This window comes from Schistocerca gregaria, chromosome 10 (genome assembly GCF_023897955.1).
Source record: "Schistocerca gregaria isolate iqSchGreg1 chromosome 10, iqSchGreg1.2, whole genome shotgun sequence".
In the NCBI taxonomy this organism is placed as follows: domain Eukaryota; kingdom Metazoa; phylum Arthropoda; class Insecta; order Orthoptera; family Acrididae; genus Schistocerca; species Schistocerca gregaria.
This window is the reverse complement of record NC_064929.1, coordinates 109799526-109871614: the sequence shown is the minus strand read 5'-3', so window position 1 is coordinate 109871614 and position 72089 is coordinate 109799526.

The window sequence follows — 72089 nt, the reverse complement described above, 5'->3', positions numbered from 1 at the left end:
CTACGCTTTGATCGTTCCCTGGAAGACCAGTAGTAGTTTCCGATGCACATCTGGAGGCATCGTGTAATCACTGGACAATTTGAGTGTTAATGAAACACAGAAATTGCATCGGGATTGAATACAACAGTCACCATGCCCACTTTCCTCCATGGGGGTAATGTCTCAAACAGTCTACGCTTTGATGGTTCCCTGGAAGACCAGTAGTAGTTTCCGATTCACATCTTGAGGCATTCTGTAATCTGTGGACTATCAGAGTGTTGATGAAACACAGAAATTGCATCGGATCGGGATTGAATACAACATTCACCATGCGCACTTTCCTCCATTGGTGTAATGTCTCAAACAGTTTACGCTTTGATCGTTCCCTGGAAGACAGGTAGTACTTTCCGATGCACATCTGGAGGCATTCTGTAATCTGTGGACTATCAGAGTGTAGATGAAACACAGAAATTGCATCGGGATTGAATACAACAGTCACCATGCCCACTTTCCTCCATGGGAGTAATGTCGCAAACAGTCTACGCTTTGATCGTTCCCTGGAAGACCAGTAGTAGTTTCCGATGCACATCTGGAGGCATCGTGTAATCTGTGGACAATCTGAGTGTTAATGAAGAACAGAAATTGCATCGGGATTGAATACAACACTCACCATGCCCACTTTCCTCCATGGGAGTAATGTCTCAAACAGTCTACGCTTTGATGGTTCCCTGGAAGACCAGTAGTAGTTTCCGATTCACATCTGGAGGCATTCTGTAATCTGTGGACTATCAGAGTGGTGATGAAACACAGAAATTGCATCGGGATTGAATACAACAGTCACCATGCCCACTTTCCTCCATGGGAGTATTGTCTCAAACAGTCTACGCTTTGATCGTCCCCTGGAAGACCAGTAGTAATTTCCGATTCACATCTGGAGGCATTCTGTAATCTGTGGACTATCAGAGTGTTGATGAAACACAGAAATTGCATCGGGATGGAATACAACAGTCACCATGCGCACTTTCCTCCATGGGAGTAATGTCTCAAACTGTCTACGCTTTGATCGTTAACAGGAAGACCAGTAGTAGTTTCCGATTCACATCTGGAGGCATTCTGCAATCTGTGGACTAACTGAGTGTTGATGAAACACAGAAATTGCATCGGGATTCAATACAACAGACATCATGCGCACTTTCCTTCATGGGAGTAATGTTCCAAACAGTCTACGCTTTGATCGTTCCCTGGAAGACCAGTTGTAGTTTCCGATGCACATCTGGAGGCATTCTGTAATCTGTGGACTATCAGAGTGTTGAATCACAGAAATTGCATCGTGATAAATACAACAGTCACCATGCGCACTTTCCTCCTTGGGAGTAATGTCTCAAACTGTCTACGCTTTGATCGTTAACTGGAAGACCAGTAGTAGTTTCCGATTCACATCTGGAGGCATTCTGCAATCTGTGGACTAACTGAGTGTTGATGAAACACAGAAATTGCATCGGGATTGAATACAACAGACATTATGCGCACTTTCCTTCATGGGAGTAATGTCCCAAACTGTCTACGCTTTGATCGTTCCCTGGAAGACCAGTTGTAGTTTCCGATGCACATCTGGAGGCATTCTGTAATCTGTGGACTATCAGAGTGTGGATGAAACACAGAAATTGCATCGGGATTGAATACAACAGTCACCATGCCCACTATCCTCCATGGGAGTAATGTCGCAAACAGTCTACGCTTTGATCGTTCCCTGGAAGACCAGTAGTAGTTTCCGATGCACATCTGGAGGCATCGTGTAATCATTGGACAATTTGAGTGTTAATGAAACACAGAAATTGCATCGGGATTGAATACAACAGTCACCATGCCCACTTTCCTCCATGGGGGTAATGTCTCAAACAGTCTACGCTTTGATGGTTCCCTGGAAGACCAGTAGTAGTTTCCGATTCACATCTTGAGGCATTCTGTAATCTGTGGACTATCAGAGTGTTGATGAAACACAGAAATTGCATCGGGATTGAATACAACAGTCACCATGCGCACTTTCCTCCATTGGTGTAATGTCTCAAACAGTTTACGCTTTGATCGTTCCCTGGAAGACAGGTAGTACTTTCCGATGCACATCTGGAGGCATTCTGTAATCTGTGGACTATCAGAGTGTGGATGAAACACAGAAATTGCATCGGGATTGAATACAAAAGTCACCATGCCCACTTTCCTCCATGGGAGTAATGTCGCAAACAGTCTACGCTTTGATCGTTCCCTGGAAGACCAGTAGTAGTTTCCGATGCACATCTGGAGGCATCGTGTAATCTGTGGACAATCTGAGTGTTAATGAAAAACAGAAATTGCATCGGGATTGAATACAACACTCACCATGCCCACTTTCCTCCATGGGAGTAATGTCTCAAACAGTCTACGCTTTGATGGTTCCCTGGAAGACCAGTAGTAGTTTCCGATTCACATCTGGAGGCATTCTGTAATCTGTGGACTATCAGAGTGGTGATGAAACACAGAAATTGCATCGGGATTGAATACAACAGTCACCATGCCCACTTTCATCCATGGGAGTATTGTCTCAAACAGTCTACGCTTTGATCGTCCCCTGGAAGACCAGTAGTAATTTCCGATGCACATCTGGAGGCATTCTGTAATCTGTGGACCTTCAATGTGTTGATGACACACAGTAATTGCATCGGGATGGAATACAGCAGTCACCATGCGCACTTTCCTCCATGGGAGTAATGTCTCAAACAGTCTACGATTTGATGGTTCCCAGGAAGACCAGTAGTAGTTTCCGATGCACATCTGGAGGTATTCTGTAATCTGTGGACCTTCAATGTGTTGATGAAACACGGAAATTGCATCGGGATGGAATACAACAGTCACCATGAGCACTTTCCTCCATGGGAGTAATGTCTCAAACGGTCTACGTTTTGATCGTTAACTGGAAGACCAGTAGTAGTTTCCGATGCACATCTGGAGGCATTCTGTAATCTGTGGACCTTCAAAGTGTTGGTAAGCACAGAAATTGCATCGAGATGGAATACAACAGTCACCATGCGCACTTTCCTCCATGGGAGTAATGTCTCAAACAGTCTACGCTTTGATCGTTCCCTGCAAGACCAGTAGTAGTTTCTGATGCACATCTAGATTCATTCTGTAATCTGTGGACTCTCAGAGTGTTGACGAAACACAGAAATTGCATCGGGATTGAATACAACAGTCACCATGCGCACTTTTCTCCATGGGTGTAATGTCTCAAACAGTCTACGCTTTGATGGTTCCCTGGAAGACCAGTAGTAGTTTCCGATGCACATCTGGAGGCATCGTGTAATCTGTGGACAATCTGAGTGTTAATGAAAAACAGAAATTGCATCGGGATTGAATACAAAACTCACCATGCCCACTTTCCTCCATGGGAGTAATGTCTCAAACAGTCTACGCTTTGATGGTTCCCTGGAAGACCAGTAGTAGTTTCCGATTCACATCTGGAGGCATTCTGTAATCTGTGGACCTTCAATGTGTTGTTGAAACACAGAAATTGCATCGGGATGGAATACAGCAGTCACCATGCGCACTTTCCTCCATGGGAGTAATGTCTCAAACAGTCTACGCTTTGATCGCTCCCTGCAAGACCAGTAGTAGTTTCAGATGCACATCTATATTCATTCTGTAATCTGTGGACTCTCAGAGTGTTGATGAAACACAGAAATTGCATGGGGATTGAATACAACAGTCACCATGCGCTCTTTCCTCCATGGGAGTGATGTTGAAAACTGTCTACGCTTTGATCGTTCCCTGGAAGACCAGTAGTAGTTTCCGATGCACATCTGGAGGCATTCTGTAATCTGTGGACTTTAAAGTGTTGATGAAACACAGATATTGCATCGGGATTGAAAACAACAGTCACCATGCGCACTTTCCTCCATGTGAGTAATGTCTCAAACGGTCTCCGATTTGATCGTTCAATGGAAGACCAGTAGTAGTTTCCGATGCACATCTGGAGTCATTCTGTAATCTGTGGACTATCAGAGTCTTGACGAAACACAGAAATTGCATCGGGATTGAATTCAACAGTCACCATGCGCACTTTTCTCCATGGGTGTAATGTCTCAAACAGTCTACGCTTTGATGGTTCCCTGGAAGACCAGTAGTAGTTTCCGATGCACATCTGGATGCATCGTGTAATCTGTGGACAATCTGAGTGTTAATGAAACACAGAAATTGCATCGGGATTGAATACAACAGTCACCATGCCCACTTTCCTCCATGGGAGTAATGTCGCAAACAGTCTACGCTTTGATGGTTCCCTGGAAGACCAGTAGTAGTTTCCGATTCACATCTGGAGGCATTCTGTAATCTGTGGACTATCAGAGTCTTGATGAAACACAGAAATTGCATCGGGATTGAATACAACAGTCACAATGCGCACTTTCCTAAATGTGAATGATGTCTCAAACAGTTTACGCTTTGATCGTTCCCTCGAAGACCAGTAGTAGTTTCCGATGCACATCTGGAGGCATTCTGTAATCTGTGGACTATCAGAATCTTGATGAGACACAGATATTGCATCGGGAATGAACACAAGAGTCACCATACGCACTTTCCTCCATGGTGGTAATGTTGAAAACTGTCTACGCTTTGATCGTTCCCTGGAAGACCAGTAGTAGTTCCCGATGCACATCTGGAGGCATTCTGTAATCTGTGGACTTAAAAGTGTTGATGAAACACAGAAATTGCATCGGGATTGAAAACAACAGTCACCATGCGCACTTTCCTCTATGTGACTAATGTCCCAAACGGTCTACGATTTGATCGTTCCCTGGAAGACTAGTAGTAGTTTCCGATGCACATCTGGATTCATTCTGTAATCTGTGGACTATCAGAGTCTTGACGAAACACAGAAATTGCATCGGGATTGAATACAACAGTCACCATGCGCACTTTTCTCCATGGGAGTAATGTCTCAAACAGTCTACGCTTTGATCGTTCCATGGAAGACCAGTAGTATTTTCCGATGCACATCTGGTAGCATTCTGTAATCAGTGGACTATCAGGGTCTTGACGAAACACAGAAATTGCATCGGGATTGAATACAACAGTCACCATGCGCACATTCCCCCATGGGTGTAATGTCTCAAACAGTTTACGCTTTGATAGCTCCCTGGAAGACGGGTAGAAGTTTCCATGCCAATCAGGAGGCATTCTGTAATCTGTGGACCTTCAATGTGTTGATGAAACACAGAAATTGCATCGGGATGGAATACAACAGTCACCATGAGCACTTTCCTCCATGGGAGTAATGTCTCAAACAGTCTACGCTTTGATGGTTCCCAGGACGACCAGTAGTAGTTTCCGATGAACATCTGGAGGTATTCTGTAATCTGTGGACCTTCAATGTGTTGATGAAACACAGAAATTGCATCGGGATGGAATACAACAGTCACCATGAGCACTTTCCTCCATGGGAGTAATGTCTCAAACGGTCTACGTTTTGATCATTAACTGGAAGACCAGTAGTAGTTTCCGATGCACATCTTGAGGCATTCTGTAATCTGTGGAAGTTTAAAGTGTTGATGAAGCACAGAAATTGCATCGTCATTGAATACAACAGTCACCATGCGCACTTTTCTCCATGGGAGTAATGACTCAAACAGTCTACGCTTTGATCGTTCCTTGGAAGACCAGTAGTATTTTCAGATGCACATCTGGAGGCATTCTGTAATCTGTGGACTATCAGAGTCTTAATGAAACACAGAAATTGCATCGCGGTTGAATACAACAGTCACCATGCCCACTTTCCTCCAAGGAAGTAATGTCGCAAACAGTCTACGCTTTGATCGTTCCCTGGAAGACCAGTAGTAGTTTCCGATGCACATCTGGAGGCATTCTGTAATCTGTGGACTTTCTGAGTGTTGATGAAACTCAGAAATTGCATCGGGATTGAACACAACAGTCACCATGCCCACTTTCCTCCATGGGAGTAATGTCGCAAATTGTCTACGCTTTGATCGTTCCCTGCAAGACCAGTAGTAGTTTCCGATGCACATCTGGAGGCATTCTGTAATCTGTGGACCTTCGAAGTGTTGATGAAACACAGAAATTGCATCGGGATTGAATACAACAGTCACTATGCGCACTTACCTCCTTGTGAGCAATGTCTCAAACAGTCTACGCTTTGATCGTTCCCTGGAAGACCAGTATTAGTTTCCGATGCTCATCTGGAGGCATTCTGTAATCTGCGGACTATCAGAGTCTTGACGAAACACAGAAATAGCATCGGGATTGAATACAACAGTCACCATGCGCACTTTCCTCCACTGGAGTATTGTCTCAAACAGTGTACGCTTTGATCGTTCCCTGGAAAACTAGTAGTAGTTTCCGATGCACATCTGGAGGCATTCTGTAATCTGTGGTCCTTCAATGTGTTTATGAAACACAGATATTGCATCGGGATGGAATACAACAGTCACCATGCGCACTTTCCTCCATGGGAGTAATGTCTCAAACTGTCTACGCTTTGATCGTTCCCTGGAAGACCAGTAGTAGTTTCCGATTCACATCTGGAAGCATTCTGTAATCTGTGGACTATCAGAGTGTTGATGAAACACAGAAATTGCATCGGGATTGAATACAACAGACATCATGCGCACTTTCCTTCATGGGAGTAATGTCCCAAACAGTCTACGCTTTGATCGTTCCCTGGAAGACCAGTTGTTGTTTCATATGCACATCTGGAGGCATTCTGAAATCTGTGGACCTTCAAGGTGTTGATAAACACAGAAATTGCATCGGGATTTAAAACAACAGTCACCATGCGCACTCTCCTCCATGTGAGTAATGTCTCAAACGGTGTACGATTTGATCGTTCCCTGGAAGACAGGTAGTAGTTTCCGATGCACATCTGGAGGCATTCTGTAATCTGTGGACTATCAGGGTGTGGATGAAACACAGAAATTGCATCGGGATTGAATACGTCACCATGCCGACTTTCCTCCATGGGAGTAATGTCGCACACAGTGTTCGCTTTGATCGTTCCCTGGAAGACCAGTAGTAGTTTCCGATGCACATCTGGAGGCATCGTGTAATCTGTGGACAATCTGAGTGTTAATGAAACACAGAAATTGCATCGGGATTGAATTCAACAGTCACCATGCCCACTCTCCTCCATGGGAGTAATGTCTCAAACAGTCTACGCTTTGATAGTTCCCTGGAAGACCAGTAGTAGTTTCCGATTCACATCTGGAGGCATTCTGTAATCTGTGGACTATCAGAGTGTTGATGAAACACAGAAATTGCATCGGGATTGAATACAACAGTCACAAGGCGCACTTTCCTCCATGTGAATAATGTCTCAAAGAGTTTACCCTTTGATCGTTCCCTGGAAGACCAGTAGTAGTTTTCGATGCACATCTGGAGGCATTCTTTAATCTGTGGACTATCAGAATCTTGATGAAACACAGATATTGCATCGGAATGAATACAAGAGTCACCATGCGCACTTTCCTCCATGGGAGTAATGTTGAAAACTGTCTACGCTTTGATCGTTCCCTGGAAGACCAGTAGTAGTTTCCGATGCACATCTGGAGGCATTCTGTAATCTGTAGACTTTAAAGTGTTGATGAAACACACAAATTGCATCGGGATTGAAAACAACAGTCACCATGCGCACTTTCCTCCATGTGGGTAATATCTCAAACGGTCTACGATTTGGTCGTTCCCTGGAAGACCAGTAGTAGTTTCCGATGCACATCTGGAGTCATTCTGTAATCTGTGGACTATCAGAGTCTTGACGAAACACAGAAATAGCATCGGGATTGAATACAACAGTCACCATGCGCACTTTCCTCCATGGGTGTAATGTCTCAAACAGTCTACGCTTTGATCGTTCCCTGGAAGACCAGTAGTAGTTTCCGATGCACATCTGGAGGCATCGTGTAATCTGTGGAAAATCTGAGTGTTAATGAAACACAGAATTTGCATAGGGATTGAATACAACAGTCAACATGCCCACTTTCGTCCATGGGAGTAATGTCTCAAACAGTCTACGCTTTGATGGTTCCCTGGAAAACCAGTAGTAGTTTCCGATTCACAACTGGAGGCATTCTGTAATCTGTGGACTATCAGAGTGTTGATGAAACACAGAAATTGCATCGGGATTGAATACAACAGTCACCATGCGCACTTTCCTCCATGGGAGTATTGTCTCAAACAGTGTACGCTTTGATCGTTCCCTGGAAGACCAGTTGTAGTTTCCGATGCACATCTGGAGGCATTCTGTAATCTGTGGACTATCAGAGTGTTGAATCACAGAAATTGCAACGTGATTAAATACAACAGTCACCATACGCACTTTTCTCCATGGGAGTAATGTCTCAAACAGTCTATTCTTTGATCGTTCCATGGAAGACCAGTAGTATTTTCCGATGCACATCTGGAAGCATTCTGTAATCTGTGGACTATCAGAGTCTTGATGAAACACAGAAATTGCCACGGGGTTGAATACAACAGTCTCCATGCCCACTTTCCTCAATGGGAGTAATGTCGCATACAGTCTACCCTTTGATCGTTCTCTGGAAGTCATTATAATAGTTTCCGATGCACATTTGGAGGCATTCTGTAATCTGTGGACTATCAGAGTCTTGACGAAACACAGAAATTGCAACGGGATTGAATACAACAGTCACCATGCGCACATTCCTCCATGGGTGTAATGTCTCAAACAGTTTACGCTTTGATCGTTCCCTGGAAGACGAGTAGTAGTTTACGATGCAAATCTGGAGGCATTCTGTAATCTGTGGACTATCAGAGTGTTGATGAAACACAGAAATTGCATCAGGATTGAATACAACAGACACCAAGCCCACATTCCTCTATGGGAGTAATGTCGCAAAGAATCTACGCTTTGATCGTTCCCTGGAAGACCAGTAGTAGTTTCCGATGCACATCTGGAGGCATTCTGTAAACAGTGGACAATCTGAGTGTTAATGAAACAAAGAAATTGCGTCGGGATGGAATACAACAGTCACCATGCGCACTTTCCTCCATGGGAATAATGTCTCAAAATGTCTACGCTTTGATCGTTAACTGGAAGACCAGTTGTAGTTTCCGATTCACATCTGGAGGCATTCTGTAATCTGTGGACTATCAGAGTGTTGATGAAACACAGAAATTGCATCGGGATTGAATACAACAATCACCATGCGTACTTTCCTCCATGACAGTAATGTCTCAAACAGTCTACGCTTTGATCGTTAACTGGAAGACCAGTAGTAGTTTTCGATTCACATCTGGAGGCATTCTGCAATCTGTGGACTACCAGAGTGTTGATGAAACACAGAAATTGCATCTGGATTGAATACAACAGACATCAAGCGCACTTTCCTCCATTGGTGTAATGTCTCAAACAGTTAACGCTTTGATCGTTCCCTGGAAGACAGGTAGTACTTTCCGATGCACATCTGGAGGCATTCTGTAATCTGTGGACTATCAGTGTGTGGATGAAACACAGAAATTGCATCGGGATTGAATACAACAGTCACCATGCCCACTTTCCTCCATGGGAGTAATATCGCAAACAGTCTACGCTTTGATCGTTCCCTGGAAGACCAGTAGTAGTTTCCGATGCACATCTGGAGGCATCGTGTAATCTGTGGACAATCTGAGTGTTAATGAAACACAGAAATTGCATCGGGATTGAATACAACAGTCACCATGCCCACTTTCCTCCATGGGAGTAATGTCTCAAACAGTCTACGCTTTGATGGTTCCCTGGAAGACCAGTAGTAGTTTCCGATTCACATCTGGAGGCATTCTGTAATCTGTGGACTATCAGAGTGTTGATGAAACACAGAAATTGCATCTGGATTGAATACAACAGTCACCATGCGCACATTCCTCCATTGGTGTAATGTCTCAAACAGTTAACGCTTTGATCGTTCCCTGGAAGACAGGTAGTACTTTCCGATGCACATCTGGAGGCATTCTGTAATCTGTGGACTATCAGAGTGTGGATGAAACACAGAAATTGCATCGGGATTGAATACAACAGTCACCATGTCCACTTTCCTCCATGGGAGTAATGTCGCAAACAGTCTACGCTTTGATCGTTCCCTGGAAGACCAGTAATAGTTTCCGATGCACATCTGGAGGCATCGTGTAATCTGTGGACAATCTGAGTGTTAATGAAACACAGATATTGCATCGGGATTGAATACAACAGTCACCATGCCCACTTTCCTCCATGGGAGTAATGTCTCAAACAGTCTACGCTTTGATGGTTTCCTGGAAGACCAGTAGTAGTTTCCGATTCACATCTGGAGGCATTCTGTAATCTGTGGACTATCAGAGTGTTGATGAAACACAGAAATTGCATCGGGATTGAATACAACAGTCACCATGCGCACTTTCCTCCATGGGAGTTTTGTCTCAAACAGTGTACGCTTTGATCGTTCCCTGGAAGACCAGTAGTAGTTTTCGATGCACCTGGAGGCATTCTGTAATCTGTGGTCCTTCAATGTGTTTATGAAACACAGATATTGCATCGGGATGGAATACAACAGTCACCATGCGCAATTTCCTCCATGGGAGTAATGTCTCAAACTGTCTACGCTTTGATCGTTAACTGGAAGACTAGTAGTAGTTTCCGATTCACATCTGGAGGCATTCTGCAATCTCTGGACTAACAGAGTGTTGATGAAACACAGAAATTGCATCGGGATTGAATACAACAGTCACCATGCGCACTTTTCTCCATGGGAGTAATGTCTCAAACAGTCTACGCTTTGATCGTTCCATGGGAGACCAGTAGTAATTTCCGATGCACATCTGGTAGCATTCTGTAATCTGTGGACTATCAGAGTCTTGATGAAACACAGAAATTGCATCGGGATTGAATACAACAATCACCATGCGCACTTTCCTCCATGACAGTAATGTCTCAAACAGTCTACGCTTTGATCGTTCTCTGGAAGTCATTATAATAGTTTCCGATGCACATTTGGAGACATTCTGTAATCTGTGGACAATCTGAGTGCTAATGAAACACAGAAATTGCATCTGGATTGAATACAACAGTCACCATGCCCACTTTCGTCCATGGGAGTAATGTCTCAAACAGTCTACGCTTTGATGGTTCCCTGGAAGACCAGTAGTAGTTTCCGATTCACATCTGGAAGCATTCTGTAATCTGTGGACTATCAGAGTGTTGATGAAACACAGAAATTGCATCGGGATTGAATACAACAGTCACCATGCGCACTTTCCTCCATGGGTGTAATGTCTCAAACAGTTTACGCTTTGATCGTTCCCTGGAAGACAGGTAGTAGTTTCCGATGCACATCTGGGGGCATTCTGTAATCTGTGGACTATCAGAGTGTGGATGAAACATAGAAATTGCATCGGGATTGAATACAACAGTCACCATGCCAACTTTCCTCCATGGGAGTAATGTCGCAAACAGTCTACGCTTTGATTGTTAACTGGAAGACCAGTAGTAGTTTCCGATTCACATCTGGAGGCATTCTGCAATCTGTGGACTAACAGAGTGTTGATGAAACACAGAAATTGCATCGGGATTGAATACAACAGACATCATGCGCACTTTCCTTCATGGGAGCAATGTCCCAAACAGTCTACGCTTTGATCGTTCCCTGGAAGACCAGTTGTAGTTTCCGATGCATATCTGGAGGCATTCTGTAATCTGTGGACTATCAGAGTGTTGAATCACAGAAATTGCATCGTGATTAAATACAACAGTCACCATGCGCACTTTCCTCCATGGGAGTAATGTCTCAAACTGTCTGCGCTTTGATCGTTAACTGGAAGACCAGTAGTAGTTTCCGATTAACATCTGGAGGCATTCTGCAATCTGTGGACTAACAGAGTGTTGATGAAACACAGTAATTGCATCGGGATTGAAAACAACAGACATCATGCGCACTTTCTTTCATGGGAGTAATGTCCCAAACAGTCTACGCTTTGATCGTTCCCTGGAAGACCTGTTGTAATTTCCGATGCACATCTGGAGGCATTCTGTAATCTGTGGACTATCCGAGTGTTGAATCACAGAAATTGCATCGTGATTAAATACAACAGTCACCATGCGCACTTTCCTCCATGGGAGTAATGTCTCAAACTGTCTACGCTTTGATCGTTAACTGGAAGACTAGTAGTAGTTTCCGATTCACATCTGGAGGCATTCTGCAATCTCTGGACTAACAGAGTGTTGATGAAACACAGAAATTGCATCGGGATTGAATACAACAGTCACCATGCGCACTTTTCTCCATGGGAGTAATGTCTCAAACAGTCTACGCTTTGATCGTTCCATGGGAGACCAGTAGTAATTTCCGATGCACATCTGGTAGCATTGTGTAATCTGTGGACTATCAGAGTCTTGATGAAACACAGAAATTGCATCGGGATTGAATACAACAATCACCATGCGCACTTTCCTCCATGACAGTAATGTCTCAAACAGTCTACGCTTTGATCGTTCTCTGGAAGTCATTATAATAGTTTCCGATGCACATTTGGAGACATTCTGTAATCTGTGGACAATCTGAGTGCTAATGAAACACAGAAATTGCATCTGGATTGAATACAACAGTCACCATGCCCACTTTCGTCCATGGGAGTAATGTCTCAAACAGTCTACGCTTTGATGGTTCCCTGGAAGACCAGTAGTAGTTTCCGATTCACATCTGGAGGCATTCTGTAATCTGTGGACTATCGGAGTGTTGATGAAACACAGAAATTGCATCGGGATTGAATACAACAGTCACCATGCGCACTTTCCTCCATGGGTGTAATGTCTCAAACAGTTTACGCTTTGATCGTTCCCTGGAAGACAGGTAGTAGTTTCCGATGCACATCTGGGGGCATTCTGTAATCTGTGGACTATCAGAGTGTGGATGAAACATAGAAATTGCATCGGGATTGAATACAACAGTCACCATGCCAACTTTCCCTTATGGGAGCAATGTCCCAAACAGTCTACGCTTTGATCGTTCCCTGGAAGACCAGTTGTAGTTTCCGATGCATATCTGGAGGCATTCTGTAATCTGTGGACTATCAGAGTGTTGAATCACAGCAATTGCATCGTGATTAAATACAACAGTCACCATGCGCACTTTCCTCCATGGGAGTAATGTCTCAAACTGTCTGCGCTTTGATCGTTAACTGGAAGACCAGTAGTAGTTTCCGATTAACATCTGGAGGCATTCTGCAATCTGTGGACTAACAGAGTGTTGATGAAACACAGTAATTGCATCGGGATTGAAAACAACAGACATCATGCGCACTTTCTTTCATGGGAGTAATGTCCCAAACAGTCTACGCTTTGATCGTTCCCTGGAAGACCTGTTGTAGTTTCCGATGCACATCTGGAGGCATTCTGTAATCTGTGGACTATCCGAGTGTTGAATCACAGAAATTGCATCGTGATTAAATACAACAGTCACCATGCGCACTTTTCTCCATGGGAGTAATGTCTCAAACAGTCTACGCTTTGATCGTTCCATGGAAGACCAGTAGTATTTTCCGATGCACATCTGGTAGTATTCTGTAATCTGTGGACTATCAGAGTCTTGATGAAACACAGAAATTGCATCTGGATTGAATACAACAGTCACCATGCGCACATTCCTCCATTGGTGTAATGTCTCAAACAGTTAACGCTTTGATCGTTCCCTGGAAGACAGGTAGTACTTTCCGATGCACATCTGGAGGCATTCTGTAATCTGTGGACTATCAGAGTGTGGATGAAACACAGAAATTGCATCGGGACTGAATACAACAGTCACCATGCCCACTTTCATCCATGGGAGTAATGTCGCAAACAGTCTACGCTTTGATCGTTCCCTGGAAGACCAGTAGTAGTTTCCGATGCACATCTGGAGGCATCGTGTAATCTGTGGACAATCTGAGTGTTAATGAAACACAGAAATAGCATCGGGATTGAATACAACAGTCACCATGCCCACTTTCCTCCATGGGAGTAATGTCTCAAACAGTCTACGCTTTGATGTTTTCTTGGAAGACCAGTAGTAGTTTCCGATTCACATCTGGAGGCATTCTGTAATCTGTGGACTATCAGAGTGTTGATGAAACACAGAAATTGCATCGGGATTGAATACAACAGTCACCATGCGCACTTTCCTCCATGGGAGTATTGTCTCAAACAGTGTACGCTTTGATCGTTCCCTGGAAGACCAGTAGTAGTTTTCGATGCACATGGAGGCATTCTGTAATCTGTGGTCCTTCAATGTGTTTATGAAACACAGATATTGCATCGGGATGGAATACAACAGTCACCATGCGCAATTTCCTCCATGGGAGTAATGTCTCAAACTGTCTACGCTTTGATCGTTAACTGGAAGACTAGTAGTAGTTTCCGATTCACATCTGGAGGCATTCTGCAATCTGTGGACTAACAGAGTGTTGATGAAACACAGAAATTGCATCGGGATTGAATACAACAGACATCATGCGCACTTTCCTTCATGGGAGTAATGTCCCAAACAGTCTACGCTTTGATCGTTCCCTGGAAGGCCAGTTGTAGTTTCCGATGCACATCTGGAGTTATTCTGTAATCTGTGGACTATCAGAGTGTTGAATCACAGAAATTGCATCGTGATTAAATACAACAGTCACCATGCGCACTTTCCTCCATGGGAGTAATGTCTCAAACTGTCTACGCTTTGATCGTTAACTGGAAGACCAGTAGTAGTTTCCGATTAACATCTGGAGGCATTCTGCAATCTGTGGACTAACAGAGTGTTGATGAAACACAGTAATTGCATCGGGATTGAATACAACAGACATCATGCGCACTTTCCTTCAAGGGAGTAATGTCCCAAACAGTCTACGCTTTGATCGTTCTCTGAAAGACCTGTTGTAGTTTCCGATGCACATCTGGAGGCATTCTGTAATCTGTGGACTATCCGAGTGTTGAATCACAGAAATTGCATCGTGATTAAATACAACAGTCACCATGCGCACTTTTCTCCATGGGAGTAATGTCTCAAACAGTCTACGCTTTGATCGTTCCATGGGAGACCAGTAGTATTTTCCGATGCACATCTGGTAGCATTCTGTAATCTGTGGACTATCAGGGTCTTGATGAAACACAGAAATTGCATCGGGATTGAATACAACAATCACCATGCGCACTTTCCTCCATGACAGTAATGTCTCAAACAGTCTACGCTTTGATCGTTCTCTGGAAGTCATTATAATAGTTTCCGATGCACATTTGGAGACATTCTGTAATCTGTGGACAATCTGAGTGCTAATGAAACACAGAAATTGCATCTGGATTCAATACAACAGTCACCATGCCCACTTTCGTCCATGGGAGTAATGTCTCAAACAGTCTACGCTTTGATGGTTCCCTGGAAGACCAGTAGTAGTTTCCGATTCACATCTGGAGGCATTCTGTAATCTGTGGACTATCAGAGTGTTGATGAAACACAGAAATTGCATCGGGATTGAATACAACAGTGACCATGCGCACTTTCCTCCATGGGTGTAATGTCTCAAACAGTTTACGCTTTGATCGTTCCCTGGAAGACAGGTAGTAGTTTCCGATGCACATCTGGGGGCATTCTGTAATCTGTGGACTATCAGAGTGTGGATGAAACATAGAAATTGCATCGGGATTGAATACAACAGTCACCATGCCCACTTTCCTCCATGGGAGTTATGTCGCAAACAGTCTACGCTTTGATCGTTACCTGGAAGACCAGTAGTAGTTTCCGATGCACATCTGGAGGCATCGTGTAATCTGTGGACAATCTGAGTGTTAATGACACACAGAAATTCCATCGGGATTGAATACAACAGTCACCATGCCCACTTTCCTCCATGGGAGTAATGTCTCAAACAGTCTACGCTTTGATCGTTCCCTGGAAGACCAGTAGTAGTTTCCGATTCACATCTGGAGGCATTCTGTAATCTGTGGACTATCAGAGTGTTGATGAAACACAGAAATTGCATCGGGATGGAATACAACAGTCACCATGCGCACTTTCCTCCATGGGAGTAATGTCTCAAACTGTCTACGCTTTGATCGTTAACTGGAAGACCAGTAGTAGTTTCCGATTCACATCTGGAGGCATTCTGCAATCTGTGGACTAACTGAGTGTTGATGAAACACAGAAATTGCATCGGGATTGAATACAACAGACATCATGCGCACTTTCCTTCATGGGAGTAATGTCCCAAACAGTCTACGCTTTGATCGTTCCCTGGAAGACCAGTTGTAGTTTCCGATGCACATCTGGAGTCATTCTGTAATCTGTGGACTATCAGAGTGTTGAATCACAGAAATTGCATCGTGATTAAATACAACAGTCACCATGCGCACTTTCCTCCATGGGAGTAATGTCTCAAGCTGTCTACGCTTTGATCGTTAACTGGAAGACCAGTAGTAGTTTCCGATTAACATCTGGAGGCATTCTGCAATCTGTGGACTAACAGAGTGTTGATGAAACACAGTAATTGCATCGGGATTGAATACAACAGACATCATGCGCACTTTCTTTCATGGGAGTAATGTCCCAAACAGTCTACGCTTTGATCGTTCCCTGGAAGACCTGTTGTAGTTTCCGATGCACATCTGGAGGCATTCTGTAATCTGTGGACTATCCGAGTGTTGAATCACAGAAATTGCATCGTGATTAAATACCACAGTCACCATGCGCACTTTTCTCCATGGGAGTAATGTCTCAAACAGTCTACGCTTTGATCGTTCCATGGAAGACCAGTAGTATTTTCCGATGCACATCTGGTAGCATTCTGTAATCTGTGGACTATCAGAGTCTTGCTGAAACACAGAAATTGCATCGGGATTGAATACAACAATCACCATGCGCATTTTCCTCCATGACAGTAATGTCTCAAACAGTCTACGCTTTGATCGTTCTCTGGAAGTCATTATAATAGTTTCCGATTCACATTTGGAGGCATTCTGTAATCTGTGGACTATCAGAGTCTTGACGAAACACAGAAATTGCATCGGGATTGAATACAACAGTCACCATGCGCACTTTCCTCCATGGGTGTAATGTCTCAAACAGTTTACGCTTAGATCGTTCCCTGGAAGACCAGTAGTAGTTTACGATGCAAATCTGGAGGCTTTCTGTAATCTGTGGACTATCAGAGTGTTGATGAAACACAGAAATTGCATCAGGATTGAATACAACAGACACCAAGCCCACTTTCCTCCATGGGAGTAATGTCGCAAAGAATCTACGCTTTGATCGTTCTCTGGAAGACCAGTAGTAGTTTCCGATGCACATATGGAGGCATTCTGTAATCTGTGGACTATCAGAGTGTTGATGAAACACAGAAATTGCATCGGGATTGAATAGAACTATCACCATGCGCACTTTCCTCCATGACAGTAATGTCTCAAACAGTCTACGCTTTGATCGTTCTCTGGAAGTCATTATAATAGTTTCCGATGCACATTTGGAGGCATTCTGTAATCTGTGGACTATCACAGTCTTGACGAAACACAGAAATTGCATCGGGATTGAATACAACAGTCACCATGCGCACGTTCCTCCATGGGTGTAATGTCTCAAACAGTTTACGCTTTTATCGTTCCCTGGAAGAAAGGTAGTAGCTTCCGATGCACATCTGGAGGCATTCTGTAATATGTGGACTATCAGAGTGTGGATGAAACACAGAAATTGCATCGGGATTGAATACAACAGTCACCATGCCCACTATCCTCCATGGGAGTAATGTCTCAAACAGTCTACGCTTTGATCGTTCCATGGAAGACCAGTAGTATTTTCCGATGCACATCTGGTAGCATTCTGTAATCTGTGGACTATCAGAGTCTTGATGAAACACAGAAATTGCATCGGGATTGAATACAACAATCACCATGCGCACTTTCCTCCATGACAGTAATGTCTCAAACAGTCTACGCTTTGATCGTTCTCTGGAAGTCATTATAATAGTTTCCGATGCACATTTGGAGGCATTCTGTAATCTGTGGACTATCAGAGTCTTGACGAAACACAGAAATTGCATCGGGATTGAATACAACAGTCACCATGCGCACTTTCCTCCATGGGTGTAATGTCTCAAACAGTTTACGCTTAGATCGTTCCCTGGAAGACCTGTAGTAGTTTACGATGCAAATCTGGAGGCATTCTGTAATCTGTGGACTATCAGAGTTTTGATGAAACACAGAAATTGCATCAGGATTGAATACAACAGACACCAAGCCCACTTTCCTCCATGGGAGTAATGTCGCAAAGAATCTACGCTTTGATCGTTCTCTGGAAGACCAGTAGTAGTTTCCGATGCACATCTGGAGGCATTCTGTAATCTGTGGACTATCAGAGTGTTGATGAAACACAGAAATTGCATCGGGATTGAATACAACAATCACCATGCGCACTTTCCTCCATGACAGTAATGTCTCAAACAGTCTACGCTTTGATCGTTCTCTGGAAGTCATTATAATAGTTTCCGATGCACATTTGGAGGCATTCTGTAATCTGTGGACTATCAGAGTCTTGACGAAAAACAGAAATTGCATCGGGATTGAATACAACAGTCACCATGCGCACGTTCCTCCATGGGTGTAATATCTCAAACAGTTTACGCTTTTATCGTTCCCTGGAAGAAAGGTAGTAGTTTCCGATGCACATCTGGAGGTATTCTGTAATCTGTGGACTATCAGAGTGTGGATGAAACACAGAAATTGCATCGGGATTGAATACAACAGTCACCATGCGCACTTTCCTCCATGGGAGTATTGTCTCAAACATTGTACGCTTTGATCGTTCCCTGGAAGACCAGTAGTAGTTTTCGATGCACATGGAGGCATTCTGTAATCTGTGGTCCTTCAATGTGTTTATGAAACACAGATATTGCATCGGGATGGAATACAACAGTCACCATGCGCACGTTCCTCCATGGGTGTAATGTCTCAAACAGTTTACGCTTTTATCGTTCCCTGGAAGAAGGGTAGTAGTTTCCGATGCACATCTGGAGGTATTCTGTAATCTGTGGACTATCAGAGTCTTGACGAAACACAGAAATTGCATCGGGATTGAATACAACAGTCACCATGCCCACTTTCCTCCATGGGAGTAATGTCGCAAACAGTCTACGCTTTGATCGTTCCCTGGAAGACCAGTAGTAGTTTCCGATGCACATCTGGAGGCATCGTGTAATCTGTGGACAATCTGAGTGTTAATGAAACACAGAAATTGCATCGGGATTGAATACAACAGTCACCATGCCCACTTTCCTCCATGGGAGTAATGTCTCAAACAGTCTACGCTTTGATGGTTTCCTGGAAGACCAGTAGTAGTTTCCGATTCACATCTGGAGGCATTCTGTAATCTGTGGACTATCAGAGTGTTGATGAAACACAGAAATTGCATCGGGATTGAATACAACAGTCACCATGCGCACTTTCCTCCATGGGAGTATTGTCTCAAACATTGTACGCTTTGATCGTTCCCTGGAAGACCAGTAGTAGTTTTCGATGCACATGGAGGCATTCTGTAATCTGTGGTCCTTCAATGTGTTTATGAAACACAGATATTGCATCGGGATGGAATACAACAGTCACCATGCGCAATTTCCTCCATGGGAGTAATGTCTCAAACTGTCTACGCTTTGATCGTTAACTGGAAGACTAGTAGTAGTTTCCGATTCACATCTGGAGGCATTCTGCAATCTGTGGACTAACAGAGTGTTGATGAAACACAGAAATTGCATCGGGATTGAATACAACAGACATCATGCGCACTTTCCTTCATGGGAGTAATGTCCCAAACAGTCTACGCTTTGATCGTTCCCTGGAAGGCCAGTTGTAGCTTCCGATGCACATCTGGAGGCATTCTGTAATCTGTGGACTATCAGAGTGTTGAATCACAGAAATTGCATCGTGATTAAATACAACAGTCACCATGCGCACTTTCCTCCCTGGGAGTAATGTCTCAAACTGTCTACGCTTTGATCGTTAACTGGAAGACCAGTAGTAGTTTCCGATTAACATCTGGAGGCATTCTGCAATCTGTGGACTAACAGAGTGTTGATGAAACACAGTAATTGCATCGGGATTGAATACAACAGACATCATGCGCACTTTCCTTCAAGGGAGTAATGTCCCAAACAGTCTACGCTTTGATCGTTCCCTGGAAGACCTGTTGTAGTTTCCGATGCACATCTGGAGGCATTCTGTAATCTGTGGACTATCCGGGTGTTGAATCACAGAAATTGCATCGTGATTAAATACAACAGTCACCATGCGCACTTTTCTCCATGGGAGTAATGTCTCAAACTGTCTACGCTTTGATCGTTCCATGGGAGACCAGTAGTATTTTCCGATGCACATCTGGTAGCATTCTGTAATCTGTGGACTATCAGAGTCTTGATGAAACACAGAAATTGCATCGGGATTGAATACAACAATCACCATGCGCACTTTCCTCCATGACAGTAATGTCTCAAACAGTCTACGCTTTGATCGTTCTCTGGAAGTCATTATAATAGTTTCCGATGCACATTTGGAGACATTCTGTAATCTGTGGACAATCTGAGTGCTAATGAAACACAGAAATTGCATCTGGATTGAATACAACAGTCACCATGCCCACTTTCGTCCATGGGAGTAATGTCTCAAACAGTCTACGCTTTGATGGTTCCCTGGAAGACCAGTAGTAGTTTCCGATTCACATCTGGAGGCATTCTGTAATCTGTGGACTATCAGAGTGTTGATGATACACAGAAATTGCATCGGGATTGAATACAACAGTCACCATGCGCACTTTCCTCCATGGGTGTAATGTCTCAAACAGTTTACGCTTTGACTGTTCCCTGGAAGACAGGTAGTAGTTTCCGATGCACATCTGGGGGCATTCTGTAATCTGTGGACTATCAGAGTGTTGAATCACAGAAATTGCATCGTCATTAAATACAACAGTCACCATGCGCACTTTTCTCCATGGGAGTAATGTCTCAAACAGTCTACGCTTTGATCGTTCCATGGAAGACCAGTAGTATTTTCCGATGCACATCTGGTAGCATTCTGTAATCTGTGGACTATCAGAGTCTTGATGAAAAACAGAAATTGCATCGGGGTTGAATACAACAGTCTCCATGCCCACTTTCCTCAATGGGACTAATGTCGCATACAGTCTACCCTTTTATCGTTCTCTGGAAGTCATTATAATAGTTTCCGATGCACATTTGGAGGCATTCTGTAATCTGTGGACTATCAGAGTCTTGACGAAACACAGAAATTGCATCGGGATTGAATACAACTGTCACAATGCGCACATACCTCCATGGGTGTAATGTCTCAAACAGTTTACGCTTTGATCGTTCCCTGGAAGACGAGTAGTAGTTTACGATGCAAATCTGGAGGCATTCTGTAATCTGTGGACTATCAGAGTGTTGATGAAACTCAGAAATTGCATCAGGATTGAATACAACAGACACCAAGCCCACTTTCCTCCATGGGAGTAATGTCGCAAAGAATCTACGCTTTGATCGTTCCCTGGAAGACCAGTAGTAGTTTCCGATTCACATCTGGAGGCATTCTGTAATCTGTGGACTATCAGAGTGTTGATGAAACACAGAATTTGCATCGGGATTGAATACAACAGACATCATGCGCACTTTCCTTCATGGGAGTAATGTCCCAAACAGTCTACGCTTTGATCGTTCCCTGGAAGGCCAGTTGTAGTTTCCGATGCCCATCTGGAGGCATTCTGTAATCTGTGGACTATCAGAGTGTTGAATCACATTAATTGCATCGTGATTAAATACAACAGTCACCATGCGCACTTTCCTCCATGGGAGTAATGTCTCAAACTGTCTACGCTTTGATCGTTAACTGGAAGACCTGTAGTATTTTCCGATGCACATCTGGTAGCATTCTGTAATCTGTGGACTATCAGAGTCTTGATGAAACACAGAAATTGCATCGGGGTTGAATACAACAATCACCAAGCGCACTTTCCTCCATGACAGTAATGTCTCAAACAGTCTACGCTTTGATCGTTCTCTGGAAGTCATTATAATAGTTTCCGATGCACATTTGGAGACATTCTGTAATCTGTGGACAATCTGAGTGCTAATGAAACACAGAAATTGCATCGGGATTTAATACAACAGTCACCATGCCCACTTTCCTCCATGGGAGTAATGTCTCAAACAGTCTACGCTTTGATGGTTCCCTGGAAGACCAGTAGTAGTTTACGATGCAAATCTGGAGGCATTCTGTAATCTGTGGACTATCAGAGTGTTGATGAAACACAGAAATTGCATCAGGATTGAATACAACAGACACCAAGCCCACTTTCCTCCATGGGAGTAATGTCGCAAAGAATCTACGCTTTGATCGTTCCCTGGAAGACCAGTAGTAGTTTCCGATGCACATCTGGAGGCATTCTGTAATCTGTGGACTATCAGAGTGTTGATGAAACACAGAAATTGCATCGGGATTGAATACAACAATCACCATGCGCACTTTCCTCCATGACAGTAATGTCTCAAACAGTCTACGCCTTGATCGTTCTCTGGAAGTCATTATAATAGTTTCCGATGCACATTTGGAGGCATTCTGTAATCTGTGGACTATCAGAGTCTTGACGAAACACAGAAATTGCATCGGGATTGAATACAACAGTCACCATGCGCACGTTCCTCCATGGGTGTAGTGTCTCAAACAGTTTACGATTTTATCGATCCCTGGAAGAAAGGTAGTAGTTTCCGATGCACATCTGGAGGCATTCTGTAATCTGTGGACTATCAGAGTGTGGATGAAACACAGAAATTGCATCGGGATTGAATACAACAGTCACCATGCCCACTTTCCTCCATGGGAGTAATGTCTCAAACAGTCTACGCTTTGATGGTTCCCTGGAAGACCAGTAGTAGTTTCCGATTCACATCTGGAGGCATTCTGTAATCTGTGGACTATCAGAGTGTTGATGAAACACAGAAATTGCATCGGGATTGAATACAGCAGTCACCATGCGCACATTCCTCCATTGGTGTAATGTCTCAAACAGTTAACGCTTTGATCGTTCCCTGGAAGACAGGTAGTACTTTCCGATGCACATCTGGAGGCATTCTGTAATCTGTGGACTATCAGAGTGTGGATGAAACACAGAAATTGCATCGGGATTGAATACAACAGTCACCATGCCCACTTTCCTCCATGGGAGTAATGTCGCAAACAGTCTACGCTTCGATCGTTCCCTGGAAGACCAGTAGTAGTTTCCGATGCACATCAGGAAGCATCGTGTAATCTGTGGACAATCTGTGTGTTAATGCAACACAGAAATTGCATCGGGATTGAATACAACAGTCACCGTGCCCACTTTCCTCCATGGGAGTAATGTCTCAAACTGTCTACGCTTTGATCGTTAACTGGAAGACCAGTAGTAGTTTCCGATTCACATCTGGAAGCATTCTGCAATCTGTGGACTAACTGAGTGTTGATGAAACACAGAAATTGCATCGGGATTGAATACAACAGACATCATGCGCACTTTACTTCATGGGAGTAATGTCCCAAACAGTCTACGCTTTGATCGTTCCCTGGAAGACCAGTTGCAGTTTCCGATGCACATCTGGAGTCATTCTGTAATCTGTGGACTATCAGAGCATTGAATCACAGAAATTGCATCGTCATTAAATACAACAGTCACCATGCGCAGTTTTCTCCATGGGAGTAATGTCTCAAACAGTCTTCGCTTTGATCGTTCCATGGAAGACCAGTAGTATTTTCCGATGCACATCTGGTAGCATTCTGTAATCTGTGGACTATCAGAGTCTTGATGAAAAACAGAAATTGCATCGCGGTTGAATACAACAGTCTCCATGCCTACTTTCCTCAATGGGAGTAATGTCGCATACAGTCTACCCTTTGATCGTTCTCTGGAAGTCATTATAATAGTTTCCGATGCACATTTGGAGGCATTCTGTAATCTGTGGACTATCAGAGTGTTGATGAAACACAGAAATTGCATCAGGATTGAATACAACAGACACCAAGCCCACTTTCCTCCATGGGAGTAATGTCGCAAAGAATCTACGCTTTGATCGTTCCCTGGAAGACCAGTAGTAGTTTCCGATGCACATCTGGAGGCATTCTGTAAACAGTGGACAATCTGAGTGTTAATGAAACAAAGAAATTGCGTTTGCATGGAATACAACAGTCACCATGCGCACTTTCCTCCATGGGAATAATGTCTCAAAATGTCTACGCTTTGATCGTTAACTGGAAGACCAGTAGTAGTTTCCGATTCACATCTGGAGGCATTCTGTAATCTGTGGACTATCATAGTGTTGATGAAAAACAGAATTTGCATCGGGATTGAATACAACAGACATCATGCGCACTTTCCTTCATGGGAGTAATGTCCCAAACAGTCTACGCTTTGATCGTTCCCTGGAAGGCCAGTTGTAGTTTCCGATGCACATCTGGAGGCATTCTGTAATATGTGGACTATCAGAGTGTTGAATCACAGAAATTGCATCGTGATTAAATACAACAGTCACCATGCGCACTTTCCTCCATGGGAGTAATGTCTCAAACTGTCTACGCTTTGATCGTTAACTGGAAGACCAGTAGTAGTTTCCGATTAACATCTGGAGGCATTCTGCAATCTGTGGACTAACAGAGTGTTGATGAAACACAGTAATTGCATCGGGATTGAATACAACAGACATCATGCGCACTTTCCTTCAAGGGAGTAATGTCCCAAACAGTCTACGCTTTGATCGTTCCCTGGAAGACCTGTTGTAGTTTCCGATGCACATCTGGAGGCATTCTGTAATCTGTGGACTATCCGAGTGTTGAATCACAGAAATTGCATCGTGATTAAATACAACAGTCACCATGCGCACATTTCTCCATGGGAGTAATGTCTCAAACAGTCTACGCTTTGATCGTTCCATGGGAGACCAGTAGTATTTTCCGATGCACATCTGGTAGCATTCTGTAATCTGTGGACTATCAGAGTGTTGATGAAACACAGAAATTGCATCGGGATTGAATACAACAGTCACCATGCGCACTTTCCTCTATGGGTGTAATGTCTCAAACAGTTTACGCTTTGATCGTTCAATGGAAGACAGGTAGTAGTTTCGGATGCACATCTGAGGGCATTCTGTAATCTGTGGACTATCAGAGTGTGGATGAAACACAGAAATTGCATCGGGATTGAATACAACAGTCACCTTGCCCACTTTCCTCCATGGGAGTAATGTCGCAAACAGTCTACGCTTTGATCGTTACCTGGAAGACCAGTAGTAGTTTCCGATGCACATCTGGAGGCATCGTGTAATCTGTGGACAATCTGAGTGTTAATGACACACAGAAATTGCATCGGAATTGAATACAACAGTCACCATGCCCACTTTCCTCCATGAGAGTAATGTCTCAAACAGTCTACGCTTTGATCGTTCCCTGGAAGACCAGTAGTAGTTTCCGATTCACATCTGGAGGCATTCTGTAATCTGTGGACTATCAGAGTGTTGATGAAACACAGAAATTGCATCGGGATGGAATACAACAGTCACCATGCGCACTTTCCTCCATGGGAGTAATGTCTCAAACTGTCTACGCTTTGATCGTTAACTGGAAGACCAGTAGTAGTTTCCGATTCACATCTCGAGGCATTCTGCAATCTGTGGACCAACTGAGTGATGATGAAACACAGAAATTGCATCGGGATTGAATACAACAGACATCATGCGCACTTTCCTCCATGGGAGTATTGTCTCAAACAGTGTACGCTTTGATCGTTCCCTGGAAGACCAGTAGTAGTTTTCGATGCACATCTGGAGGCATTCTGTAATCTGTGGTCCTTCAATGTGTTTATGAAACACAGATATTGCATCGGGATGGAATACAACAGTCACCATGCGCAATTTCCTCCATGGGAGTAATGTCTCAAACTGTCTACGCTTTGATCGTTAACTGGAAGACCAGTAATAGTTTCCGATTCACATCTGGAGGCATTCTGCAATCTGTGGACTAACAGAGTGTTGATGAAACACAGAAATTGCATCGGGATTGAATACAACAGACATCATGCGCACTTTCCTTCATGGGAGTAATGTCCCAAACAGTCTACGCTTTCATCGTTCCCTGGAAGACCAGTTGTAGTTTCCGATGCACATCTGGAGGCATTCTGTAATCTGTGGACTATCAGAGTGTTGAATCACAGAAATTGCATCGTGATAAATACAACAGTCACCATGCGCACTTTCCTCCAAGGGAGTAATGTCTCAAACTGTCTACGCTTTGATCGTTAACTGGAAGACCAGTAGTAGTTTCCGATTAACTCCTGGAGGCATTCTGCAATATGTGGACTAACAGAGTGTTGATGAAATACAGAAATTGCATCGGGATTGAATACAACAGTCACCATGCGCACTTTCCTCCATTGGTGTAATGTCTCAAACAGTTTACGCTTTGATCGTTCCCTGGAAGACAGGTAGTACTTTCCGATGCACATCTGGAGGCATTCTGTAATCTGTGGACTATCAGAGTGTGGATGAAACACAGAAATTGCATCGGGATTGAATACAACAGTCACCATGCCCACTTTCCTCCATGGGAGTAATGTCTCAAACAGTCTACGTTTTGATCGTTCCCTGGAAGACCAGTAGTAGTTTCCGATTCACATCTGGAGGCATTCTGTAAACTGTGGACTATCAGAGTGTTGATGAAACACAGAAATTGCATCGGGATGGAATACAACAGTCACAATGCGCACTTTCCTCCATGGGAGTAATGTCTCAAACTGTCTACGCTTTTATCGTTAACTGGAAGACCAGTAGTAGTTTCCGATTCACATCTGGAGGCATTCTGCAATCTGTGGACTAACTGAGTGTTAATGAAACACAGAAATTGCATCGGGATTGAATACAACAGACATAATGCGCACTTTCCTTCATGGGAGTAATGTCCCAAACAGTCTACGCTTTGATCGTTCCCTGGAAGACCAGTTGTAGTTTCCGATGCACATCTGGAGGCATTCTGTAATCTGTGGACTATCAGAGTGTTGAATCACAGAAATTGCATCGTCATTAAATACAACAGTCACCATGCGCACTTTCCTCCATGGGTGTAATGTCTCAAACAGTTTACGCTTTGATCGTTCCCTGGAAGAAAGGTAGTAGTTTCCGATGCACATCTGGAGGCATTCTGTAATCTGTGGAGTATCAGAGTGTGGATGAAACACAGAAATTGCATCGGGATTGAATACAACAGTCACCATGCCCACTATCCTCCATGGGAGTAATGTCGCAAACAGTCTACGCTTTGATCGTTCCCTGGAAGACCAGTAGTAGTTTCCGATGCACATCTGGAGGCATCGTGTAATCACTGGACAATTTGAGTGTTAATGAAACACAGAAATTGCATCGGGATTGAATACAACAGTCACCATGCCCACTTTCCTCCATGGGAGTAATGTCTCAAACAGTCTACGCTTTGATGGTTACCTGGAAGACCAGTAGTAGTTTCCGATTCACATCTGGAGGCATTCTGTAATCTGTGGACTATCAGAGTGTTGATGAAACACAGAAATTGCATCGGGATTGAATACAACAGTCACCATGCGCACTTTCCTCCATTGGTGTAATGTCTCAAACAGTTTACGCTTTGATCGTTCCCTGGAAGACAGGTAGTACTTTCCGATGCACATCTGGAGGCATTCTGTAATCTGTGGACTATCAGAGTGTTGAATCACAGAAATTGCATCGTGATAAATACAACAGTCTCCATGCGCACTTTCCTCCATGGGAGTAATGTCTCAAACTGTCTACGCTTTGATCGTTAACTGGAAGACCAGTAGAAGTTTCCGATTAACATCTGGAGGCATTCTGCAATCTGTGGACTAACAGAAATTGCATCGGGATTGAATACAACAGTCACCATGCGCACTTTCCTCCATGGGAGTATTGTCTCAAACAGTGTACGCTTTGATCGTTCCCTGGAAGACAGGTAGTACATTCCGATGCACATATGGAGGCATTCTGTAATCTGTGGACTATCAGAGTGTGGATGAAACACAGAAATTGCATCGGGATTGAATACAACTGTCACCATGCCCACTTTCCTCCATGGGAGTAATGTCGCAAACAGTCTACGCTTTGATCGTTCCCTGGAAGACCAGTAGTAGTTTCCGATGCACATCTGGAGGCATCGTGTAATCTGTGGACAATCTGAGTGTTAATGAAACACAGAAATTGCATCGGGATTGAATACAACAGTCACCATGCCCACTTTCCTCCATGGGAGTAATGTCTCAAACAGTCTACGCTTTGATGGTTCCCTGGAAGACCAGTAGTAGTTTCCGATTCACATCTGGAGGCATTCTGTAATCTGTGGACTATCAGAGTGTTGATGAAACACAGAAATTGCATCGGGATTGAATACAACAGTCACCATGCGCACTTTCCTCCATGGGAGTATTGTCTCAAACAGTGTACGCTTTGATCGTTCCCTGGAAGACCAGTAGTAGTTTTCGATGCACATCTGGAGGCATTCTGTAATCTGCGGTCCTTCAATGTGTTTATGAAACACAGATATTGCATCGGGATGGAATACAACAGTCACCATGCGCAATTTCCTCCATGGGAGTAATGTCTCAAACTGTCTACGCTTTGATTGTTAACTGGAAGACCAGTAGTAGTTTCCGATTCACATCTGGAGGCATTCTGCAATCTGTGGACTAACAGAGTGTTGATGAAACACAGAAATTGCATCGGGATTGAATACAACAGACATCATGCGCACTTTCCTTCATGGGAGTAATGTCCCAAACAGTCTACGCTTTGATCGTTCCCTGGTAGACCAGTTGTAGTTTCCGATGCACATCTGGAGGCATTCTGTAATCTGTGGACTATCAGAGTGTTGAATCACAGAAATTGCAACGTGATACATACAACAGTCACCATGCGCACATTCCTTCATGGGAGTAATGTCTCAAACTGTCTACGCTTTGATCGTTAACTGGAAGACCAGTAGTAGTTTCCGATTAACATCTGGAGGCATTCTGCAATCTGTGGACTAACAGAGTGTTGATGAAACACAGAAATTGCATCGGGATTGAATGCAACAGACATCATGCGCACTTTCCTTCATGGGAGTAATGTCCCAAACAGTCTACGCTTTGATCGTTCCCTGGAAGACCAGTTGTAGTTTCCGATGCACATCTGGAGGCATTCTGTAATCTGTGGACTATCAGAGTGTTGAATCACAGAAATTGCATCGTGATTAAATACAACAGTCACCATGCGCACTTTTCTCCATGGGAGTAATGTCTCAAACAGTCTACGCTTTGATCGTTCCATGGAAGATCAGTAGTATTTTCCGATGCACATCTGGTAGCATTCTGTAATCTGTGGACTATCAGAGTCTTGATGAAACACAGAAATTGCATCGGGATTGAATACAACAATCACCATGCGCTCTTTCCTCCATGACAGTAATGTCTCAAACAGTCTACGCTTTGATCGTTCTCTGGAAGTCATTATAATAGTTTCCGATGCACATTTGGAGATATTCTGTAATCTGTGGACAATCTGAGTGTTAATGAAACACAGAAATTGCATCGGGATTGAATACAACAGTCACCATGCCCACTTTCCTCCATGGGAGTAATGTCTCAAACAGTGTATGCTTTGATGGTTCCCTGGAAGACCAGTAGTAGATTCCGATTCACATCTGGAGATATTCTGTAATCTGTGGACTATCAGAGTGTTGATGAAACACAGAAATTGCATCGGGATTGAATACAACAGTCACCATGCGCACATTCCTCCATGGGTGTAATGTCTCAAACAGTTTACGCTTTGATCGTTCCCTGGAAGACAGGTAGTAGTTTTCGATGCACATCTAGAGGCATTCTGTAATCTGTGGACTATCAGAGTGTGGATGAAACACAGAAACTGCATCGGGATTGAATACAACAGTCACCATGCCCACATTACTCCATGGGAGTAATGTCGCAAACAGTCTACGCTTTGATCGTTACCTGGAAGACCAGTAGTAGTTTCCGATGCACATCTGGAGGCATCGTGTAATCTGTGGACAATCTGGGTGTTAATGACACACAGAAATTGCATCGGGATTGAATACAACAGTCACCATGCCCACTTTCCTCCATGGGAGTAATGTCGCAAAGAGACTACGCTTTGATCGTTCCCTGGAAGACCAGTAGTAGTTTCCGATGCACATCTGGAGGCATTCTGTAAACAGTGGACAATCTGAGTGTTAATGAAACAAAGAAATTGCGTCGGGATGGAATACAACAGTCACCATGCGCACTTTCCTCCATGGGAACAATGTATCAAACTGTCTACGCTTTGATCGTTCCCTGGAAGACCAGTAGTATTTTCCGATGCACATCTGGAGGCATTCTGTAATCTGTGGACTATCAGAGTCTTGATGAAACACAGAAATTGCATCGGGATTGAATACAACAGTCACCATGCGCACTTTCCTCCATGGGAGTAATGTCTCCAAATGTCTACGCTTTGATGGTTCCCAGGAAGACCAGCAGTAGTTTCCTATGACATCTGGAGGTATTCTGTAATCTGTGGACCTTCAATGTGTTGATGAAACGCAGACATTGCATCGGGATGGAATACAACAGTCACCATGAGCACTTTCCTCCATGGGAGTAATGTCTCAAACGGTCTACGCTTTGATCGTTAACTGGAAGACCAGTAGTAGTTTCCGATGCACATCTTGAGGCATTCTGTAATCTGTGGAAGTTCAAAGTGTTGATGAAGCACAGAAATTGCATCCTCATTGAATACAACAGTCACCATGCGCACTTTTCTCCATGGGAGAAATGACTCAAACAGTGTACGCTTTGATCGTTCCCTGGAAGACCAGTAGTATTTTCCGATGCACATCTGGAAGCATTCTGTAATCTGTGGACAATCTGAGTGTTAATGAAACAAAGAAATTGCATCGGGATTGAATACAACAATCACCATGCGCACTTTCCTCCATGACAGTAATGTCTCAAACAGTCTACGCTTTGATCGTCCTCTGGAAGACGAGTAGTAGTTTACGATGCAAATCTGGAGGCGTTCTGTAATCTGTGGACTATCAGAGTGGTGATGAAACACAGAAATTGCATCGGGATTGAATACAACTGTCACCATGCCTAATTTCATCCATGGGTGTATTGTCTCAAACAGTCTACGCTTTGATCGTTCCCTGGAAGACCAGTAGTAGTTTCCGATGCACATCTGGAGGCATTCTGTAAACTGTGGACCTTCAAAGTGTAGATGAAACACAGAAATTGCATCGGGATGGAATACAGCAGTCACCATGCGCACTTTCCTCCATGGGAGTAATGTCTCAAACTGTCTACGCTTTGACCGTTAACTGGAAGTCCAGTAGTAGTTTCCGATGCACATCTTGAGGCATTCTGTAATCTGTGGACCTTCAAAGTGTTGATGAAGCACAGAAATTGCATCGTCATTGAATACAACACTCACCATGCGCAGTTTTCTCCATGGGAGTAATGTCTCAAACTGTCTACGCTTTGATGGTTCCCAGGAAGACCAGCAGTGGTTTCCGATGCACATCTGGAGGTATTCTGTAATCTGTGGACCTTCAATGTGTTGATGAAACGCAGAAATTGCATCGGGATGGAATACAACAGTCACCATGAGCACTTTCCTCCATGGGAGTAATGTCTCAAACGGACTACGCTTTGATCGTTAACTGGAAGACCAGTAGTAGTTTCCGATGCACATCTTGAGGCATTCTATAATCTGTGGAAGTTCAAAGTGATGATGAAGCATAGAAATTGCATCGTCATTCAATACAACAGTCACCATGCGCACTTTTCTCCATGGGAGTAATGACTCAAACAGTCTACGCTTTGATCGTTCTCTGGAAGACCAGTAGTAGTGTCCGATGCACATCAGGAGGCATTCTGTAATCTGTGGACCTTAAAAGTGTTGATGAAACACAGAAATGGCATCGGGATTGAATACAACAGTCACCATGCGCACTTTCCTCCATGTGAATAATGTCTCAAACGGTCTACGATTTGATCGTTCCCTGGAAGACCAGTAGTAGTTTCCGATGCACATCTGGAGTCATTCTGTAATCTGTGGACTATCAAAGTCTTGACGAAACACAGAAATTGCATCGGGATTGAATACAACAGTCACCATGCGCACTTTCCTCCATGGGTGTAATGTCTCAAACAGTTTACGCTTTGATCGTTCCCTGGAAGACCAGTAGTAGTTTCCGATGCACATCTGGAGGCATCCTGTAATCTGTGGACAATCAGAGTGTTGATGAAACACAGTAATTGCATCGTGATTAAATACAACGGTCACCATGCGCATTTTTCTCCATGGGAGTAATGTCTCAAACAGTCTACGGTTTGATCGTTCCCTGGAAGACAAGTGGTATTTTCCGATGCACATCTGGTAGCATTCTGTAATCTGTGGACTATCAGAGTCTTAATGAAACACAGAAATTGCATCGGGATTGAATACAACAGTCACCATGCGCATTTTCCTCCATGGGAGTAGTGTCTCAAACAGTCTACGTTTTGATGGTTCCCAGGAAGACCAGTAGTAGTTTCCGATGCACATCTGGAGGCATTCTGTAACCTGTGGACTATCAGAGTGTTGGAGAAACACAGAAATTGCATCGGGATTGAATACAACAATCACCATGCGCACTTTCCTCCATGGGTGTAATGTCTCAAACAGTTTACGCTTTGATCGTTCCCTGGAAGACCAGTAGTAGTTTCCGATGCACATCTGGAGGCATTCTGTAATCTGTGGACTATCAGAGTGTTGATGAAACACAGAAATTGCCTCGGGGTTGAATACAACAGTCACCATGCCCAGTTTCCTCCATGGGAGTAATATCGCATACAGTCTACGCTTTGATCGTTCCCTGGAAGACCAGTAGTAGTTTCCGATGCACATCTGGAGGCATTCTGCAATCTGTGGACTTTCTGAGTGTTGATGAAACACAGAAATTGCATCGGGATTGAATACAACAATCACCATGCGCACTTTCCTCCATAGGAGTAATGTCTCAAACAGTCTACGCTTTGATCGTTCTCTGGAAGTCATTATAATTGTTTCCGATGCACATCTGGAGGCATTCTGTAATCTGTGGACTATCAGATTCTTGACGAAACACAGAAATTGCATCGGGATTGAATACAACAGTCAGCATGCGCACATTCCTCCATGGGTGTAATGTCTCAAACAGTTTACGCTTTGATCGTTCCCTGGAAGACGAGTAGTAGTTTGCGATGCAAATCTGGAGGCATTCTGTAATCTGTGGACTATCAGAGTGTTGATGAAACACAGAAATTGCATCGGGATGGAATACAGCAGTCACCATGCGCACTTTCCTCCATGGGAGTAATGTCTCAAACTGTCTACGCTTTGATCGTTAACTGGAAGTCCAGTAGTAGTTTCCGATGCACATCTTGAGGCATTCTGTAATCTGTGGACCTTCAAAGTGTTGATGAAGCACAGAAATTGCATCGTCATTGAATACAACACTCACCATGCGCAGTTTTCTCCATGGGAGTAATGTCTCAAACAGTCTACGCTTTGATCGTTCCCTGGAAGACCAGTAGTATTTTCCGATGCACATCTGGAGGCATTCTGTAATCTGTGGACTATCAGAGTCTTGATGAAACACAGAAATTGCATCAGGATTGAATACAACAGTCACCATGCGCACTTTCCTCCATGGGAGTAATGTCTCCAACTGTCTACGCTTTGATGGTTCCCAGGAAGACCAGCAGTGGTTTCCGATGCACATCTGGAGGTATTCTGTAATCTGTGGACCTTCAATGTGTTGATGAAACGCAGAAATTGCATCGGGATGGAATACAACAGTCGCCATGAGCACTTTCCTCCATGGGAGTAATGTCTCAAACGGTCTACGCTTTGATCGTTAACTGGAAGACCAGTAGTAGTTTCCGATGCACATCTTGAGGCATTCTGTAATCTGTGGAAGTTCAAAGTGATGATGAAGCATAGAAATTGCATCGTCATTCAATACAACAGTCACCATGCGCACTTTTCTCCATGGGAGTAATGACTCAAACAGTCTACGCTTTGATCGTTCCCTGGAAGACCAGTAGTATTTTCCGATGCACATCTGGAGGCATTCTGTAATCTGTGGACTATCAGAGTCTTGATGAAACACAGAAATTGCATCGCGGTTGAATACAACAGTCACCATGCCCACTTTCCTTCATGGGAGTAATGTCGCAAACAGTCTACGCTATGATCGTTCCCTGGAAGACCAGTAGTACTTTCCGATGCACATCTGGAGGCATTCTGTAATCTGTGGACTATCTGAGTGTTGATGAAACTAAGAAATTGCATCGGGATTGAATAAAACAGTCACCATGCCCACTTTCCTCCATGGGAGTAATGTCGCAAACTGTCTACGCTTTGATCGTTCCCTGCAAGACCAGTAGTAGTTTCCGATGCACATCTGGAGGCATTCTGTAATCTGTGGACCTTCAAAGTGTTGATGAAACACAGAAATTGCATCGGGATTGAATACAACAGTCACTATGCGCACTTACCTCCTTGTGAGCAATGTCTCAAACAGTCTACGCTTTGATCGTTCCCTGGAAGACCAGTATTAGTTTCCGATGCACATCTGGAGGCATTCTTTAATCTGTGGAATATCAGAGTCTTGATGAAACACAGAAATTGCATCGGGATTGAATACAACAGTCACCATGCGCACTTTCCTCCATGGGTGTAATGTCTCAAACAGTTTACGCTTTGATCGTTCCCTGGAAGACCAGTAGTAGTTTCCGATGCACATCTGGAGGCATCCTGTAATCTGTGGACAATCAGAGTGTTGATGAAACACAGTAATTGCATCGTGATTAAATACAACGGTCACCATGCGCATTTTTCTCCATGGGAGTGATGTCTCAAACAGTCTACGCTCTGATCGTTCCCTGGAAGACCAGTAGTAGTCTCCAATGCACATCTGGAGGCATTGTGTAATCTGTGGACAATCTGAGTGTTAATGAAACACAGATATTGCATCGGGATTGAATACAACAGTCACAATGCGCACTTTCCTCCATGGGAGTAACGTCTCAAACAGTCTACGCTTTGATGGTTCCCTGGAAGACCAGTAGTAGTTTCCGATTCACATCTGGAGGCATTCTGTAATCTGTGGACTATGAGAGTGTTGAATCACAGAATTTGCATCGTGATTAAATACAACAGTCACCATGCGCACTTTTCTCCATGGGAGTAATGTCTCAAAGAGTCTACGCTTTGATCGTTCCCTGGAAGACAAGTGGTATTTTCCGATGCACATCTGGTAGCATTCTGTAATTTGTGGACTATCAGAGTCTTAATGAAACACAGAAATTGCATCGGGATTGAATACAACAGTCACCATGCGCATTTTCCTCCATGGGAGTAGTGTCTCAAACAATCTACGTTTTGATGGTTCCCAGGAAGACCAGTAGTAGTTTCCGATGCAACATCTGGAGGCATTCTGTAACCTGTGGACTATCAGAGTGTTGGAGAAACACAGAAATTGCATCGGGATTGAATACAACAATCACCATGTGCACTTTCCTCCATGGGTGTAATGTCTCAAACAGTTTACGCTTTGATCGTACCCTGGAAGACCAGTAGTAGTTTCCGATGCACATCTGGAGGCATTCTGTAATCTGTGGACTATCAGAGTGTTGATGAAACACAGAAATTGCATCGGGGTTGAATACAACAGTCACCATGCCCAGTTTCCTCCATGGGAGTAATATCGCATACAGTCTACGCTTTGATCGTTCCCTGGAAGACCAGTAGTAGTTTCCGATGCACATCTGGAGGCATTCTGCAATCTGTGGACTTTCTGAGTGTTGATGAAACACAGAAATTGCATCGGGATTGAATACAACAGTCACCATGTGAACATCCCTCAATGGGAGTAAAGTCCCAAACAGTCTACCGTTTGATGGTTCCCTGGAAGACCAGTAGTAGTTTCCGATTCACATCTGGAGGCATTCTGTAATCTGTGTACTATCAGAGTGTTGATGAAACACAGAAATTGCATCGGGATTGAATACAACAATCACCATGCGCACTTTCCTCCATAGGAGTAATGTCTCAAACAGTCTACGCTTTGATCGTTCTCTGGAAGTCATTATAATTGTTTCCGATGCACATCTGGAGGCATTCTGTAATCTGTGGACTATCAGATTCTTGACGAAACACAGAAATTGCATCGGGATTGAATACAACAGTCACCATGCCTAATTTCATCCATGGGAGTATTGTCTCAAACAGTCTACGCTTTGATCGTTCCCTGGAAGACCAGTAGTAGTTTCCGATGCACATCTGGAGGCATTCTGTAATCTGTGGACCTTCAATGTGTTGATGACACACAGAAATTGCATCGGGATGGAATACAGCAGTCACCATGCGCACTTTCCTCCATGGGAGTAATGTCTCAAACTGTCTACGCTTTGATCGTTAACTGGAAGTCTAGTAGTAGTTTCCGATGCACATCTTGAGGCATTCTGTAATCTGTGGACCTTCAAAGTGTTGATGAAGCACAGAAATTGCATCGTCATTGAATACAACACTCACCATGAGCAGTTTTCTCCATGGGAGTAATGTCTCAAACAGTCTACGCTTTGATCGTTCCCTGGAAGACCAGTAGTATTTTCCGATGCACATCTGGAGGCATTCTGTAATCTGTGGATTATCAGAGTCTTGATGAAACACAGAAATTGCATCGGGATTGAATACAACAGTCACCATGCGCACTTTCCTCCATGGGAGTAATGTCTCCAACTGTCTACGCTTTGATGGATCCCAGGAAGACCAGCAGTAGTTTCCGATGCACATCTGGAGGCATTCTGTAATCTGTGGAAGTTCAAAGTGTTGATGAAGCATAGAAATTGCATCGTCATTGAATACAACAGTCACCATGCGCACTTTTCTCCATGGGAGTAATGACTCAAAAATTCTACGCTTTGATCGTTCCCTGGAAGACCAGTAGTATTTTCCGATGCACATCTGGAGGCATTCTGTAATCTGTGGACTATAAGAGTCTTGATGAATCACAGATATTGCATCGCGGTTGAATACAACAGTCACCATGCCCACTATCCTCCATGGGAGTAATGTCGCAAACTGTCTACGCTTTGATCGTTCCCTGCAAGACCAGTAGTAGTTTCCGATGCACATCTGGAGGCATTCTGTAATCTGTGGACCTTCAAAGTGTTGATGAAACACAGAAATTGCATCGGGATTGAATACAACAGTCACTATGCGCACTTACCTCCTTGTGAGCAATGTCTCAAACAGTCTACGCTTTGATCGTTCCCTGGAAGACCAGTATTAGTTTCCGATGCACATCTGGAGGCATTCTGTAATCTGTGGACTATCAGAGTCTTGATGAAACACAGAAATTGCATCGCGGTTGAATACAACAGTCTCCATGCCCACTTTCCTCAATGGGAGTAATGTCGCATACAGTCTACCTTTTGATCGTTCTCTGGAAGTCATTATAATAGTTTCCGATGCACATTTGGAGGCATTCTGTAATCTGTGGACTATCAGAGTCTTGACGAAACACAGAAATTGAATCGGGATTGAATACAACAGTCACCATGCGCACATTCCTCCATGGGTGTAATGTCTCAAACAGTTTACGCTTTGATCGTTACCTGGAAGACGAGTAGTAGTTTACGATGCAAATCTGGAGGCATTCTGTAATCTGTGGACTATCAGAGTGTTGATGAAACACAGAAAATGCATCAGGATTGAATGCAAGAGACACCAAGCCCACTTTCCTCCATGGGAGTAATGTCGCAAAGAAACTACGCTTTGATCGTTCGCTGGAAGACCAGTAGTAGTTTCCGATGCACATCTGGAGGCATTCTGTAAACAGTGGACAATCTGAGTGTTAATGAAACAAAGAAATTGCGTCGGGATGGAATACAACAGTCACCATGCGCACTTTCCTCCATGGGAATAATGTCTCAAACTGTCTACGCTTTGATCGTTAACTGGAAGACCAGTAGTAGTTTCCGATTCACATCTGGAGGCATTCTGTAATCTGTGGACTATCAGAGTGTTGATGAAACACAGAAATTGCATCGGAATTGAATACAACAATCACCATGCGCACTTTCCTCCATGACAGTAATGTCTCAAACAGTCTACGCTTTGATCGTTCTCTGGAAGTCATTATAATAGTTTCCGATGCACATTTGGAGGCAATCTGTAATCTGTGGACTATCAGAGTCTTGACGAAACACAGAAATTGCATCGGGATTGAATACAACAGTCACCATGCGCACATTCCTCCATGGGTGTAATGTCTCAAACAGTTTACGCTTTCATCGTTCCCTGAAAGACGGGTAGTAGTTTACGATGCCAATCTGGAGGCATTCTGTAAACAGTGGACAATCTGAGCGTTAATGAAACAAAGAAATAGCATCTGGATTGAATACAACAGTCACCATGCGCACTTTCCCCATGGGAGTAATGTCTCAAACAGTCTACGCTTTGATGGTTCCCTGGAAGTCCAGTAGTAGTTTCCGATTCACATCTGGAGGCATTCTGTAATCTGTGGACTATCAGAGTGGTGATGAAACACAGAAATTGCATCGGGATTGAATACAACAGTCACCATGCCTAATTTCATCCATGGGAGTATTGTCTCAAACAGTCTACGCTTTGATCGTTCCCTGGAAGTCCAGCAGTAGTTTCCGATGCACATTTTGAGGTATTCTGTAATCTGTGGACCTTCAATGTGTTGATGAAACGCAAAAATTGCATCGGGATGGAATACAACAGTCACCATGAGCACTTTCCTCCATGGGAGTAATGTCTCAAACGGTCTACGCTTTGATCGTTAACTGGAAGACCAGTAGTTGTTTCCGATGCACATCTTGAGGCATTCTGTAATCTGTGGAAGTTCAAAGTGTTGATGAAGCATATAATTGCATCGTCATTGAATACGACAGTCACCATGCGCACTTTTCTCCATGGGAGTAATGACTGAAACAGTCTACGCTTTGATCGTTCCCTGGAAGACCAGTAGTATTTTCCGATGCACATCTGGAGGCATTCTGTAATCTGTGGACTATCAGAGTCTTGATGAAACACAGAAATTGTATCGCGGTTGAATACAACAGTCACCATGCCCACTATCCTCCATGGGAGTAAGGTCGCAAACAGTCTACGCTTTGATCGTTCCCTGGAAGACCAGTAGTAGTTTCCGATGCACATCTGGAGGCATTCTGTAATCTGTGGACTATCTGAGTGTTGATGAAACTCAGAAATTGCATCGGGATTGAATACAACAGTCACCATGCCCACTTTCCTCCATGGGAGTAATATCGCAAACTGTCTACGTTTGATCGTTCCCTGCAAGACCAGTAGTAGTTTCCGATGCACATCTGGAGGCATTCTGTAATCTGTGGACCTTCAAAGTGTTGATGAAACACAGAAATTGCATCGGGATTGAATACAACAGTCACTATGCGCACTTACCTCCTTGTGAGCAATGTCTCAAACAGTCTACGCTTAGATCGTTCCCTGGAAGACCAGTATTAGTTTCCGATGCACATCTGGAGGCATTCTGTAATCTGTGGACTAGTAGAGTCTTGATGAAACACAGATATTGCATCAGGATTGAATACAAGAGTCACCATGCGCACTTTCCTCCATGGGAGTAATGTTTAAAACTGTCTACGCTTTGATCGTTCTCTGGAAGACCAGTAGTAGTTTCCGATGCACATCAGGAGGCATTCTGTAATCTGTGGACCTTAAAAGTGTTGATGAAACACAGAAATGGCATCGGGATTGAATACAACAGTCACCATGCGCACTTTCCTCCATGTGAATAATGTCTCAAACGGTCTACGATTTGATCGTTCCCTGGAAGACCAGTAGTAGTTTCCGATGCACATCTGGAGTCATTCTGTAATCTGTGGACTATCAAAGTCTTGACGAAACACAGAAATTGCATCGGGATTGAATACAACAGTCACCATGCACACTTTCCTCCATGGGTGTAATGTCTCAAACAGTTTACGCTTTGATCGTTCCCTGGAAGACCAGTAGTAGTTTCCGATGCACATCTGGAGGCATCCTGTAATCTGTGGACTATCAGAGTGCTGATGAAACACAGTAATTGCATCGTGATTAAATACAACAGTCACCATTCTAATTTTTCTCCATGGGAGTAATGTCTCAAACAGTCTACGCTTTGATCGTTCCCTGGAAGACCAGTAGTAGTTTCCAATGCACATCTGGAGGCATTGTGTAATCTGTGGACAATCTGAGTGTTAATGAAACACAGAAATTGCATCGGGATTGAATACAACAGTCACCATGCGCACTTTCCTCCATGGGAGTAATGTCTCAAACAGTCTACGCTTTGATGGTTCCCTGGAAGACCAGTAGTAGTTTCCGATTCACATCTGGAGGCATTCTGTAATCTGTGGACTATGAGAGTGTTGAATCACAGAAATTGCATCGTGATTAAATACAACAGTCACCATGCGCACTTTTCTCCATGGGAGTAATGTCTCAAACAGTCTACGCTTTGATCGTTCCCTGGAAGACCAGTAGTATTTTCCGATGCACATCTGGAAGCATTCTGTAATGTGTTGACTATCAGAGTCTTAATGAAACACAAAAATGCATCGGGATTGAATACAACGGTCACCATGCGCATTTTCCTCCATGGGAGTTGTGTCTCAAACAGTCTACGTTTTGATGGTTCCCAGGAAGACCAGTAGTAGTTTCCGATGCACATCTGGAGGCATTCTGTAACCTGTGGACTATCAGAGTGTTGGGGAAACACAGAAATTGCATCGGGATTGAATACAACAATCACCATGCGCACTTTCCTCCATGGGTGTAATGTCTCAAACAGTTTACGCTTTGATCGTTCCCTGGGAGACCAGTAGTAGTTTCCGATGCACATCTGGAGGCATTCTGTAATCTGTGGACTATCAGAGTGTTGATGAAACACAGAAATTGCATCCGGGTTGAATACAACAGTCACCATGCACACTTTCCTCCATGGGAGTAATATCGCATACAGTTACGCTTTGATCGTTCCCTGGAAGACCAGTAGTAGTTTCCGATGCACATCTGGAGGCACTCTGTAATCTGTGGACTATCTGAGTGTTAATGAAACAAAGGAATTGCATCGGGATTGAACACAACAGTCATAATGCGCACTTTCCTCCATATGAGTAATGTCTCAAACAGTCTACGCTTTGATGGTTCCCTGGAAGTCCAGTAGTATTTTCCGATGCATATCTTTAGGCATTCGGTAATCTGTGGACTATCAGAGTGGTGATGAAACACAGAAATTGCATCGGGATTGAATACAACAGTCACCATCCCCACTTTTCTCCATGGGAGTATTGTCTCAAACAGTCTACGCTTTAATCGTTCCCTGGAAGACCAGTAGTATTTTCCGATGCACATCTGGAGGCATTCTGTAATCTGTGGACTATAAGAGTCTTGATGAATCACAGATATTGCATCGCGGTTGAATACAACAGTCACCATGCCCACTATCCTCCATGGGAGTAATGTCGCAAACTGTCTACGCTTTGATCGTTCCCTGCAAGACCAGTAGTAGTTTCCGATGCACATCTGGAGGCATTCTGTAATCTGTGGACCTTCAAAGTGTTGATGAAACACAGAAATTGCATCGGGATTGAATACAACAGTCACTATGCGCACTTACCTCCTTGTGAGCAATGTCTCAAACAGTCTACGCTTTGATCGTTCCCTGGAAGACCAGTATTAGTTTCCGATGCACATCTGGAGGCATTCTGTAATCTGTGGACTATCAGAGTCTTGATGAAACACAGAAATTGCATCGCGGTTGAATACAACAGTCTCCATGCCCACTTTCCTCAATGGGAGTAATGTCGCATACAGTCTACCTTTTGATCGTTCTCTGGAAGTCATTATAATAGTTTCCGATGCACATTTGGAGGCATTCTGTAATCTGTGGACTATCAGAGTCTTGACGAAACACAGAAATTGAATCGGGATTGAATACAACAGTCACCATGCGCACATTCCTCCATGGGTGTAATGTCTCAAACAGTTTACGCTTTGATCGTTACCTGGAAGACGAGTAGTAGTTTACGATGCAAATCTGGAGGCATTCTGTAATCTGTGGACTATCAGAGTGTTGATGAAACACAGAAAATGCATCAGGATTGAATGCAAGAGACACCAAGCCCACTTTCCTCCATGGGAGTAATGTCGCAAAGAAACTACGCTTTGATCGTTCGCTGGAAGACCAGTAGTAGTTTCCGATGCACATCTGGAGGCATTCTGTAAACAGTGGACAATCTGAGTGTTAATGAAACAAAGAAATTGCGTCGGGATGGAATACAACAGTCACCATGCGCACTTTCCTCCATGGGAATAATGTCTCAAACTGTCTACGCTTTGATCGTTAACTGGAAGACCAGTAGTAGTTTCCGATTCACATCTGGAGGCATTCTGTAATCTGTGGACTATCAGAGTGTTGATGAAACACAGAAATTGCATCGGAATTGAATACAACAATCACCATGCGCACTTTCCTCCATGACAGTAATGTCTCAAACAGTCTACGCTTTGATCGTTCTCTGGAAGTCATTATAATAGTTTCCGATGCACATTTGGAGGCATTCTGTAATCTGTGGACTATCAGAGTCTTGACGAAACACAGAAATTGCATCGGGATTGAATACAACAGTCACCATGCGCACATTCCTCCATGGGTGTAATGTCTCAAACAGTTTACGCTTTCATCGTTCCCTGAAAGACGGGTAGTAGTTTACGATGCCAATCTGGAGGCATTCTGTAAACAGTGGACAATCTGAGCGTTAATGAAACAAAGAAATAGCATCTGGATTGAATACAACAGTCACCATGCGCACTTTCCCCATGGGAGTAATGTCTCAAACAGTCTACGCTTTGATGGTTCCCTGGAAGTCCAGTAGTAGTTTCCGATTCACATCTGGAGGCATTCTGTAATCTGTGGACTATCAGAGTGGTGATGAAACACAGAAATTGCATCGGGATTGAATACAACAGTCACCATGCCTAATTTCATCCATGGGAGTATTGTCTCAAACAGTCTACGCTTTGATCGTTCCCTGGAAGTCCAGCAGTAGTTTCCGATGCACATTTTGAGGTATTCTGTAATCTGTGGACCTTCAATGTGTTGATGAAACGCAAAAATTGCATCGGGATGGAATACAACAGTCACCATGAGCACTTTCCTCCATGGGAGTAATGTCTCAAACGGTCTACGCTTTGATCGTTAACTGGAAGACCAGTAGTTGTTTCCGATGCACATCTTGAGGCATTCTGTAATCTGTGGAAGTTCAAAGTGTTGATGAAGCATATAATTGCATCGTCATTGAATACAACAGTCACCATGCGCACTTTTCTCCATGGGAGTAATGACTGAAACAGTCTACGCTTTGATCGTTCCCTGGAAGACCAGTAGTATTTTCCGATGCACATCTGGAGGCATTCTGTAATCTGTGGACTATCAGAGTCTTGATGAAACACAGAAATTGTATCGCGGTTGAATACAACAGTCACCATGCCCACTATCCTCCATGGGAGTAAGGTCGCAAACAGTCTACGCTTTGATCGTTCCCTGGAAGACCAGTAGTAGTTTCCGATGCACATCTGGAGGCATTCTGTAATCTGTGGACTATCTGAGTGTTGATGAAACTCAGAAATTGCATCGGGATTGAATACAACAGTCACCATGCCCACTTTCCTCCATGGGAGTAATATCGCAAACTGTCTACGTTTGATCGTTCCCTGCAAGACCAGTAGTAGTTTCCGATGCACATCTGGAGGCATTCTGTAATCTGTGGACCTTCAAAGTGTTGATGAAACACAGAAATTGCATCGGGATTGAATACAACAGTCACTATGCGCACTTACCTCCTTGTGAGCAATGTCTCAAACAGTCTACGCTTAGATCGTTCCCTGGAAGACCAGTATTAGTTTCCGATGCACATCTGGAGGCATTCTGTAATCTGTGGACTAGTAGAGTCTTGATGAAACACAGATATTGCATCAGGATTGAATACAAGAGTCACCATGCGCACTTTCCTCCATGGGAGTAATGTTTAAAACTGTCTACGCTTTGATCGTTCTCTGGAAGACCAGTAGTAGTTTCCGATGCACATCAGAAGGCATTCTGTAATCTGTGGACCTTAAAAGTGTTGATGAAACACAGAAATGGCATCGGGATTGAATACAACAGTCACCATGCGCACTTTCCTCCATGTGAATAATGTCTCAAACGGTCTACGATTTGATCGTTCCCTGGAAGACCAGTAGTAGTTTCCGATGCACATCTGGAGTCATTCTGTAATCTGTGGACTATCAAAGTCTTGACGAAACACAGAAATTGCATCGGGATTGAATACAACAGTCACCATGCACACTTTCCTCCATGGGTGTAATGTCTCAAACAGTTTACGCTTTGATCGTTCCCTGGAAGACCAGTAGTAGTTTCCGATGCACATCTGGAGGCATCCTGTAATCTGTGGACTATCAGAGTGCTGATGAAACACAGTAATTGCATCGTGATTAAATACAACAGTCACCATTCTAATTTTTCTCCATGGGAGTAATGTCTCAAACAGTCTACGCTTTGATCGTTCCCTGGAAGACCAGTAGTAGTTTCCAATGCACATCTGGAGGCATTGTGTAATCTGTGGACAATCTGAGTGTTAATGAAACACAGAAATTGCATCGGGATTGAATACAACAGTCACCATGCGCACTTTCCTCCATGGGAGTAATGTCTCAAACAGTCTACGCTTTGATGGTTCCCTGGAAGACCAGTAGTAGTTTCCGATTCACATCTGGAGGCATTCTGTAATCTGTGGACTATGAGAGTGTTGAATCACAGAAATTGCATCGTGATTAAATACAACAGTCACCATGCGCACTTTTCTCCATGGGAGTAATGTCTCAAACAGTCTACGCTTTGATCGTTCCCTGGAAGACCAGTAGTATTTTCCGATGCACATCTGGAAGCATTCTGTAATCTGTGGACTATCAGAGTCTTGATGAAACACAGAAATTGTATCGCGGTTGAATACAACAGTCACCATGCCCACTATCCTCCATGGGAGTAAGGTCGCAAACAGTCTACGCTTTGATCGTTCCCTGGAAGACCAGTAGTAGTTTCCGATGCACATCTGGAGGCATTCTGTAATCTGTGGACTATCTGAGTGTTGATGAAACTCAGAAATTGCATCGGGATTGAATACAACAGTCACCATGCCCACTTTCCTCCATGGGAGTAATATCGCAAACTGTCTACGTTTGATCGTTCCCTGCAAGACCAGTAGTAGTTTCCGATGCACATCTGGAGGCATTCTGTAATCTGTGGACCTTCAAAGTGTTGATGAAACACAGAAATTGCATCGGGATTGAATACAACAGTCACTATGCGCACTTACCTCCTTGTGAGCAATGTCTCAAACAGTCTACGCTTAGATCGTTCCCTGGAAGACCAGTATTAGTTTCCGATGCACATCTGGAGGCATTCTGTAATCTGTGGACTATCAGAGTGGTGATGAAACACAGACATTGCATCAGGATTGAATACAACAGTCACCATGCGCACTTTCCTCCATGGGTGTAATGTCTCAAACAGTTTACGATTTGATCGTTCCCTGGAAGACCAGTAGTAGTTTCCGATTCACATCTGGAGGCATTCTGTAATCTGTGGACTATCAGAGTGGTGATGAAAAACAGAAATTGCGTCAGGATTGAATAAAACAGTCACCATGCCCACTTTCCTACATGGGAGTAATATCTCAAACAGTCTACGCTTTGATGGTTCCCTGGAAGACCAGTAGTAGTTTCCGATTCATATCTGGAGGCATTCTGTAATCTGTGGACTATCAGAGTGTTGATGAAACACAGAAATTGCATCGTGATTGAATACAACAGTCACCATGCGCACTTTCCTCCATGGGAATATTGTCTCAAATAGTGTACGCTTTGATCGTTCCCTGGAAGACCAGTAGTAGTTTCCGATGCACATCTGGAGGCATTCTGTACTCTGTGGTCCTTCAATGTGTTTATGAAACACAGATATTCCATCGGTATGGAATACAATAGTCACCATGCGCACTTTCCTCCATGGGAGTAATGTCTTAACTGTCTACGCTTTGATCGTTAACTGGAAGACCAGTAGTAGTTTCCGATTCACATCTGGAGGCATTCTGCAATCTGTGGACTATCAGAGTGTTGAATCACAGAAATTGCATCGTGATTAAATAAAACAGTCACCATGCGCACTTTTCTCCATGGTAGTAATGTCTCAAACAGTCTACGCTTTGATCGTTCCCTGAAGACCAGTAGTAGTTTCCAATGCACATCTGGAGGCATCGTGTAATCTGTGCACAATCTGAGTGTTAATGAAACACAGAAATTGCATCGGGATTGAATACAACAGTCACCATGCGCTCTTTCCTCCATGGGAGTAATGTCTCAAACAGTCTACGCTTTGATGGTTCCCTGGAAGACCAGTAGTAGTTTCCGATTCACATCTGGAGGCATTCTGTAATCTGTGGACTATCAGAGTGTTGAATCACAGAAATTGCATCGTGATTAAATACAACAGTCACCATGCGCACTTTTCTCCATGGGAGTAATGTCTCAAACATTCTACGCTTTGATCGGTCCCTGGAAGACCAGTAGTATATTCCGATGCACATCTGGTAGCATTCTGTAATCTGTGGACTATCAGAGTCTTGATGAAACACAGAAATTGCATCGGGATTGAATACAACAGTCACCATGAGCATTGTCCTCCAGGGGAGTAGTGTCTCAAACAGTCTACGTTTTGATGGTTCCCTGGAAGACCAGTAGTAGTTTCCGATGCACATCTGGAGGCATTCTGTAATCTGTGGACTATCAGAGTGTTGATGAAACACAGAAATTGCATCGGGATTGAATACAACAATCACCATGCGCAATTTTCCTCCATGGGAGTAATGTCTCAAACAGTCTACGCTTTGATCGTTCTCTGGAAGTCATTATAATAGTTTCCGATGCACATCTGGAGGCATTCTGTAATCTGTGGACTATCAGAGTCTTGACGAAACACAGAAATTGCATCGGGATTGAGTACAACAGTCAGCATGCGCACATTCCTCCATGGGTGTAATGTCTCAAACAGTTTACGCTTTGATCGTTCCCTGGAAGACGAGTAGTAGTTTGCGATGCAAATCTGGAGGCATTCTGTAATCTGTGGACTATCAGAGTGTTGATGAAACACAGAAATTGGATCAGGATTGAATACAACAGTCACCATGCCCACTTTCCTCCATGGGAGTAATGTCGCAAACAGTCTACGCTTTGATCGATCCCTGGAAGACCAGTATTAGTTTCCGATGCACATCTGGTGGCATTCTGTAAACTGTGGACTATCTGAGTGTTAATGAAACAAAGGAATTGCATCGGGATTGAACACAACAGTCATAATGCGCACTTTCCTCCATATGAGTAATGTCTCAAACAGTCAACGCTTTGATGGTTTCCTGGAAGTCCAGTAGTATTTTCCGATGCACATCTGGAGGCATTCTGTAATCTGTGGACTATCAGAGTGGTGATGAAACACAGAAATTGCATCGGGATTGAATACAACAGTCACCATCCCCACTATTCTCCATGGGAGTATTGTCTCAAAGAGTCTACGCTTTGATCGTTCCCTGGAAGACCAGTAGTAGTTTTCGATGCACATCTGGAGGCATTCTGTAATCTGTGGACCTTCAATGTGTAGATGAAACACAGAAATTGCATCGGGATGGAATACAACAGTCACCATGCGCACTTTCCTCCATGGGAGTAATGTCTCAAACTGTCTACGCTTTGATCGTTCCCTGGATGACCAGTAGTAGTTTCCGATGCACATCTGGAGGCATTCTGTAATCTGTGGACTATCAGAGTGTTGATGAAACACAGAAATTGCATCAGGATTGAATACAACAGTCACCATGCCCACATTCCTCCATGGGAGTAATGTCGCAAACAGTCTACGCTTTGATCGATCCCTGGAAGACCAGTATTAGTTTCCGATGCACATCTGGTGGCATTCTGTAAACTGTGGACTATCTGAGTGTTAATGAAACAAAGGAATTGCATCGGGATTGAACACAACAGTCATAATGCGCACTTTCCTCCATATGAGCAATGTCTCAAACAGTCTACGCTTTGATGGTTTCCTGGAAGTCCAGTAGTATTTTCCGATGCACATCTGGAGGCATTCTGTAATCTGTGGACTATCAGAGTGGTGATGAAACACAGAAATTGCATCGGGATTGAATACAACAGTCACCATCCCCACTTCTCTCCATGGGAGTATTGTCTCAAAGAGTCTACGCTTTGATCGTTCCCTGGAAGACCAGTAGTAGTTTCCGATGCACATCTGGAGGCATTCTGTAATCTGTGGACTATCAGAGTCTAGATGAAATACAGAAATTGCATCGGGATTGAATACAACAGTCACCTTGCGCATTTTCCTCCATGGGAGTAGTGTCTCAAACAGTCTACGTTTTGATGTTTCCCAGGACGACCAGTAGTAGTTTCCGATGCACATCTGGAGGCATTCTGTAACCTGTGGACTATCAGAGTGTTGGAGAAACACAGAAATTGCATCGGGATTGAATACAACAGTCACCATGCGCACTTTCCTCCATGGGTGTAATGTCTCAAACAGTTTACGCTTTGATCGTTCCCTGGAAGACCAGTAGTAGTTTCCGATGCACATCTGGAGGCATTCTGTAATCTGTGGACTATCAGAGTGTTGATAACACACAGAAATTGCATCGGGATGGAATACAGCAGTCACCATGCGCACTTTCCTCCATGGGAGTAATGTCGCAAACAGTCTACGCTTTGATCGTTCCCTGGAAGACGCGTATTAGTTTCCGATGCACATCTGGTGGCATTCTGTAAACTGTGGACTATCTGAGTGTTAATGAAACAAAGGAATTCCATCGGGATTGAACACAACAGTCATAATGCGCACTTTCCTCCATATGAGTAATGTCTCAAACAGTCTACGCTTTGATGGTTCCCTGGAAGTCCAGTAGTATTTTCCGATGCACATCTGGAGGCATTCTGTAATCTGTGGACTATCAGAGTGGTGATGAAACACAGAAATTGCATCGGGATTGAATACAACAGTCACCATCCCAACTTTTCTCCATGGGAGTATTGTCTCAAAGAGTCTACGCTTTGATCGTTCCCTGGAAGACCAGTAGTAGTTTCCGATGCACATCTGGAGGCATTCTGTAATCTGTGGACTATCAGAGTCTTGATGAGACACAGAAATTGAATCGGGATTGAATACAACAGTCACCATGCGCATTTTCCTCCATGGGAGTAGTGTCTCAAACAGTCTACGTTTTGATGTTTCCCAGGACGACCAGTAGTAGTTTCCGATGCACATCTGGAGGCATTCTGTAACCTGTGGACTATCAGAGTGTTGGAGAAACACAGAAATTGCATCGGGATTGAATACAACAGTCACCATGCGCACTTTCCTCCATGGGTGTAATGTCTCAAACAGTGTACGCTTTGATCGTTCCCTGGAAGACCAGTAGTAGTTTCCGATGCACATCTGGAGGCATTCTGTAATCTGTGGACTATCAGAGTGTTGATAACACACAGAAATTGCATTGGGATGGAATACAGCAGTCACCATAAGCACTTTCCTCCATGGGAGTAATGTCTAAAATAGTCTACCCTTTGATGGTTCCCAGGAAGACCAGTAGTAGTTTCCGATGCACATCTGGAGGCATTCTGTAATCTGTGGACCTTCAATGTGTTGATGAAACACAGAAATTGCATCGGGATGGAATACAACAGTCACCATGCGCACTTTCCTCCATAGGTGTAATGTCTCAAACAGTCTACGCTTTGATGGTTCCGTGGAAGTACAGTAGTAGTTTCCGATTCACATCTGGAGGCATTCTGTAATCTGTGGACTATCAGAGTGGTGATGAAACTCAGAAATTGCATCGGGATTCAATACAACAGTCACCATGCCCAATTTCCTCCATGGGAGTATTGTCTCAAACAGTCTAAGCTTTGATCGTTCCTTGGAAGACCAGTAGTAGTTTCCGATGCACATCTTGAAGCATTCTGTAATCTGTGAACCCTGAAAATGTTGATGAAGCACAGAAAATGCATCGTCATTGAATACAACGGTCACCATGCGCAGTTTTCTCCGTGGGAGTATTGTCTCAAACAATCTACGCTTTGATCGTTCCCTGGACGACCAGTAGTATATTCCGATGCACATCTGGAGGCATTCTGTAATCTGTGGACTATCAGAGTCTTGATGAAACACAGAAATTGCATCGCGGTTGAATACAACAGTCACCATGCCCACTTTCCTCCATGGGAGTAATGTCGCAAACAGTCTACGCTTTGATCGTTCCCTGGAAGACCAGTAGTAGTTTCCGATGCACATCTGGAGGCATTCTGTAATCTGTGGACTATCTGAGTGTTGATGAAACTCAGAAATTGCATCGGGATTGAATACAACAGTCTCCATGCCCACTTTCCTCCATGGGAGTAATGTCGCAAACTGTCTACGCTTTGATCGTTCCCTGCAAGACCAGTAGTAGTTTCCGATGCACATCTGGAGGCATTCTGTAATCTGTGGACCTTCAAAGTGTTGATGAAACACAGAAATTGCATCGGGATTGAATACAACAGTCACTATGCGCACTTACCTCCTTGTTAGCAATGTCTCAAACAGTCTACGCTTTGATCATTCCCTGGAAGACCAGTATTAGTTTCCGATGCACATCTGGAGGCATTCTGTAATCTGTGGACTATCAGAGTCTTGATGAGACACAGATATTGCATCGGGATTGAATACAAGAGTCACCATGCGCACTTTCCTCTGTGGGAGTAATGTTTAAAACTGTCTACGCTTTGATCGTTCCCTGGAAGACCAGTAGTAGTTTCCGATGCACATCAGGAGGCATTCTGTAATCTGTGGACCTTAAAAGTGTTAATGAAACACAGAAATGGCATCGGGATTGAATACAACAGTCACCATGCGCACTTTCCTCCATGTGAATAATGTCTCAAACGGTCTACGATTTGTTCGTTCCCTGGAAGGCCAGTAATAGTTTCCGATGCACATCTGGAGTCATTCTGTAATCTGTGGACCATCAAAGTCTTGACGAAACACAGAAATTGCATCGGGATTGAATACAACAGTCACCATGCGCACTTTCCTCCATGGGTGTAATGTCTCAAACAGTTTACGCTTTGATCGTTCCCTGAAAGACCAGTAGTAATTTCCGATGCACATCTGGAGGCATCCTGTAATCTGTGGACTATCAGAGTGTTGAAGAAACACAGTAATTGCATCGTGATTAAATACAACAGTCACCATGCGCATTTTTCTCCATGGGAGTAATGTCTCAAACAGTCTACGCTTTGATCGTTCCCTGGAAGTCCAGTAGTAGTTTCCAATGCACATCTGGAGGCATTGTGTAATCTGTGGACAATCTGAGTGTTAATGAAACACAGAAATTGCATCGGGATTGAATACAACAGTCACCATGCGCACTTTCCTCCATGGGAGTAATGTCTCAAATAGACTACGATTTGATGGTTCCCTGGAAGACCAGTAGTAGTTTACGATTCACATCTGGAGGCATTCTGTAATCTGTGGACTATGAGAGTGTTGAATCACAGAAATTGCATCGTGATTAAATACAACAGTCACCATGCGCACTTTTCTCCATGGGAGTAATGTCTCAAACAGTCTACTCTTTGATCGTTCCCTGGAAGACCAGTAGTATTTTCCGATGCACATCTGGTAGCATTCTGTAATCTGTGGACTATCAGAGTCTTGATGAAACACAGAAATTGCATCAGGATTGAGTACAACAGTCACCATGCGTATTTTCCTCCATGGGAGTAGTGTCTCAAACAGTCTACGTTTTGATGGTTCCCAGGAAGACCAGTAGTAGTTTCCGATGCACATCTGGAGGCATTCTGTAACCTGTGGACTATCAGAGTGTAGGAGAAACACAGAAATTGCATCGGGATTGAATACAACAGTCACCATGCCCAGTTTCCTCCATGGGAGTAATATCGCATACAGTCTACGCTTTGATCGTTCCCTGGAAGACCAGTAGTAGTTTCCGATGCACATCTGGAGGCATTCTGCAATCTGTGGACTTTCTGAGTGTTGATGAAACACAGAAATTGCATCGGGATTGAATACAACAGTCACCATGTGCACATCCCTCCATGGGAGTAAAGTCTCAAACAGTCTACGGTTTGATGGTTCCCTGGAAGACCAGTAGTAGTTTCCGATTCACATCTGGAGGCATTCTGTAATCTGTGTACTAGCAGAGTGTTGATGAAACACACAAATTGCATCGGGATTGAATACAACAATCACCACGCGCACTTTCCGCAATGGGAGTAATGTCTCAAACAGTCTACGCTTTGATCGTTCTCTGGAAGTCATTATAATAGTTTCCGAAGCACATCTGGAGGCATTCTGTAATCTGTGGACTATCAGAGTCTTGACGAAACACAGAAATTGCATCGGGATTGAATACAACAGTCAGCATGCGCACATTCCTCCATGGGTGTAATGTCTCAAACAGTTTACGCTTTGATCGTTCCCTGGAAGACGAGTAGTAGTTTGCGATGCAAATCTGGAGGCATTCTGTAATCTGTGGACCTTAAAAGTGTTAATGAAACACAGAAATGGCATCGGGATTGAATACAACAGTCACCATGCGCACTTTCCTCCATGTGAATAATGTCTCAAACGGTCTACGATTTATTCGTTCCCTGGAAGGCCAGTAATAGTTTCCGATGCACATCTGGAGTCATTCTGTAATCTGTGGACCATCAAAGTCTTGACGAAACACAGAAATTGCATCGGGATTGAATACAACAGTCACCATGCGCACTTTCCTCCATGGGTGTAATGTCTCAAACAGTTTACGCTTTGATCGTTCCCTGAAAGACCAGTAGTAGTTTCCGATGCACATCTGGAGGCATCCTGTAATCTGTGGACTATCTGACTGTTGATGAAACACAGAAATTGCATCGGGATTGAATACAACAGTCACTATGCGCACTTTCCTCCATGGGAGTAATGTCTCAAAAGTCTACGCTTTGATGGTTCCCTGGAAGTCCAGTAGTAGTTTCCAATGCACATCTGGAGGCATTGTGTAATCTGTGGACAATCTGAGTGTTAATGAAACACAGAAATTGCATCGGGATTGAATACAACAGTCACCATGCGCACTTTCCTCCATGGGAGTAATGTCTCAAATAGACTACGATTTGATGGTTCCCTGGAAGACCAGTAGTAGTTTACGATTCACATCTGGAGGCATTCTGTAATCTGTGGACTATGAGAGTGTTGAATCACAGAAATTGCATCGTGATTAAATACAACAGTCACCATGCGCACTTTTCTCCATGGGAGTAATGTCTCAAACAGTCTACTCTTTGATGATTCCCTGGAAGACCAGTAGTAGTTTCCGATTCACATCTGGAGGCATTCTGTAATCTGTGGACTATCGGAGTGTTGAATCACAGAAATTGCATCGTGATTAAATACAACAGTCACCATGCGCACTTTTCTCCATGGGAGTAATGTCTCAAACAGCCTACGCTTTGATCGTTCCCTGGAAGACCAGTAGTATATTCCGATGCACATCTGGTAGCATTCTGTAATCTGTGGACTATCAGAGTGTTGATGAAACCCAGAAATTGCATCGGGATTGAATACAACAGTCACCATGCGCATTTTCCTCCAGGGGAGTAGTGTCTCAAACAGTCTACGTTTTGATGGTTCCCAGGAAGACCAGTAGTAGTTTCCGATGCACATCTGGAGGCATTCTGTAACCTGTGGACTATCACAGTGTTGGTGAAACTCAGAAATTGCACCGGGATTGAATACAACAATCACCATGCGCACTTTCCTCCATGGGTGTAAGGTCTCAAACAGTTTACGCTTTGATCGTTCCCTGGAAGACCAGTAGTAGTTTCCGATTCACATCTGGAGGCATTCTGTAATCTGTGGACTATCAGAGTGTTGACGAAACACAGAAATTGCATCGGGATTGAATACAACAATCACCATGCGCACTATTCTCCATGGGATCAATGTCTCAAACTGACTACGCTTTGATCGTTCTCTGGAAGTCATTATAATAGTTTCCGATGCACATCTGGATTCATTCTGTAATCTGTGGACTATCAGAGTCTTGACGAAACACAGAAATTGCATCGTGATTGAATACAACAATCAGAATGGGCACATTCCTCCATGTGTGTAATGTCTCAAACAGTTTACGCTTTGATCGTTCCCTGGAAGACGAGTAGTACTTTGCGATGCAAATCTGGAGGCATTCTGTAATCTGTGGACTATCAGAGTGTTGATGAAACTCAGAAATTGCATCAGGATTGAATACAACAGTCACCATGCCCACTTTCCTCCATGGGAGTAATGTCGCAAACAGTCTACGCTTTGATCGTTCATTGGAAGACCAGTAGTATTTTCGATGCACATCTGGAGGCATTCTGTAAACTGTGGACAATCTGAGTGTTAATGAAACAAAGAAATTGCATCGGGATTGAATATAACAGTCACTATGCGCACTTTCCTGCAATGGGAGTAATGTCTCAAACAGTCTACGCTTTGATGGTTCCATGGAAGTCCAGTAGTAGTTTCCGATTCACATCTGGAGGGATTCTGTAATCTGTGGACTATCAGAGTGGTGATGAAACACAGACATTGCATCAGGATTGAATACAACAGTCACCATGCCCACTTTCCTCCATGGGAGTAATGTCGCAAACAGTCTACGCATTGATCGTTCCCTGGAAGACCAGTAGTATTTTCCGATGCAGATCTGGTAGCATTCTGTAATCTGTGGACTATCAGAGTCTTGATGAAACACAGAAATTGCATCGGGATTGAATACAGCAGTCACCTTGCGCATTTTCCTCCATGGGAGTAGTGTCTCAAACAGTCTACGTTTTGATGGTTCCCAGGAAGACCAGTAGTAGTTTCCGATGCACATCTGGAGGCATTCTGTGACCTGTGGACTATCAGACTGTTGGAGAAACACAGAAATTGTATCGGGATTAAATACAACAGTCACCATGCGCACTTTCCTCCATGAGTGTAATGTCTCAAACAGTTTACGCTTTGATCGTTCCCTGGAAGACCAGTAGTAGTCTCCGATGCACATCTGGAGGCATTCTGTAATCTGTGGACTATCAGAGTGTTGATGACACACAGAAATTGCAGCGGAATTGAATACAACAGTCACCATGCGCACTTTCCTCCATGGGTGTAATGTCTCAAACAGTTTACGCTTTGATCGTTCCCAGGAAGACCAGTAGTAGTTTCCGGTTCACATCTGGAGGCATTCTGTAATCTGTGGACTATCAGAGTGGTGATGAAAAACAGAATTTGCGTCAGGATTGAATACAACAGTCACCACGCCCACCTTCCTCCATGGGAGTAATATCTCAAACAGTCTACGCTTTGATGGTTCCCTGGAAGACCAGTAGTAGTTTCCGATTCATATCTGGAGGCATTCTGTAATCTGTGGACTATCAGAGTGTTGATGAAACACAGAAATTGCATCGTGATTGAATACAACAGTCACCATGCGCACTTTGCTCCATGGGAGTATTGTCTGAAATAGTGTACGCTTTGATGGTTCCCAGGAAGACCAGTAGTAGTTTCCGATGCACATCTGGAGGCATTCTGTAATCTGTGGTCCTTCAATGTGTTTATGAAACACAGAAATTGCATCGGGATGGAATACAGCAGTCACCATGCGCACTTTCCTCCATGGGAGTAATGTCTCAAATAGTCTACGCTTTGATGGTTCCCAGGAAGACCAGTAGTAGTTTCCGATTCACATCTGGAGGCATTCTGTAATCTGTGAACTATCAGAGTGGTGATGAAACTCAGAAATTGCATCGGGATTCAATACAACAGTCACCATGCCCAGTTTCCTCCATGGGAGTATTGTCTCAAACAGTCTACGCTTTGATCGTTCCCTGGAAGACCAGTAGTAGTTTCCGATGCACATCTGGAGGCATTCTGTAATCTGTGGACCTTCAATGTGTTAATGACACACAGAAATTGCATCGGGATGGAATACAGCAGTCACCATGCGCACTTTCCTCCATGGGAGTATTGTTTCAAACTGTCTACGCTTTGATCGTGAACCGGAAGACCAGTAGTAGTTTCCGATGCACATCTTGAAGCATTCTGTAATCTGTGGACCCTGAAAATGTTGATGAAGCACAGAAATTGCATCGTCATTGAATACAACGGTCACCATGCGCAGTTTTCTCCGTGGGAGTAATGTCTCAAACAATCTACGCTTTGTTCGTTCCCTGGAAGAACAGTAGTATATTCCGATGCACATCTGGAGGCATTCTGTAATCTGTGGACTATCAGAGTCTTGACGAAACACAGAAACTGCATCGGGATTGAATACAACAGTAAACATGCGCACTTTCCTCCATGAGAGTAATGTCTCAAATAGTCTACGCTTTGATGGTTCCCAGGAAGAGCAGTAGTAGTTTCCGATGCACATCTGGAGGCATTCTGTAATCTGTGGACCTTCAATGTGTTGATGAAACACAGAAATTGCATCGTGATGGAATACAACAGTCACCATGAGCACTTTCCCCCATGGGAGTAATGTCTCAAATAGTCTACGCTTTGATGGTTCCCAGGAAGACCAGTAGTAGTTTCCGATGCACATCTAGAGGCATTCTGTAATCTGTGGACCTTCAAAGTGTTGATGAAGCACAGAAATTGCATCGTCATTGAATACAACAGTCACCATGCGCACTTTTCTCCATGGAGTAATGTCTCAAACAGTCTACGCTTTGATCGTTCCCTGGAAGACCAGTAGTATATTCCGATGCACATCTGGTAGCATTCTGTAATCTGTGGACTATCACAGTCTTGATGAAACACAGAAATTGGATCGGGATTGAATACAACAGTCACCATGCGCACTATCCTCCATGGGAGTAATGTCTCAAACAGTCTACGCTTTGATGGTTCCCTGGAAGACCGGTAGTAGTTTCCGATTCACATCTGGAGTCATTCTGTAATCTGTGGACTATCAGAGTGTTGAATCACAGAAATTGCATCGTGATTAAATACAACAGTCACCATGCGCACTTTTCTCCATGGGAGTAATGTCTCAAACAGTCTACGCTTTGATCGTTCCCTGGAGGACCAGTAGTATATTCCGATGCACATCTGGTAGCATTCTGTAATCTGTGGACTATCACAGTCTTGATGAAACACAGAAATTGCATCGGGATTGAATACAACAGTCACCATGAGCATTTTCCTCCAGGGGAGTAGTGTCTCAAACAGTCTACGTTTTGATGGTTCCCAGGAAGACCAGTAGTAGTTTCCGATGCACATCTGGAGGCATTCTGTAACCTGTGGACTATCACAGTGTTGGAGAAACACAGAAATTGCACCGGGATTGAATACAACAGTCACCATGCGCACTATCCTCCATGGGAGTAATGTCTCAAACAGTCTACGCTTTGATCGTCCCTGGAAGACTAGTAGTATTTTCCGATGCACATCTGGAGGCATTCTGTAATCTGTGGACTATCAGAGTCTTGATGAAACACAGAAATTTGAATCGGGATTGAATACAACATTCACCATGCGCACTATCCTCCATGGGAGTAATGTCTCAAACAGTCTACGCTTTGATGGTTCCCTGGAAGACCAGTTGTAGTTTCCGATGCACATCTGGAGGCATTCTGTAATCTGTGGACTATGAGAGTGTTGATGAAACACAGAAATTGAATCGTGATTGAGTACAACAGTCACCATGCGCTCTTTCCTCCATGGGAGTAATGTCTCAAACAGTCTAAGCTTTGATCGTTCCCTGGAAGACCAGTAGTAGTTTCCGATGCACATCTGGAGGCATTCTGTAATCTGTGGACTATCAGAGTGTTGATGACACACAGAAATTACATCGGGATTGAATACAACAGACACCATGCTCACTTTCCTCCATGGGTGTAATGTCTCAAACAGTTTACGATTTGATCGTTCCCAGGAAGACCAGTAGTAGTTTCCGATTCACATCTGGAGGCATTCTGTAATCTGTGGACTATCAGAGTGGTGATGAAAAACAGAAATTGCGTCAGGATTGAATACAACAGTCACCATGCCCACTTTCCTCCATGTTAGTAATATCTCAAACAGTCTACGCTTTGATGGTTCCCTGGAAGACCAGTAGTAGTTTCCGATTCATATCTGGAAGCATTCTGTAATCTGTGGACTATCAGAGTGTTGATGAAACACAGAAATTGCATCGTGATTGAATACAACAGTCACCATGCGCACTTTCCTCCATGGGAGTATTGTCTCAAATAGTGTACGCTTTGATCGTTCCCTGGAAGACCAGTAGTAGTTTCCGATGCACGTCTGGAGGCATTCTGTAATCTGTGGTCCTTCAATGTGTTTATGAAACACAGATATTCCATCGGTATGGAATACAATAGTCACCATGCGCACTTTCCTCCATTGGAGTAATGTCTCAAACTGTCTACGCTTTGATCGTTAACTGGAAGACCAGTAGTAGTTTCCGATTCACATCTGGAGGCATTCTGCAATCTGTGGACTATCAGAGTGTTGAATCACAGAAATTACATCGTGATTAAATACAACAGTCACCATGCGCACTTTTCTCCATGGGAGTAATGTCTCAAACAGTCTACGCTTTGATCGTTACCTGGAAGATCAGTAGTAGTTTCCAATGCACATCTGGAGGCATCGTGTAATCTGTGGACAATCTGAGTGTTAATGAAACACAGAAATTGCATCGGGATTGAATACAACAGTCACCATGCGCTCTTTCCTCCATGGGAGTAATGTCTCAAACAGTCTACGCTTTGATAGTTCCCTGGAAGACCAGTAGTAGTTTCCGATTCACATCTGGAGGCATTCTGTAATCTGTGGACTATCAGAGTGTTGAATCACAGAAATTGCATCGTGATTAAATACAACAGTCACCATGCTCACTTTTCTCCATGGGAGTAATGTCTCAAACAGTCTACGCTTTGATCGGTCCCTGGAAGACCAGTAGCAGTTTCCAATGCACATCTGGAGGCATTCTGTAATCTGTGGACTATCAGAGTCTTGATGAAACACAGAAATTGCATCGGGATTGAATACAACAGTCACCATGAGCATTTTCCTCCAGGGGAGTAGTGTCTCAAACAGTCTACGTTTTGATGGTTCCCAGGAAGACCAGTAGTAGTTTCCGATGCACATCTGGAGGCATTCTGTAATCTGTGGACTATCAGAGTGGTGATGAAACACAGAAATTGTGTCAGGATTGAATACAACAGTCACCATGCCCACTTTCCTCCATGGGAGTAATGTCGCAAACAGTCTACGCTTTGATCGTTCCCTGGAAGACCAGTAGTATTTTCCGATGCACATCTTAAGGCATTCTGTAAACTGTGGACAATCTGAGTGTTAATGAAACAAAGAAATTGCATTGGGATTGAATACAACAGTCACTATGCGCACTTTCCTCCATGGGAGTAATGTCTCAAACAGTCTACGCTTTGATGGTTCCATGGAAGTCCAGTAGTAGTTTCCGATTCACATCTGGAGGCATTCTGTAATCTGTGGACTATCAGAGTCTTGATGAAACAAAGAAATTGGATCGGGATTGTATACAACAGTCACCATGCGCACTATTCTCCATGGGAGTAATGTCTCAAAAAGTCTACGCTTTGATGGTTCCCTGGAAGACCCGTAGTAGTTTCCGATGCACATCTGGAGGCATTCTGTATTCTGTGGACTATCAGAGTGTTGATGACACACAGAAATTGCATCGCGATGGAATACAGCAGTCACCATGCGCACTTTCCTCCATGGGAGTAATGTCTCAAATAGTCTACGCTTTGATGGTTCCCAGGAAGACCAGTAGTAGTTTCCGATGCACATCTGGATGCATTCTGTAATCTGTGGACCTTCAATGTGTTGATGAAACACAGAAATTGCATCGGGATGGAATACAACAGTCACCATGCGCACTTTCCTCCATGGGAGTAATTTCTCAAACAGTCTACGCTTTGATGGTTCCCTGGAAGTACAGTAGTAGTTTCCGATTCACATCTGGAGGCATTCTGTAATCTGTGGACTATCAGAGTGGTGATGAAACACAGAAATTGCATCGGGATTGAATACAAAAGTCACCATGCCCACTTTCATCCATGGGAGTATTGTCTCAAACAGTCTACGCTTTGATCGTTCCCTGGAAGACCAGTAGTAGTTTCCGATGCACATCTGGAGGCATTCTGTAATCTGTGGACCTTCAATGTGTTGATGACACACAGAAATTGCATCGGGATGGAATACAGCAGTCACCATGCGCACTTTCCTCCATGGGAGTAATGTCTCAAACTGTCTACGCTTTATCGTTAACTGGAAGACCAGTAGTAGTTTCCGATGCACATCTTGAAGCATATTGTAATCTGTGGACCTTGAAAATGTTGATGAAGCACAGAAATTGCATCGTCATTGAATACAACGGTCACCGTGCGCACTTTCCTCCGTGGGAGTAATGTCTCAAATAGTCTACGCTTTGATGGTTCCCAGGAAGACCAGTAGTAGTTTCCGATGCACATCTGGAGGCGTTCTGTAATCTGTGGACCTTCAATGTGTTGATGAAACACAGAAATTGCATCATGATGGAGTACAACAGTCACCATGAGCACTTTCCTCAATGGGAGTAATGTCTTAAACGGTCTACGCTTTGATCGTTAACTGGAAGACCAGTAGTAGTTTCCGATGCACATCTTGAGGCATTCTGTAATCTGTGGACCTTCAAAGTGTTGATGAAGCACAGAAATTGCATCGTCATTGAATACAACAGTCACCATGCGCACTTTTCTCCATGGAGTAATGTCTCAAACAGTCTACGCTTTGATCGTTCCCTGGAAGACCAGTAGTATATTCCGATGCACATCTGGAGGCATTCTGTAATCTGTGGACTATCAGAGTCTTGATGAAACACAGAAATTGCATCAGGATTGAATACAACAGTCACCATGCGCACTATTCTCCATGGGAGTAATGTCTCAAAGAGTCTACGCTTTGATGGTCCCTGGAAGACCCGTAGTAGTTTCCGATGCACATCTGGAGGCATTCTGTAATCTGTGTACCTTTAAATTTTTGATGAAACACAGAAATTGCATCGGGATTGAATACAACAGTCACCATGCGCACTATCCTCCATGGGAGTAATGTCTCAAACAGTTTACGCTTTGATGGTTCCCTGGAAGACCAGTTGTAGTTTCCGATGCACATCTGGAGGCATTCTGTAATCTGTGGACTATGAGAGTGTTGATGAAACACAGAAATTGCATCGTGATTGAATACAACAGTCACCATGCGCTCTTTCCTCCATGGGAGTAATGTCTCACACAGTATAAGATTTGATCGTTCCGTGGAAGACCAGTAATAGTTTCCGATGCACATCCGGGGGCATTCTGTAATCTGTGGACTATCAGAGTGTTGATGGAACACAGATATTGCATCGGGATTGAATACAACAGTCACCACGCGCACTTTCCATAATGGGTGTAATATCTCAAACAGTTTACGCTTTGATCGTTCTCTGGAAGACCAGTAGTAGTTTCCGATACACATCTGGAGGCATTCTGTAATCTGTGGACTATCAGAGTGTTGATGAAACACAGAAATTGCATCGGGATTGAATACTACAGTCACCATGCCCACTTTCCTCCATGGCAGTAATGTCGCAAGCTGTCTACGCTTTGATCGTTCCCTGGAAGACCAGTAGTAGTTTCCGATGCACATCTGGAGGCATTCTGTAATCTGTGGACCTTCAATGTGTTGATGACACACAGAAATTGCATCGGGATGGAATACAGCAGTCACCATGCGCACTTTCCTCAATGGGAGTAATGTCTCAAACTGTCTACGCATTGATCGTTAACTGGAAGACCAGTAGTAGTTTCCGATGCACATCTTGAAGCATTCTGTAATCTGTGGACCTTCAAAGTGTTGATGAAGCACAGACATTGCATCGTCATTGAATACAACGGTCAGCATGCGCAGTTTTCTCCATGGGAGTAATGTCTCAAACAGTCTACGCTTTGATGGTTCCCTGGAAGTCTAGTAGTAGTTTCCGATTCACATCTGGAGGCATTCTGTAATCTGTGGACCTTCAATGTGTTGATGAAACATAGAAATTGCATCGGGATGGAATACAACAGTCACCATGCGCACTTTCCTCAATGGGAGTAATGTCTCAAACTGTCTACGCTTTGATCGTTCTCTGGAAGACTTGTAGTAGTTTCCGATGCACATCTAGAAGCATTCTGTAATCTGTGGACTATCAGAGTGTTGATGAAACACAGAATTATCATCGCGATTGAATACAACAGTCACCATGCCCACTTTCCTCCATGGGAGTAATGTCGCAAACTGTCTACGCTTTGATCGTTCCCTGCTAGACCAGTAGTAGTTTCCGATGCACATCTGGAGTCATGCTGTAATCTGTGGACCTTCAAAGTGTTGATGAAACACTGAAATTGCATCGGGATGGAATACAACAGTCACCATGCGCACTTTCCTCCATGGGAGTAATGTCTCAAACTGTCTACGCTTTGATCGTTCCCTGGAAGACAAGTAGTAGTTTCCGATGCACATCTGGAGGCATTCTGTAAACTGTGGACATTCAAAGTGTTGATGAACACAGAAATTGCATCGGGATTGAATACAACAGTCACCATGCGCAATTTCCTCCATGTGAGTAATGTCTCAAACAGTCTACGCTTTGATCGTTCCCTGGAAGACCAGTAGTAGTTTCCGCTGCACATCTGGAGTCATTCTGTAATCTGTGGACTATCAGAGTGTTGAAGAAACACAGAAACTGCATCGGGGTTGAATACAACAGTCACCATGCCCACTTTCCTCCATGGGAGTAATGTCTCAAACAGTCTACGCTTTGATATTTCCCTGGAAGACCAGTAGTAGTTGCCGATTCACATCTGGAGGCGTTCTGTAATGTGTGGACTATCAGAATGTTGATGAAACACAGAAATTACATCGGGAATGAATACAACAGTCACCATGCGCAATTTCCTCCATGTGAGTAATGTCTCAAACAGTCTACGCTTTGATCGTTCCCTGGAAGACCAGTAGTAGTTTCCGCTGCACATCTGGAGTCATTCCTTAATCTGTGGACTATCAGAGTGTTGAAGAAACACAGAAACTGCATCGGGGTTGAATACAACAGTCACCATGCCCACTTTCCTCCATGGGAGTAATGTCTCAAACAGTCTACACTTTGATATTTCCCTGGAAGACCAGTAGTAGTTGCCGATTCACATCTGGAGGCGTTCTGTAATGTGTGGACTATCAGAATGTTGATGAAACACAGAAATTGCATCGGGATTGAATACAACAGTCACCATGCGCTCTTTAATCCATGGGAGTATTGTCCCAAACAGTCCACGATTTGATCGTTCCCTGGATGACCAGTAGTTGTTTCCGATGCACATCTGGAGGCATTCTGTAATCTTTGTACCTTCAAAGTGTTGATGAAACACAGAAATTGCATCGGGATTGAATACAACAGTCACCATGCGCACTTTCCTCCATGGGAGTAATGTCTCAAACTGTCTACGCTTTGATCGTTCCCTGGAAGACCAGTAGTAGTTTCCGATGCACATCTGGAGGCATTCTGTAATCTGTGGACCTTCAATGTGTTGATGACACACAGAAATTGAATCGGGATGGAATACAGCAGACACCATGCGCACTTTCCTCAATGGGAGTAATGTCTCAAACTGTATACGCTTTGATCGTTAACTGGAAGACGAGTAGTAGTTTCCGATGCACATCTTGAAGCATTCTGTAATCTGTGGACCTTCAAAGTGTTGATGAAGCACAGAAATTGCATCGTCATTGAATACAACGGTCACCATGCGCAGTTTTCTCCATGGGAGTAATGTCTCAAACAGTCTACGCTTTGATCGTTCCCTGGAAGACCAGTAGTATATTCCGATGCACATCTGGAGGCATTCTGTAATCTGTGGACTATCAGAGTCTTGATGAAACACAGAAATTGCATCGGGATTGAATACAACAGTCACCGTGCGCACTTTCCTCCATGGGAGTAATGTCTCAAATAGTCTACGCTTTGATGTATCCCAGGAAGACCAGTAGTAGTTTCCGATTCACATCTGGAGATATTCTGTAATCTGTGGACCTTCAATGTGTTGATGAAACACAGAAATTGCATCGGGATGGGATACAACAGTCACCATAAGCACTTACCTCCATGGGAGTAATGTCTCAAACGGTCTACGCTTTGATCGCTCCCTGGAAGACCAGTAGTATATTCCGATGCACATCAGGAGGTATTCTGTAATCTGTGGACCTTCAAAGTGTATATGAAGCACAGAAATTGCATCGTCATTGAATACAATAATCACCATGCGCAGTTTTCTCCATGAAGTAATGTCTCAAACAGTCTACGCTTTGATCGTTCCCTGGAAGACCAGTAGCAGTTTCCGATGCACATCTGGAGTCATTTTGTAATCTGTAGACTATCAGAGTGTTGATGAAACACAGAAATTGCATCGGGATCGAATACAACAGTCACCATGTGCACTTTCCTCCATGTTGTAATGTCTCAAACAGTCTACGCTTTGATATTTCCCTGGAAGTCCAGTAGTAGTTTCCGATTCACATCTTGAGGCATTCTGTAATGTGTAGACTATCAGAGTGTTGATGAAACACAGAAATTGCATCGGCATTGAATACAACAGTCACCATGCCCACTTTCCTCCATGGGAGTAATGTCTCAAACAGTCTACGCTTTGATATTTCCCTGGAAGACCAGTAGTAGTTTCCGATTCACATCTGGAGGCGTTCTGTAATGTGTGGACTATCAGAATGTTGATGAAACACAGAAATTACATCGGGAATGAATACAATAGTCACCATGCACACTTTCCTCCATGGGAGTAATATCTCAAACTGTGTACGCTTTGATCGTTCCCTGGAAGTCATTATAATAGTTTCCGATGCACATCTGGAGGCATTCTGTAATCTGTGGACTATCAGAGTCTTGATGAAACACAGAAATTGCATCGGGATTGAATACAACAGTCACCGTGCGCACTTTCCTCCATGGGAGTAATGTCTCAAATAGTCTACGCTTTGATGTTTCCCAGGAAGACCAGTAGTAGTTTCCGATTCACATCTGGAGATATTCTGTAATCTGTGGACCTTCAATGTGTTGATGAAACACAGAAATTGCATCGGGATGGGATACAACAGTCACCATAAGCACTTACCTCCATGGGAGTAATGTCTCAAACGGTCTACGCTTTGATCGCTCCCTGGAAGACCAGTAGTATATTCCGATGCACATCAGGAGGTTTTCTGTAATCTGTGGACCTTCAAAGTGTATATGAAGCACAGAAATTGCATCGTCATTGAATACAATAGTCACCATGCGCAGTTTTCTCCATGAAGTAATGTCTCAAACAGTCTACGCTTTGATCGTTCCCTGGAAGACCAGTAGTAGTTTCCGATGCACATCTGGAGTCATTTTGTAATCTGTAGACTATCAGAGTGTTGATGAAACACAGAAATTGCATCGGGATCGAATACAACAGTCACCATGTGCACTTTCCTCCATGTTGTAATGTCTCAAACAGTCTACGCTTTGATATTTCCCTGGAAGTCCAGTAGTAATTTCCGATTCACATCTTGAGGCATACTGTAATGTGTGGACTATCAGAGTGTTGATGAAACACAGAAATTGCATCGGCATTGAATACAACAGTCACCATGCCCACTTTCCTCCATGGGAGTAATGTCTCAAACAGTCTACGCTTTGATATTTCCCTGGAAGACCAGTAGTAGTTTCCGATTCACATCTGGAGGCGTTCTGTAATGTGTGGACTATCAGAATGTTGATGAAACACAGAAATTACATCGGGAATGAATACAATAGTCACCATGCACACTTTCCTCCATGGGAGTAATATCTCAAACTGTGTACGCTTTGATCGTTCCCTGGAAGTCATTATAATAGTTTCCGATGCACATCTGGAGGCATTCTGTAATCTGTGGACTATCAGAGTCTTGATGAAACACAGAAATTGCATCGGGATTGAATACAACGGTCACCATGCGCAGTTTTCTCCATGGGAGTAATGTCTCAAACTGTCTACGCTTTGATCGTTCCCTGGAAGACCAGTAGTAGTTTCCGATGCACATCTGGAGGCATTCTGTAATCTTTGTACCTTCAAAGTGTTGATGAAACACAGAAATTGCATCGGGATTGAATACAACAGTCACCATGCGCACTTTCCTCCATGGGAGTAATGTCTCAAACTGTCTACGCTTTGATCGTTCCCTGGAAGACCAGTAGTAGTTTCCGATGCATATCTGGAGGCATTCTGTAATCTGTGGACCTTCAATGTGTTGATGACACACAGAAATTGCATCGGGATGGAATACAGCAGACACCATGCGCACTTTCCTCAATGGGAGTAATGTCTCAAACTGTATACGCTTTAATCGTTAACTGGAAGACGAGTAGTAGTTTCCGATGCACATCTTGAAGCATTCTGTAATCTGTGGACCTTCAAAGTGTTGATGAAGCACAGAAATTGCATCGTCATTGAATACAACGGTCACCATGCGCAGTTTTCTCCATGGGAGTAATGTCTCAAACAGTCTACGCTTTGATCGTTCCCTGGAAGACCAGTTGTATATTCCGATGCACATCTGGAGGCATTCTGTAATCTGTGGTCTATCAGAGTCTTGATGAAACACAGAAATTGCATCGGGATTGAATACAACAGTCACCGTGCGCACTTTCCTCCATGGGAGTAATGTCTCAAATAGTCTACGCTTTGATGTTTCCCAGGAAGACCAGTAGTAGTTTCCGATTCACATCTGGAGATATTCTGTAATCTGTGGACCTTCAATGTGTTGATGAAACACAGAAATTGCATCGGGATGGGATACAACAGTCACCATAAGCACTTACCTCCATGGGAGTAATGTCTCAAACGGTCTACGCTTTGATCGCTCCCTGGAAGACCAGTAGTATATTCCGATGCACATCAGGAGGTATTCTGTAATCTGTGGACCTACAAAGTGTATATGAAGCACAGAAATTGCATCGTCATTGAATACAATAATCACCATGCGCATTTTTCTCCATGAAGTAATGTCTCAAACAGTCTACGCTTTGATCGTTCCCTGGAAGACCAGTAGCAGTTTCCGATGCACATCTGGAGTCATTTTGTAATCTGTAGACTATCAGAGTGTTGATGAAACACAGAAATTGCATCGGGATCGAATACAACAGTCACCATGTGCACTTTCCTCCATGTTGTAATGTCTCAAACAGTCTACGCTTTGATATTTCCCTGGAAGTCCAGTAGTAGTTTCCGATTCACATCTTGAGGCATTCTGTAATGTGTGGACTATCAGAGTGTTGATGAAACACAGAAATTGCATCGGCATTGAATACAACAGTCACCATGCACACTTTCCTCCATGGGAGTAATATCTCAAACTGTGTACGCTTTGATCGTTCCCTGGAAGTCATTATAATAGTTTCCGATGCACATCTGGAGGCATTCTGTAATCTGTGGACTATCAGAGTCTTGATGAATCACAGAAATTGCATCGGGATTGAATACAACAGTCACCGTGCGCACTTTCCTCCATGGGAGTAATGTCTCAAATAGTCTACGCTTTGATGTTTCCCAGGAAGACCAGTAGTAGTTTCCGATTCACATCTGGAGATATTCTGTAATCTGTGGACCTTCAATGTGTTGATGAAACACAGAAATTGCATCGGGATGGGATACAACAGTCACCATAAGCACTTACCTCCATGGGAGTAATGTCTCAAACGGTCTACGCTTTGATCGCTCCCTGGAAGACCAGTAGTATATTCCGATGCACATCAGGAGGTATTCTGTAATCTGTGGACCTTCAAAGTGTATATGAAGCACAGAAATTGCATCGTCATTGAATACAATAGTCACCATGCGCAGTTTTCTCCATGAAGTAATGTCTCAAACAGTCTACGCTTTGATCGTTCCCTGGAAGACCAGTAGTAGTTTCCGATGCACATCTGGAGTCATTTTGTAATCTGTAGACTATCAGAGTGTTGATGAAACACAGAAATTGCATCGGGATCGAATACAACAGTCACCATGTGCACTTTCCTCCATGTTGTAATGTCTCAAACAGTCTACGCTTTGATATTTCCCTGGAAGTCCAGTAGTAATTTCCGATTCACATCTTGAGGCATACTGTAATGTGTGGACTATCAGAGTGTTGATGAAACACAGAAATTGCATCGGCATTGAATACAACAGTCACCATGCCCACTTTCCTCCATGGGAGTAATGTCTCAAACAGTCTACGCTTTGATATTTCCCTGGAAGACCAGTAGTAGTTTCCGATTCACATCTGGAGGCGTTCTGTAATGTGTGGACCATCAGAATGTTGATGAAACACAGAAATTACATCGGGAATGAATACAATAGTCACCATGCGCACTTTCCTCCATGGGAGTAATATCTCAAACTGTGTACGCTTTAATCGTTCCCTGGAAGTCATTATAATAGTTTCCGATGCACATCTGGAGGCATTCTGTAATCTGTGGACTATCAGAGGCTTGATGAAGCACAGAAATTGCATCGGGATTAAATACAACGGTCACCATGCGCTCTTTAATCCATGGGAGTATTGTCTCAAACAGTCCACGTTTGATCGTTCCCTGGATGACCAGTAGTTGTTCCCGATGCACATCTGGAGGCATTCTGTAATCTGTGTACCTTCAAAGTGTTGATGAAACACAGAAATTGCATCGGGATTGAATACAACAGTCACCATGTGCACTTTCCTCCATGGGAGTAATGTCTCAAACTGTCTACGCTTTGATCTTTCCCTGGAAGACCAGTAGTAGTTTCCGATGCACATCTGGAGGCATTCTGTAATGTGTGGACTATCAGAGTGTTGATGAAACACAGAAATTGCATCGTGATTGAATACAACAGTCACCATGCCCACTTTCCTCCATGGGAGTAATGTCTCAAACTGCCTACGCTTTGATCGTTAACTGGAAGACCAGTAGTAGTTTCCGATAAACATCTGGAGGCATTCGGTAATCTGTGGACCTTCAAATTGTCGATGAAACACAGAAATTGCATCGTGATTGAATACAACAGTCACCATGCGCACTTTTCTCCATGGAGTAATGTCTCAAACCGTCTACGCTTTGATCGTTCCCTGGAAGACCAGTATTATTTTCCAATGCACATCTGGAGGCATTCTGTAATCTGTGGACTATCAGAGTCTTGATGAAACTCAGAAATTGCATCGCGATTGAATACAACAGTCACCATGCGCACTATTCTCCATGGGAGTAATGTCTCAAAGAGTCTACGCTTTGATGGTCCCTGGAAGACCCGTAGTAGTTTCCGATGCACATCTGGAGGCATTCTGTAATCTGTGTACCTTCAAAGTGTTGATAAAACACAGAAATTGCATCGGGATTGAATACAACAGTCACCATGCGCACTATCCTCCATGGGAGTAATGTCTCAAACAGTCTACGCTTTGATGGTTCCCTGGAAGACCAGTTGTAGTTTCCGATGCACATCTGGAGGCATTCTGTAATCTGTGGACTATGAGAGTGTTGATGAAACACAGATATTGCATCGTGATTGAATACAAGAGTCACCATGCGCTCTTTCCTCCATGGGAGTAATGTCTCACACAGTATAAGATTTGATCGTTCCGTGGAAGACCAGTAGTAGTTTCCGATGCACATCTGGAGGCATTCTGTAATCTGTGGACTATCAGAGTGTTGATGAAACACAGATATTGCATCGGGATTGAATACAACAGTCACCACGCGCACTTTCCATAATGGGTGTAATATCTCAAACTATTTACGCTTTGATCGTTCTCTGGAAGACCAGTAGTAGTTTCCGATACACATCTGGAGGCATTCTGTAATCTGTGGACTATCAGAGTGTTGATGAAACACAGAAATTGCATCGGGATTGAATACTACAGTCACCATGCCCACTTTCCTCCATGGCAGTAATGTCGCAAACTGTCTACGCTTTGATCGTTCCCTGGAAGACCAGTAGTAGTTTCCGATGCACATCTGGAGGCATTCTGTAATCTGTGGACCTTCAATGTGTTGATGACACACAGAAATTGCATCGGGATGGAATACAGCAGTCACCATGCGCACTTTCCTCAATGGGAGTAATGTCTCAAACTGTCTACGCATTGATCGTTAACTGGAAGACCAGTAGTAGTTTCCGATGCACATCTTGAAGCATTCTGTAATCTGTGGACCTTCAAAGTGTTGATGAAGCACAGACATTGCATCGTCATTGAATACAACGGTCAGCATGCGCAGTTTTCTCCATGGGAGTAATGTCTCAAACAGTCTACGCTTTGATGGTTCCCTGGAAGTCTAGTAGTAGTTTCCGATTCACATCTGGAGGCATTCTGTAATCTGTGGACCTTCAATGTGTTGATGAAACATAGAAATTGCATCGGGATGGAATACAACAGTCACCATGCGCACTTTCCTCCATGGGAGTAATGTCTCAAACTGTCTACGCTTTGATCGTTCCCTGGAAGACTAGTAGTAGTTTCCGATGCACATCTGGAGGCATTCTGTAATCTGTGGACCTTCAAAGTGTTGATGAAACACAGAAATTGCATCGGGATTGAATACAACAGTCACCATGCGCACTATCCTCCATGGGAGTAATGTCTCAAACAGTCTACGCTTTGATCGTTTCCTGGAAGACCAGTTGTAGTTTCCGATGCACATCTGGAGGCATTCTGTAATCTGTTTACTATCAGAGTGTTGATGAAACACAGAAATTGCATCGTGATTGAATACAACAGTCACCATGCGCACTTTCCTCCATGGGAGTAATGTCTCAAACAGTCTACGCTTTGATCGTTCCCTGGAAGACCAGTAGTAGTTTCGGATGCACATCTGGAGGTATTCTGCAATCTGTGGACTAGCAGAGTCTTGATGAAACACAGAAATTGCATCGGGATTGAATACAACAGTCACCATGAGCACTTTCCTCCATGGGTATAATGTCTCAAACAGTTTACGTTTTGATCGTCCTCTGGAAGACATGTAGTAGTTTCCGATGCACATCTAGAGGCATTCTGTAATCTGTGGACTATCAGAGTGTTGATGAAACACAGAATTATCATCGCGATTGAATACAACAGTCACCATGCGCTCTTTCCTCCATGGGAGTAATGTCTCACACAGTATAAGATTTGATCGTTCCGTGGAAGACCAGTAGTAGTTTCCGATGCACATCCGGGGGCATTCTGTAATCTGTGGACTATCAGAGTGTTGATGAAACACAGATATTGCATCGGGATTGAATACAACAGTCACCACACGCACTTTCCATAATGGGTGTAATATCTCAAACAGTTTACGCTTTGATCGTTCTCTGGAAGACCAGTAGTAGTTTCCGATACACATCTGGAGGCATTCTGTAATCTGTGGACTATCAGAGTGTTGATGAAACACAGAAATTGCTTCGGGATTGAATACTACAGTCACCATGCCCACTTTCCTCCATGGCAGTAATGTCGCAAACTGTCTACGCTTTGATCGTTCCCTGGAAGACCAGTAGTAGTTTCCGATGCGCATCTGGAGGCATTCTGTAATCTGTGGACCTTCAATGTGTTGATGACACACAGAAATTGCATCGGGATGGAATACAGCAGTCACCATGCGCACTTTCCTCAATGGGAGTAATGTCTCAAACTGTCTGCGCATTGATCGTTAACTGGAAGACCAGTAGTAGTTTCCGATGCACATCTTGAAGCATTC